At 38.8% G+C, this 72,089-nt stretch overlaps 2 protein-coding genes and 2 long non-coding RNA genes across 5 annotated transcripts; 3 read left to right on the top strand and 1 right to left on the bottom strand.

Annotated features, from left to right (window-relative positions):
• Nucleotides 1-124: 124 nt before the first annotated feature.
• Nucleotides 125-1,693, top strand: LOC142167399 (uncharacterized). Its single transcript, XR_012697525.1, has 3 exons — nucleotides 125-578; nucleotides 1,238-1,289; nucleotides 1,513-1,693. It is a non-coding gene; the product is annotated as an uncharacterized LOC142167399 (long non-coding RNA).
• A 7,635-nt stretch (nucleotides 1,694-9,328) lies between these two features.
• LOC107791562 (GDSL esterase/lipase EXL3-like) lies at nucleotides 9,329-12,647 on the top strand. 2 transcript variants are annotated; one of them, XM_016613648.2, is made up of 5 exons: nucleotides 9,329-9,653; nucleotides 9,827-9,957; nucleotides 10,648-10,878; nucleotides 11,501-11,756; nucleotides 12,134-12,647. In XM_016613648.2, exons 1-5 carry the CDS (start codon nucleotides 9,374-9,376, stop codon nucleotides 12,322-12,324), a joined length of 1,089 nt encoding a protein of 362 aa, XP_016469134.2. In that variant the 5' UTR covers nucleotides 9,329-9,373; the 3' UTR covers nucleotides 12,325-12,647. The 2 variants fall into 2 exon arrangements, with proteins under 2 accessions (XP_016469134.2, XP_016469135.2); XM_016613649.2 differs by having other exon boundaries at nucleotides 11,501-11,751; nucleotides 12,134-12,268.
• Nucleotides 12,648-16,851: 4,204 nt separating this feature from the next.
• Nucleotides 16,852-17,256, bottom strand: LOC142166981 (uncharacterized). The gene has a single exon (XM_075227126.1). The coding sequence runs from the start codon at nucleotides 17,254-17,256 to the stop codon at nucleotides 16,852-16,854; it is 405 nt and encodes a 134-aa protein (XP_075083227.1).
• Nucleotides 17,257-55,671: 38,415 nt separating this feature from the next.
• Nucleotides 55,672-59,171, top strand: LOC107791563 (uncharacterized). The gene is made up of 3 exons (XR_001649293.2): nucleotides 55,672-56,071; nucleotides 57,591-57,833; nucleotides 58,939-59,171. It is a non-coding gene; the product is annotated as an uncharacterized LOC107791563 (long non-coding RNA).
• The last annotated feature ends 12,918 nt before the right edge of the window (nucleotides 59,172-72,089 follow it).

The following is a 72,089-nucleotide window of genomic DNA, read 5'->3' as shown; positions in this document are numbered from 1 at the left end:
AGGTACTTTTCCTACCTTTATTTGCATTTATGGTATTTGTATGTATTTTCCTCCTTGTATTTATGGTATTGTATTAAGAAATAAAACAAAGAAAAATATATAAAAAAAGAAACACAAACTAAAATCCCTAAACCAAAACCTAATCTTTCTCCCCTAAGCCGTCACTCTCCCTCAATATCCTAAGACGGGAAGTGAATCCACTTTCAGAAAATGAAGAACAAGCACGATATCCACAATAGAGAAGTGATGGATGGTTAGAAGTTGAGTTGGGAGAATTATTTGTCAAGAGAGGGCAAGAAGTAGAACTGGGGATGAGCTTGACAGAGATCAAGGAAGGTAACTGGAAAAATGGCTTAGTTGTTGAAGGGATTGAAATCAGGCCTAAGGAGGGCTAATGATTTGATATTGAAAGTTCATATGGTGTCTGTGCTAAGCCACTTTTCAAGTGAGTGCAAGAAAAAGAGGTAATAAAAGCTACAAGGCCTAAAACCGTTGTCCCACGTGTGGCTAGGGAGATCTTGACCACAAGAGTTGCACAAGTTTTACAAGAATTGAATCACCATTGCAGTCAAGTTCAGGTGCGGATAGAATTATCGGGTTCAACTGAACCTAGTACTTTCGACGCGAAACACAAATTTATGTATAAAAAATTTCTAAAATTACAATAAATAATAGATATGAACTCATAACTTTAAATATTGAACTCATAGAACTAAAATTCTACATCAGCCTCTGATCAAGTTGGTGCTAAAAGCTAGTACGTATATAGTGTCTTAAGCACTTTATATTTTCTTGTGATTTGTGTAATGTGGCCCCTGTCGTTTTTTTCTTTAGTTATTTGTCTTAAATAATTTGTGGAACTCACAGCTGCTTAATACACTTTCTTATTTCTTTCTTTTACCTTTAGTACTCGGCAATGCAAGGCTGCAAGAAAGACAAAAGGATCAACAAGAGTGTATCCCTATTGTGATCTCTATTTATAGACAGAAATTTTAACTTCTTGGTTGTCTCTTCCCCCTAAGCTCATGTCTCTATATCGTAGTATTTTTGAATCTTCATACGCCTACTTGAGTTTGGGGGTTTTAGTTCAATTTTACGGGTTGTCCCAGCAATTTGATAAATATTATGCCTTATTTTTTGATAAGTGGTGAGTGCAATTTTAAAGATTTGATAGATTTTGTGCCTTACGCCTAATTGACTTGGATTTCTGCTTCAATTATTTATTTTTGATTTACAGGATGCTCAAGAGAAAAGTGCCTTTGAAAAATTGTATTATCTTCTGCGAAACCGTAAGTTTTTTTTTTCATCTTCTTAAGTTTTATGATGTTTATTTAAATTCCTTTTTCTTTTTCCTTTCAAGTTTAGTTCTTTTTAACTTGATACATGGCTAAGTTTTTCTTATTCCATGATTCATTGAATTTTTAATTATTAACTGTAAATGCATCTAATTGGTATATGTTCTGATAATTCAAATATAAATTTTTCACAAGATCATTTTATTTTATATTTCAGTCTAGTGATTTTGAAGAGTGCTTCATATATTCTTGAATGCATAAAGATCAACAACTGCGATGAAGGTGGCAACATAAATCATCAAGATCAAACGGGGGTGACAACATGAATCATCAAGCAAATGCTTATATTTGTTTATGTGGAATGTCGTACATTATTTCTGATCTCTATTACCATAAAGCCTCACATCAACTAGTTCTTTTCTTCAAATTTTAGTTACTATAAAAGAGTTATTGTCACGACCCAATCCCCGAACCCGGTCGTGATGGTGCCTCTCGCGGAGACAAGGTCAGCCAGACCAAACAGAACACCTCTTTTAAACAGTTATAACATATAATATAATATTCATAAATTGCGAAATTTAACTATAATAACAACAGGAACCATCTCGACACAGCCCAAACCGGGGTGTCACAAGTCATGAGCTACTACAGAATCTGCTATAGGTCTACAAAGTACGGAATCTGATACAACAGTCTGAAGAAAACATAAATGATAGAGGATAAGAGAGACAAGGGGCTGCGGACGTCAACAACTACCTCGTAACTCCAAATCACTGCCTGGACTGGAAGGAATCAACGCTCAGGGGCGGACTCTGCTATACCTGAATCTGCACACACGGTGCAGGGAGTAATGTGAGTACTCCGACTCAATGAGTAATAATTACAAATAATGGCTGAAAGTATGAAAACACGTAAAGGCACAAAGCAATTCCATATCAAGCAGTAAAATCACTTAAAGCAGTAAATCAGTGAAGAAATCAATAATATTCCTTTTTAAAACAAGTAAAACAGGTAATTTAACAGGTAATTAACAAGTAGAAATCCGCCCCTCGGGCACAGTATCAATCGCTCAGCATAGTATCAGCCCCTCGGACTCACTCTCAGTACAGTATCAGCCCCTCGGGCTACCTCACAATCACTCAGCATAATGGTCAGCCATTGTTACCTGACCAAATTGCATCATACAGTGTCATTGTTACCACTGTTTCAAATCACATGGGTACCCGCGCTCACTGTAGGTGTGCAGACTCCGGAGGGGCCCCTTACAGCCCAAGCGCTATATCAAGCCACCTCGTGGCATCATCACTCAGCATATCCTCACATATGGCCCTCAGCCTCACTTAGTCCATAAATCATCATAAGCCCCTTGGGCATTAGTAAAACAGTAGTTCTCGGCCCAAAACATGATGTAGAAATATCATTTTAAGTTTCAAATCTGAGTAAAAGTGGCTGAGTTTGTAAAACGGTAGATATCAACAGGACTGAGTTCAAATAATAAGTCAAGCAGTAAGGAAACAGTGATAAAAATCCTCGAAGGGTTCAAATAGTTGGCATGAAGCCCAAATATGACAATCAGCCCAAATCATGATGATAACAAATGAATTTCAGTCAAATATTCAGTAAAGTCATCAATCGGGATGGACCAAGTCACAATCCCCAGTAGTGAAAAACCCCATGCTCATCATCCAGCACGTATCTTGCCTCAATATAGCACTACGATGTGCAATCCGGGGTTTCAAACCCTCAGGACATCATTTACAACCATTACTTACCTCGAACTGGCTAATTCTCTAGCTCGCGACGCCCTTTGCCCCTCGAATTGGCCTTCACGTGCGTCGAATCTATCCAAAATCAGAACGAATATGTCACAATATGCTAAGGGAACAAAGCCCAAGCGAAAACATTCGAAAAAATATCAAAAATTCCGAAATTAGCAAAACCCGAGCCCCGGGCCCACGTCTCGGAATTGGGTAAAATTTACATTTTCAGAATCCTCATACCCTCACGAGTCTAACCATGCCAAAATTATCCAATTCCGATACCATTTGGTCCTTCAAATCATCATTTTACATTTTTGAAAGGTTTCACAATTTTCTTCCCAAATTCCATCTCAAATCAAGAATTAAATGATGAATTTAGTGATAGATTCATGTATTCTAGCCAAATCTAAGTTAAAATCACTTACCACGATGAATTTCTTGAAAAACCTTCGAAAAATCACCAAAATCCGAGCTCTCTAGGTCAAAATATCAAATAAAACCCAAAACCTCGTATTTATATAGAGTACCCTTCAGGTCTTCTCACCGCGGCCGCACCCGTTTTTGTGCGGTCTGCGCGAGTTCAGAGACTGTGAAACTACAAGTCAAACTCATGCGGCCGCGTCCCACTTCATGCGGACCGTGTCGCTCTCCATGCGGCCGCACTCTATGGTCACGCGGTCCGCGTCAGTGACGTTCAGAGAGCTGCCAAACCCAATCATGCAGCCGCACAACAACTTTGTGCGGTCCGCGCGACGCCTACCGCGGCCGCGCCCCTGCAGTCCTCTTGGACCTGCTACAGCTGCTGCATTTTTCTTTTATATTTTCCAACTCCAAACTTCCCGTTAGCCTTCCGAAATCACCCCGAGGCACCCGAGACCTCAACCAAAATCACCAACGCATCCTAAAACATCCTCCAAACTCGTTCCAATCCTCAAAACACCTCAGACAACATCAAAACCATCAAATTACATCGAATTCAAGCCTAAGAATTCCAAGAACTCTTGAATTATGCTTTCGATCAAAAGGTCTATCAAATCTCGTTCGAATGACCTGAAATTTTGCACACACATCCCAAATGACACAATGAAGCTACTGCAACTCTCGGAATTCCATTTCGACCCCTATATCAAAATCTCGCCTATCAACCGGAGTTTGCCAAAATATCAATTTCGCCAATTCAAGCCTAAATCTTCTCTACAACTCCAAAACCCATTCCGATCGCGCTCCTAAGTCACAAATCACCTCCCGAAGCTAACCGAACCATCAGAACTCACTTCCGAGCCTTCTAACACATAAGTCAACATTTGGTTGACTTTTCCAACTTAAGCCTTCTTAAAAGAGACTAAGTGTCTCATTTCTTACCAAGTCCTCTCCGAAATCGAACTAATAAACTCGATCACATAAAACACGGATAACGAAGCGTAAAGAAGCTGAAATGGGGGGAAATAGATCGGTAACTCATGAGACGACTGGTCGGATCGTCACAGTTATATACTGCAGATACTATTAATTGATTAATATAAATTTGTATCTTGGAATTTATTTTGTGAAAATTTTTACATGTTAATTTGTGTAGAATAAGTCATGTCTCAAGGTAATATATTATTACTATTAGGTTTAATATAACATGTACAACCATAGAATAATTGAAAATTTTAAATAGCGAAAAAACAGGGTGATAGGAACTTTCATCGCTACTAAAATTAATATTCTGTCAAAAAATTAATAATAAAGTAATCTAATCTCGACTTTTTTTTGTATGATTTGTAGCCATAAAACTCTGTCCGTAGCTAAACAAAAATACTTTTGTAGTTACATATCAAAACTTCCGTGGCAAATAAATTTAAAACTTTTGCCACGCTATATCACTTTGTAGCTACCATAATAGCTACAAATTAATTTGTTGTGGCAAGAGTATAAAATCATTTGCTATAAATATATTTGCCGTGGCAAAAGTATAAAATTATTTGCTATGAATATAGCTACAACACAAAATTTTCGTAGCAATAAGTATTAATCCTTAGCCAGGGGTCATGTAAAGTTTGTAGCTAACTTTTAGCTACGCTACATTTAGCTACGAATGCTACGGAAAAAAAATATTGTAGCTAAAGTGTTTAGCTACGAAAATTTTCATAATTAGCTACGTTGTGTTTTATAGCTATAAATGCATTATGTTGTAGTGTAAGAGTAATACAGCAACTGACCCCCTCCTAATGAATGTTTTTTAAGGGGCATGTAAAAGAGAGAAACACAACAGATAATTTGAGACGGATGGAGTATTTATTTATGATGGACTTAATCAGTATAATTAGCAACAATAATCATTCCTAACATTATTTCTTGGTTCTCATTTTTTTTTAAATGTTAATCAGGCAGCCATACCCCTATCAAGACAATTAACTCATTTCATAGAATATACTTCGAAGCTGAAAGTGTTAGTTGGGGAAGAAAAAGCTAATTATATTCTGAAAAATAGCTTATTTATGATGGTTGCTGGCACTGACGATCTAGCCAATACTTACTTCACCGCTGGAATTCGCTTGAAGCAGGATATTAACTCATATACTGGTCTCATGGTGGCCGAAGCTTCTAAATTTCTCAATGTTAGTATATATACCTCTATGCCTATTTTTCCTTTTAGGTTTACCAATTATGACTCAGAATGTTGAAAATAATTACAATGAGTAAGTTAATTATATATAATAGGCATTTTAAAAATAAGACAATATATTCATATTTAAAAAATTGAAAAAACTTATCCGGACCATCAAAAATTTATATTTCCGATCATTATGACATTTTTTAACATTAGTGGCATTATTGTAATTTTTGTGTGATAAAACAAAGTAACGTAAAATTTGATTGGAAAAAGAGACAGTTTAGTGATTATTTATGAAATTTACCCCTTAACATAGCTGTCTGATCTCAAAATGAATGAATTCCGTATATAAAGATAATTCTTTCGTACCATTGGTTACAAATTAAAATAAATTTTCAGTGAATTACATATATACTGATTCAAGTGTTATTTTTTTGAAAAAATGATGCTGTATAGCCGCTCTTAAAATAATAGTCGAAAATATGTATATTTTTTGTCTATATACATTATATATATTTTATACAAAAATTATATAAATTTTATATACTTTTCGACTATCGAATATAAATAGTTTCTGACGCGGACTAAAAATGATATTACCTGTTAGTTTTGTTCTCTCTGAAGGAATTGTACAAGTTGGGAGCAAGAAAATTTTGGATTTTAGGAATCCCACCAATAGGATGTTTGCCATCACAAAGAACACTTGCTGGAGGGCATAATAGAATGTGTTCTCAAGAATACAACCAAGCTGCACAATTGGCCAACACCAAATTCTCTATTGCAATTAATTCATTATCCAAAAAATTACTTCAATCCAAGCTCCATTTGGGCATATTGCACATTATATAATAAAATACATATAACTTTTCGCTAATAACTCTATTTGGGCTATATAATATATAGTTGGAAAGCCAATTCAAAGGGATACAACTTTCATGTTTTACGTTTTTCTAAATTCAAAACGGAACAGGGTGAAAACACGGTTGAAACCGAGATCGTGGACCTGGACGCGGACTGAGGAAGTGTACTGGGAAAATACCGCACCCGGACCGCGTCCGGACCGTAACCGCGTTCGTCCAGACCTGAAAAATTATCTTTTTTCGCGTAGGAGAAGGTATAATTATTTGGGCCCGACCCTACTTGGTATATATACATGAAAAATCGGTATTTTGAAAAGGTTGGACAGATTTTTGACACAGATTCGACCTAAGGAGGCAGAGATACAGTAGGAGCAAGGCGGAGAATTTTTCTACGAGTTTTTCATTCCTCTTCCTATTTTTTCATTATTGGTTATGACTTTTGGTATTGTAGTTTTACATACTATTATGAATAGCTAATTTGTTATCTAGAATTTTGATAGAACCTTTTACTGGATAAATTCTTGTTTTGTTTTTATATAATTGAGCCATTGGATTTCACTACTTGTTCAACTACATGTTTATTGTTGTTGATTGAATGGTCATCGATTGACTGTGCCTATTTATTATGTGTTGCATGAGAAAGGATACATATTTAGGTGGTTGTTGAACAACGTCACTCCTAACGTATGTGAGAAATCAATACAACGGGTTTAAATGTAGGTTTAGAAATAACAAAGCCTTGACGTGGTCATGATGAGCGGTTAGATAAAGCCAACTAGCGTGTTCGATAGAATATGTCTAGTAAATTATTTTAGTTGCTTGAGAGAGAATTACGACACCTAAAGTGCTCGCGATCAGTAGAGAATACATTGGCAAAATTGTAGGAAACATAGCGGGAAGGATTCCGACAATTGGGGAAATCATAACTCTAGACCTCCTTAATTTAGTCTCCAACCCTTTGTCTCGTTAGTTGATAATTTTACCGCTTTCTAGTATTTGCTAGTTAATTAGTTAGAAATATAAATCTCAATCTTTATAATTTAGAAAATTGTTCAACTTGTCTTTTTAGTGATATTCAATAAATATAGCTAAGCCTTAGTTCTTTGTGGGATTTGACTCCGGACTTTTGGACCGGATTATATTTGCAGCGACCGCTTATCCTTTTTAGGACTAGAATTGAGCGTGATCAAACACTCATAACTGACCTCTGAAGAGTTGCATCTCTTCGTTTTTAAACTCAACATGTTGGCTATAAATAGCAGTCCGTTCTCTCAGATTTTCCATAGGAAATTCTGAACTCTCTTCCTTTCTTTTGGATTGTTTTAACTACAAAGAAAGCAACAATAGGTATAATTTGCTATCGATCATTGTATTCGCTAAAACACTGGGGTTTGAAGTACCGCTACACCAGTGTGTAATTCGTTCTATTTTGAGAGGAAATAATCCACAACCTCGGGTACTAGTAGGGGATTAAGTTCCTTAAGGAAACACTTGAATTCAGTGAGCTCGGATTAAATTCTGTTCCTTCTCATTTATTGTTTATACGTTATTTTTGTTCTTCGGAATTATTTTACGAATACAATTTACTAACATAGAACACCTAAATGACTATATAAAGATCAACTCGCAAAGAAAAATAATGAATGTCTTCAAGAAATTCTATAACTAGAAATTGCAAGGAACAATTTTTTCAAAGTTAGCATGTTATGTTGTTGAAATAATTGGATTTGAAATTTTGAAATTAGCATGTTATGTTGCTGAAATAATAGGATTTTAACAATTTTGTCAAAGTTAGCGTGTTATGTGGCTCAAATGATCTTTTCAAAGTTAGCGTATTATGTCCCTCTTCTATAAGAATAGTGGATGTAGCTTACTGTTTTAGCGTCTCCTTTTACAATAAGAGGTCAATGAATCAACCCTAGCTCATTTGCCTTTCCAGGAAGTAAGTCTAGAATTGTTAATAATCACGAGGACCAGCAAACCAAGAAGTTACTTTTGTTAAGTGGTTTCATTTTGTATTACTTATCGTTATTTTGCATTGTGTTATTTATATCTAATAAAATTTTCAGACGACCCTTTTTCTGGGGGATTAAAAACGTAATTATATTTTTGTTTTATTATGCATCCGATACAAAAAGAAGTGCTACTACTAGCAGTTTCATAGTTTCATTAAAATTCTCAAGTTTTGCATTTACGTTGTAGGATTACAAGATAAACTTTAGATGCCACTCAAAAGAATTTCCCCATTAATTTCTGCTTTTACTTTGTGAGTCTCTCATGTCACCTATGGAGTTAATTTGCACTTTTTCAGAAGAAAGTTATGAGAGGAATTCTTTCAAAAAATCATTTTTAAAAATTAAATGGAGAAAGACAATAATTTTTTGTGACGTACGTGCTCGTTAAAAAGCACCAAACTTTTTATGGGCTAACGAGATACTCTAACGTTATTCTTGGTTTACTTTTCAGAAGAATTAACTGAAGTGGCATATCACCCAACTGTTTAAAATAAAAATAGTCATTAAATATATAAGCTAGGAAGTGAAGAGTAAATTCGACTTACTATTTGTTTAAAGATCCCTACGTTTTATTAATTGAAACCACCTTCAACGTGAGAGGTTAAGCTTGATCCCTACATCGTACCTCTTGGTTAGTAGAAGAAAATGACTCTTCAAATATCTTTTTATTTTATTTTATATTAATCTCAAGGACATATAACTAAAAAAACATTTATAATAAATAATAAAATCGATCATCCCATATACGAGCTACTCAAGTACACACGACATTTGCAAAGCTTTATAAATCCCACACCTTCTTTTATTCGTTTTATTGAAAAGGAAGTGTGTGAAATTATATACAATGTTCTCTTTTGGTATAGTAGAGTGTTCGTTGCATAGGGTCAAGGTTTTACTCTATGTTAATTTTGTGTTGTTTAGTGTATGTGAAGCGAAGGTGCAGCTCCCACAGAACGTGATATTTAAGGCAGTGTTTGCTTTTGGAGATTCAATTGTCGATCAAGGAAATAATAACTATATAAAGACGCTAGTAAAGTGTAATTTTCAGCCTTATGGTAAGGATTTTATGGGTGGAATGCCAACCGGAAGGTTCAGCAATGGCAAGACACCGCCGGATTTGATAGGTAGTATTTTTAAGTCGGTATTTATATTTTATGAGTTCAATATTTAAAGTTCTTAATATTAAAATTATTGTACTTTTGAAATTCATAACCTAATATTAGGTTAAAATGTTACTTTACATATATATTCCGTGTCAAAATATTGGATTCAGTTGAATGCCTTCTATCAATTTCAGCGGTCGAACTAGGGATAAAAAAGCTCATACCGGCTTATCTAGATCCAAATTTGAAAACTGAAGATATAAAAAGTGGAGTAAGCTTTGCATCAGGAGGTTGTGGATATGATCCTCTAACAGCTACTCTCGTGGTAACTTTTACTCATTATATTATCGATTCAGTTAAAGTAATTAACCATTTTTAGTACGCCCTCCGTCTTACATTATTTGTCGTGTTTTCTAAAAATAGTTGTCTCAAATTATTTGTCATTTTAGAAGTTCAAGACAAAATAAATTATATTTTTACCCTTAATAATAATTGTTCTTGAAGATGGAGATACTCCCTTCGGTCTACTTTAAGTGATTCTTTGGCCTTTTTTCTGTGGTCCACAATATTTGATTTTTTCAAATATCAAGAAAGAATTTACGTTCTTTTTTCCAAAGTTGCTCTCGAAGTAAAGAGCCTAGGGGTATTTGTTGTATTTCCAATGAACAAATTAAGGATAATATGGTCAAATACATTATTAATTAATGCTAAAAGATGAATTTCTTAATATATATATGTAAAATCACTTAAAGTAGACCGGAGGGAGTAGCATATAAATAGAATAAATATATAGTAAAGAGAGATTATATATTAAGACAAAAAATAAGAGTAAAATAGTCCAACCCCCCTCCTAATTAATGTCATTTAAAGGGCATGTAAAAGAGAAACACGACAGATAATTTGAGACGGGTGGAGTATTTATTTGTGATGGACTTAACCAGTATAATTAGCAACATTAATCATTCCTAACATTATTTCTTGATTCTCTCTCTCTTTTTTTTCAAATGTTAATCAGGCAGTCATACCCCTATCAAGACAATTAACTCAGTTCATAGAATATACTGGGAAGCTGAAAGTGTTAGTTGGGGAAGAAGAAGCTAATTATATTCTGAAAAATAGCTTATTTATGGTGGTTGCTGGCACTGACGATCTAGCCAATACTTACTTCACCGCTGGAATTCGCTTGAAGCAGGATATTAACTCATATACTGATCTCATGGTGGCTGAAGCTTCTAAATTTCTCAATGTTAGTATATATACCTCTATGACTATTTTCCTTTTAGGTTTACTAATTATGACTCAGAATGTTGAAAATAATTACAATGAGTAAGTTAATTATATATAATAGGCATTTTAAAAATAAGACAACATCTTCATATTTAAAAAAAATTGAGAAAACTTATCCGGACCTTCGAAAGTTTATATTTCCGATCATTATGACATTTTTTAACATTAGTGCATTATTGTAATTTTTGTGTGATAAAACAAAGTTATGTAAAATTTGATTGAAAAAAGAGACAGTTTAGTGATCATTTATGAAATTTAGCCCTTAGCATAGTTGTCTGATCTCAAAATGAATGAATTCCGTATACAAAGATAGTTCTTTAGTACCATTGATTACAAATTAAAATAAATTTTCAGTGAATTACATATATACTGATTCAAGTGTTATTTTTTTGAAAAAATGACGCTGTATAGCCGCTCTTAAAATAATAGCCGAAAATATGTATATTTTTTGTCTATATATACATTATGTATATTTTATATAAAAATTATATAAATTTTATACACTTTTCGGCTATCGAATATAAATAGTTTCTGACGCAGACTAAAAAAAATAATACTCGTTATTTTTGTTCTCTCTGAAGGAATTGTACAAGCTGGGAGCAAGAAAATTTTGGATTTTAGGAATCCCACCAATAGGATGTTTGCCATCACAAAGAACACTTGCGGGAGGGCATAATAGAATGTGTTCTCAAGAATACAACCAAGCTGCACAATTGGCCAACACCAAATTCTCTATTGCAATTAATTCATTATCCAAAAAATTACCTCAATCCAAGCTCGTCTTCATCGATATCTATAATCCTCTACTTGATCTCATTTTTAATCCTGAAAAGTATGGTAATATATTCCCTCCGTTTACTTTTACTTGACACTTTTTGACTTTCATGCCCCTTAAAAAATAATAAATAAAATGCATAATTTACCATGATACTCATATTAATTGATGCATATTTTATTGGATTTGAGAAAATAATTTGAAGAGTAATAAATATTGTGGGTATAACAAGAAATTTTTTTGTCTTCTCTATATGCGTAAAGTGACAAATAAAAATGAAAATCTATTTTTAGTATACATGCCAAATAAAAATGAATGGAGGGAGTACATATTAACCTTCCATAAACGTACTCCAAAAAGTTGCTTCTTCCTCTTTTGTTCTTTATTTTCTTGTTTATTTCTTTTATCAATTTTGTGATATGTTATGAATTGATTGTAGGATTTGAAGAAGTAGAGAAAGGTTGCTGTGGCACAGGAACAATAGAAGGGGCAAAACTATGCAACAAATTCAGTGGAACTTGTGAAGATGATACGAAGTATTTGTTTTGGGATAGTTATCATCCTACTGAGAAAGCTTACAAGATTATTGTTGATCAGATCATCAAAAAATATATCAACAATTTTACGTAGATGCAGGAAGTCCATATCATCCTACGTTCGAGAAATATTTGAATATGCTGCTTAAATCCTCGAATCACAAAAAATAATCCAGAGAGAAAAATCAAGAGACCAAACAGAATTGTGCCCACAAAAATTCATCAATAAATTATTATTTTTTATTTTTTTGATTGCTATTAAGTTTTTGTATATCGAAAATTTGTTTCAAACAATATGTTGTGCTACTCGTTAAAGTTTCAAGGTTGTACTATCTAGTAAGCTATGAGATGGATAATTGGGAGTCCGGAACCCAATTGTGATTCTTTTGGACTCAAAATACATAAATAGGTGAAAAAAGTGACATTTTTATGTATAGCGCCACAAATGGGTCTCTCATATGTACATGATACAATTGGGCCTCTCACTTAAAGGGTCTCAATAAAAATAACATAATTACAACAGATGGGCTGGCCCATCTTGACTACTTAACAGTACTGACTTTACTAACTTTAACACTACTAACTTCAGCTCCAACACCCCCACGCAAGCTGGAAGGGTTGGCCATTCCAAGCTTGGGAAGAAAAGTCTGCTGCTGCACACCAAGCAAAAATTTGGTGAAGATATCAGCAAGTTGAACAGATGTAAAAATAGAATGCAAGGAGATCAAACCAGCAGATAAGACATCCCATACAAAATGGTAGTCCACCTCGATATGTTTGGTCCGCTCGTAAAATACAGAATTTTTGGCTATATGGACTGCAGCTTGATTATCGCAGTACAAAGCAACATAGCTGAGATTATCCACACCCAGCTCACCCAGCAATCGAACAACCCAAGTAACTTCAGCTACCAACAAACGAAGAGCTCTATACTCTGCTTCAGCAGAGGATAGAGCAAGAGTAGGCTGCTTCTTAGACTTCCAAGAAACTGGGCAGCCTCCAAGGAACAACACAAAACCAGAAACAGACTTTCTACTATCAGCACAACTAGCCCAGTCAGAGTCACAAAAACCATGCAAAAAAAAGTCAAGAGTGCTAGAACGCAGAATACCCAAATCAGAGGTGTCGGCTACATATCTAAGAACATGATAAGCAGCCTCCAAGTGAGGGACTCGAGGAGCAGACATATATTGACTCAAATGTTGCACTGTATAGGAAAGATCAGGTCTGGTATGCTGCAAGTAATTGAGTTTGCCTACCAATTTTCTATAAACAAATGGATCAGGTAGTAAATCCCCAACCTCAGCTGACAACTTGACATGAGAGTCTAAGGGGGCTACCACAAGTGTAACTGTAGAACATTGGAAATCAGAGAGCAAATCCAAAGCAAACTTATGTTGACTGATCAAGTATCCTTGAGTCAATTTAACAATCTCAAGCCCAAGGAAGTAATGAACCTCACCAAGATCCTTGATCTTAAACTGAGCATCTAAGAATGCTTTCAAATTATTCAACTCAGACACATCATCCCCAGCCGACAGTATGTCATCCACATAAACCGCTACTACAATGAGATGAGGTCCATTCAATTTTCTGAATAGAGAATAGTCATTCAAGCTAGGTTGAAAACCCTTAGATTGAAGAGCAGAGGATAGCTTAGACTATTGCCTCGAGGCTTGCTTAAGGCCATAAAGAAACTTATTTAATTTGCAAGCTAATGAAGAAACAAGAACAGAGGTAGGGGTAGAAACAGTTAATCCTTGAGGGATTTTCTTGAATACCTCTTCATCCAAATCACCATGGAATAAAGTATTGTTGACATCAAGTTGGTACACTACCCAATTTCTTTTAATGGCTACAGATAGGAGACATTTAATAGTTGTCAATTTAACTACAGGAGAGAAGGTTTCAGTGAAGTCTACCCCTTCTAACTGATTATCACCCCCTAATGACCAACCTAGCTTTGTATCTTTCAACTGAACCATCAACCCTCTATTTTATTTTATACACCCATTTGCATAGTATGACTTTCTTACGAGGAGGCAAAGGAAGAATATCCCAAGTATTGTTGGATTCCAAAACTTGAAATTCTTTCATTATAGCCTCCTACCAAGCATGATTGGAGGTAGCTTGATGGTAAATTGTGGTTCTTGCAAGCAAAGATCAAAGGGTGAATGAACCTTAGAACTAGAAATAGAGGAACAAACATAATCATCAAGGTAGGAAGGAGGATTGTGAGTTCTTAGAGATCTTCTCAGAACAGGAGAAAGAGCATGGGAAGGAGAGGAAGGACTAATAGTATTACTAGGAAAAGAAGAAGGATTAGAAGAGCTAGGAGGAGAAATAAGAGGAGAACTACTATTGTTAGGATGACTAACATGAGTGGGAGAGGAAGAAGGGACTGAAGAAGGGGTAACAACAGAAGGAGGAAATAAATGAGTAGAATCAGGAGAAGAGTAAGGAAATATAGTTTCATGAAAAACAACATCCTTGGAGTGGAAAACAGTGGAATTGGATAATGACAGTAGTTTATAACTCTTCTTGCCAGCACTGTACCCAAGAAAAATAGAAGGAATAGATCTTGATTTGAATTTGTCTCTATATGGTTTGGGCACTGCAGCAAAACAAAGGCAACCAAATGCCCTAAAGTGGGTGACAGAAGGAGCATCACCATAAAGTAACTCAAAGGGAGATTCGTGATTTAACAAAGGTGAGGGAAACCTATTTATGAGGTAAGTGGCAGTCAAGATACACTCACCCCAATATTTAACATGGAGTTTGGACTGAAATAGAAGTGCCCTAGCAGTTTCAAGAAGGTGTTTATGTTTCCTCTCCACAACACCATTTTGTTGTGGTGTATGTGGACAGGAGGTTTGGTATAGAATCCCATGAGCAGAGAACAAGGACTGAGCTGCTGAGCTAGAACCCAGCTCAAAAGCATTATCATACCTTACTACTTTGACCAAGGCATCAAATTGAGTTCTAATCATTAGCACAAAAGATTGTAACAAGGTAAAAACACTGCTCTTTGAAGATAGTAAAAGAGTCCAGGTATCTCTAGAGAAATCATCCACAATAGTCATGAAATATTTGAACCCATTATATGTTTGTGTGTGATAGGGTCCCCAAAGATCTATGTGTACTAATTGAAAACGAGAAGTGGAATTTATTTTACTTTTAGGAAATGGAATTCTTTGTTGCCTAGCCATGGGGCAAATAGGACACAAGAATGTTTGTTTCTTTGGCAGTTTATCAGACAAGAATGGAATGGACTTTATTTTATTAAAGGGCATGTGTCCAAGCCTCAAGTGTCAAGAATGGTCAAAAGACAAATCATGAGATTGAATAGTAGAAGAAACATCAGCATTCACACATACAGAAGATGCAAGATTAGAAGTAGAACTATTGCTCTTATTCAAATCATGTAAAGTGGAGGCAGTAATAGTATTTACAAATGAAGGATAACAAGTAGACTCAGAAGTAACAAGGTTTGCAGGATTGAGAATGTAGAGCCCATTCTGAAGACTACCAAGACCCACTGGCTTCTTCAGAGAAGGGCCCTGCAAAACACAAGCAATAGAGGAAAAATAAGCCAAGTAATTCAGCTGTAAAACTAGTTGAGCAAGAGAAATGAGATTATACTGGAAGGAAGGCACTAAGAGAACATGAGTAAGAGATACTTCAGAGGACAAGGTAAGAGTACCTGTACAAGTCACATTTACCTTATAACTATTTGGTAAAGTGACAAGATAAGGTAAGACTAGAGGTTTAATGTCAGTTAGAAAAGAAGAGTTTGAGGTCATGTGATGAGTTGCCCATGAATCTATGATCCAAGTGCTATCTTATACCCTAGAAAAATTGAAATCAAGCAGACCACAAGATTTGAAATCAGGATTACCTATCAGACCTGCAAAATTAGCAGAACCAGCAGAGACTCTTGTGATGTTCCAGAAGCTCGAGAATGCAGAAGGCTCAGCAATTCATCAAATTGTTCCTTGGTTATACTAGAATTCCCACCATCATATTGAACTATTTTGGTATCACTAGTAGAGTTTTCAGGATGTCCAATAGGTGGAGTATCAAACACTTGAGCAAATACTGTAGTCCGTTTGAACTTAGTCTGAAAACCAGAAGGGTAACTATGAAGCTTGTAGTATTTCTCAATCTGATGACCAGGCTTCTTGCAATAACGACAAACAATATTAATTTTTCTAAAAGGGTCAAAACTATCTCTTTGAGTGTCGAAATTAACTCTTTGAGAGTATGGCTTCTGAACACCAGCAGAGGAAGCAGTAGAATCATAATTAAGAGATGGCATATTAGTTTGAACACTAGACTAGCTCTCATCATTAACAAGCATCGAGTACACACTATCCACATCAGGTAGAGGCTTCATCATAAGTATGTTCCTCCTAATAGTGGAATATGATTCGTTCAAACCCATTAGAAATTGATGAACCTTCTGTTCTTCATCTAACCTTTGGTAGGTCTCTTTGCATCCACAAACACAATTAGGATATGATACAGAGAAAGAAAGCTCATCCCAAAGCTTTTTAATTCTGTTAAAATATGATGAAATGCTTGATGAACCTTGGCTAATTGAGGAAATTTCCTTACGGATCTAAAAAATTTTAATTCCACTAGCTTGACCAAATTTGCGCTCAATCTCCTTCCAAAGTTTATCAGTACTTTCAGTGTACATCACAGTCTCCCTAATTTCCCTATCCAAACTATTCATAATCCAAGCTATAGCCATGTCATTACACCTAATCCAAGGTTCGAGTAAAGGAGAGGTGGAATTAGGTCGTGCAACTGTTCCATTGATCATGCCTAGCTTATTCTTGCATGAGAGTCCTAATAACATTCCTCGACGCCAACTTCCATAGCCAATGCCATCAAAAGTTGTGGTGACCAAAATTGTACTAGGTGAATCAAAAGGAAGCAGATATAGTGGAGATGAAGGAGTTGCAGCAGAATTATCAGTTACACCAGAATTACTAGATATATATTCGACAGTCGAACCCATAGCAAAATAAATTACAGGAGAATTTGATATGAATCAAAATTAGGGTTTCAAATCAAGAGAAAAAGTACCAAATTTGCCTCAAATCTCTAAAGACCAAAACCTTTAACAGAAATCAAACTAGATAACAACTGCAAATGTTCACCGAAGGCTCAGAAAGAGAAAAACGCTAGAGAAATTGAGTAGATTGCCGAAAAAAAATTGAATCTCCTCCGAGATCAAAAACGCGAACAGGCTTGACAAAATTGTAAATCAAAATTCATCGATGTGCAACGTATCTAATGCGATTAGCTCATCCCGTTGCTCTGATACCATGTTAACAAGTGAATTTAGAGAGAATTCCACAGCGATGAGAAGATGAAGAACTCTAGGATATGTCGGTGCAGAGAGAGAGAGAGTTTAGAGAAAATTGTGAAAATATATTATTACTCAAAATCTGTACAACTAATACAAATGGGTCTCTCATATGTACATGATACAATTGGGCTTCTTACTTAATGGGCCTCAATAAGAATAACATAATTACAACAGATGGGCTGGCCCATAACACTACTGACTTTACTAACTTTAACACTACTAACTTCAGCTCCAACAGGAAGTCCATATCATCTTACATTCAAGAAACACTCGAATACGCTGCTTAAATCCTTAAATCCTCGAATCACGAAGAATAATCAAGAGATCAAACATAATTTTGCCCCAAAAAAATCATCAATAAATTATTAATTTTTATTTTTATGATTGCTATTAAGTTTTCGTATATCAAAAATTTGTTTCAAACAGTATGTTGTGCTACTCGTTAAAGTTTCAAGGTTATACTATCTAGTAAGCTATGAGATGGATAACTGGATCCTAAAAAAATCGAATTAAAAATAAATCTGTGCATAATAAAATAGTTGGTATTCGATGGTCCTTACGTATAACTGCTAGAAGTCTTGCTATCTTCATTGTCATGGTCCCGAACAGCTTGGTGCACATTCTTGATGTAACGACCCGATCGGTTGTTTCATGAGTTACCGCTCCGTTTTTCCCATTTCTGCTTCTTATTATCTTGTTCAGTTGTATTTTGTGTTACCGGGTTGGTTGGCTCGGGTTCGGAGAGGTTTTGGTAAGGTTTGAGACACTTAGTCTCTTTTGAGTAAGCTTAAGTTAGAAAAGTCATCCAAAAGTTGACTTATGTGTTAAAGGGATCGGATATGAATTTTGATGGTTCGAATAGCTTTGGGAGGTAATTTAGGACTTAGGAGCATGATCAGAATGTGTTTTGAGGTCCATAGTAGATTTAGGCTTGAATTGACGAAATTGGAATTTTGGTGTTTTCCGGTTTATAGGTGAGATTTTGATATAGGGGTCGGAATGGAATAACGGGAGTTGCAGCAGGTCCTTTGTGTCATTTGGGATGTGTGTGCAAAATTTTAGGTCATTCGAACGTGGTTTGACAGAGTTTTTGATCGAAGGCAGAATTTAGAAGATTTTGGAATTCTTCGGCTTGAATCCGATGCGAATTTGGTGTTTTGATGTTGTTTTGAGCGTTCCGAAGGTTGGAATAAGTTTGAATGATGTTATGGGATATGTTGGCATATTTGGTTGAAGTCCCAAGACCTCGCGTGAGTTTCGGGTGGTTAAACGGACCATTTCATATTGTGAGAAATTGTAGAAAACTGTTGTGCGTGTTGTAGAGTAGTTGTTCTTCGTGTTCACGAAGGGTTAGGATGGGAGGCTGTGAAGTTGGCCTTCACGTTCGCGAAGGAGGTCCCGCGATCGAGAAGGAATGAGCTCGTTGGTCATTGCGTTCGCGAGGGTGATGCCGCGTCCGCGAAAGGGTTAGGTTGTTGAGGCATCGCGTTCGCGATGGGCTCGTCGCGTTCGCGTAAGAAGAAATTCTGGTCAACCTAAGTTTGTGCTTTGCGAACGTAAGGGGGTTGACCGCGTTCGCAAAGAAGGATTTAGATGTCTCGGCAGAATATTTTAAAAGCTCATTTTCGTGATTTTGAGCATAAGTTCCTCCATTTTTGGGCGATTTTGAAGCTTTTTCAAGAGGATTGAAGAGGGAATCAAGGGGGAATACTTAGAGCTAAGATTTATGGACTTAATACTCAATCCTAATGTGATTTCTACCTGATTAATCATGGAAATTGTTGAATTTAAGCCTAATATTGAAGAATTAGGGCTTGTAATTGAAGACCTAAAATTAGGGATTTGAGGGATCATTTGTGGTTGGATTTTGGTGACTTTGAAATGAATGAACTCGGGGAGTGATAAGGAGTCTATTGAAGTAATTTTTATTGGGATCCGAGACGTGGTCCCGGGGGTTGGGTTTGGCCAATTTCGAGATTTTGTGTTGTAATTTGATTTCTTTCGAGTGGGCTTTGTTCCCTTAGCATATTTTGATGGTTTTGCATTGATTTTGGTTAGATTTGGATCATCCGGAGGCCGATTCGAGAGGCAAGGGCATCGCGACCTAGAGTTTGGACCGAATAGAGGTGAGTAATGATTGTAAATGTTATCCCGAGGGTATGAAACCCCGGATTTCACATCGTTGTGCTATATTGAGGTGACGCTCATACTAGATGACGAGCATGGGGTCGTGCACCATTGGGTATTGTGACTTATTCCACCCCAAATGATTATTTTTACTGCGTATTTGATTGAAAACTGTTTGCTATCACCATGTTTTGGGCTGAATGCCATATTTGGGCCCCGTGCCAACTATTTTGAACCCTTAGGGTATTTTTACGGGTATTTCCTCACTGGTTTGATTTTATATCTGTACTCAGTCATGATATATTCTAAAATTTTCATAACTCAGCTATGTTTACTCTGTTTTAACACTTTCAATGATCTTTTGGGCTAAGCATTATATTTTACTATGCCCGAGTAGCTTTTAGAAATTTTTGACTGAGTAGGACCGAGGGCCTGTGTTATGAGGATTATTATGGGATCGGGCTGCACGCCGTAGCAGTGTTATACTTATTATGATTATGAGGCCGAGGCCGAGGGCCTGGGTTGTACACCACAAGGTGGCTTGATGTGAGGCAGAAAGCCTATTAATTATGCCACGAGATGACTTGATATTGCGCTTGGGTCGTAAGGCGCCCCTCTCGGAGTCTGTACAATCCCAGTGAGCGCTGGTACCCATTGTGATATGAGATATAGCCTGATGGGCTGGTGTTGTTCCATGTTATTGCCCGATGGGCCGATTCTGGTTGACATTGTGCTCGAGGGAAGGATTTTTATGTGTTTATCTTTTCTAACTGTTTTTCATTTATTATTTAATAGTTAAAAAGGTGTTTTTAAAGAAGCTTATACTGAACTAAGGAGCTTCTATAAGATTTCACTGTTTTATTGCCTTTTATTTATTTTACACTGCCTTTTTATAGCATGTTGTTGTGTTTTACGTGATTTCTTATCGCTCAGTCTTCATTTATTGTTATTACTCACTGAGTTGGAGTAGTCACTTTACTCCCTACACCCTGTGTGCAGATTCAGGAGCTTCAGGTCCCGCCAGTGAGGGTTGTCTTCTCCCAGTAGGCCATTCGGAGTCAACTAGATAGCTGCTCGACATTCGCATCCCAGTGTTTCTCCCCCTATCTTACTTTCTGTTTCTATTTCTGTAATAGACTGTATAAACTCTTTCATACTTGTAGACTTATCTTAGATGCTCATGACTGGTGACACCCTGATGTCAGGATGTCTTGGTTTTTCTGCAAATTGTACTGGTTCACCTTTATTTTTGGATTATTTGCATGTTAATGACTTAATTATGTTATTTTAATTGTTTAAAAATGAATTGGGTGTTGTGTAGGCTGGTCTTGTCTTCACGAGAGGTGCCATCATAACCGGGTCTACTTTAGGGTCGTGACAAGTTGGTATCAGAGCCTAGGTTACATAGGTCTCACGAGTCATGAGTAGGTTTAGTAGAGTCTCGTGGATCGGTATGGGGACGTCTGATCCTCGAGAGGCTACAGAACCTTTAGGAAAAACTTCATATTCTTGAAATCATTGTCTTGCAAATCTGTTGATCCGAGTACTAAACTTCTGTTATTCTATTCTCTCACAGATGGTGAGGACACGCGCTACTGGTCAAGATGGACGACCACTAGTACCACCAGTTGTGGCCACTAGAGGCCGAGGACGCAGTCATGGTCGTAGTAGGGGAAGGGTTGTGGCCTGCACAACAGCTAGGGCAGCACTTGTAGATCCACCAGCCGCCCCAGTTCAGGATCAGGTCCCAGTTGTGGACGCTCCAATAGCACCAGCTCAGGCACCAGCTGTGCCCATTGTGATTCTGGTCTTCAGGAGGCCTTGGCTCAGATTCTATCAGTATGTACTGGCCTATCTCGGCGGTCTCAGTTACTACAGCCGCAACTACTTCTCAAGCCGGGGGAGGCACTCAGACTCCCGCCGCTCGCACACCTGAGCAGGTCATGTAGATACGTAAGACACCAGGGGAACATCCAGCCCAACCAGTTGTAGCTGCTCAGGACTATGTAGCTCCTGTCTTGCAAGAGGACAGGCGGCGCAGGTTGGAGAGGTTTGGTAGACTTCAGCCTCCGACTTTCAGTGGTGCAGAGGGCGAGGATGCCCAGGATTTCTTGGACAAGTGTCAGAGGATTCTTCGTACATCGGGTATTCTGTAGACCAGCAGGGTCGCTTTCACATCTTTTCAGTTTTTTGGAACTGCCTTTACTTGGTGGGAGGCTTATGAAAGGCGTGGTCCTGTTGGTGCAACACCCCTTACCTAGTGTCACACCTCCTTTTTCCTACCCCAAAAGGGTATATGAGAGTTTTTCCAATTAAAGTGAGAATAATCGAAATGGGATTATTTATTTATTCAGAGTCGCCACTTGGGAAAATTTATGATGTCCCAAGTCACCGGTTTAAATCCCGAATCGAGGAAGTTTGACTCTATTTTACAGTCCACGAAACACAGAAATCCGGGTAAGAAATTCTGTTAACTCGGAAAAAGGTGTTAGGCATTCTCGGGTTCCGTCGTTTTAGCACGGTCGCTTAACTATTATTATTGGCTTAATTATCTGATTAATCACATGTTTTATACCTATTGCATTTTTAACCTTTGACCACTTTTAAAATATTTATGGAATTATTCTGGAACAATTTACGGTTGTCGTATACTTGTTTGTTTGGTACACATTGTGAATTGTGTCACGGGAACCGTACCCAGGATCTACAACATGTTTATTTTATTAATATTCGAAATTATGGTCGAGTCACATGAAATGTGCATCCGAATTTTGGGAATTACGCATCACAACTACGTCATGCGAACCGTACTCTTAGTTATAATGATTTATTATAACGCGCCTGAAGCAAGCTACGATGTTTGTGAAGCCAACATGGGTTATGGAAGATATTGTTGGGGAGTAAATAGGCTAGCCAACATGATCTATTACTTGGCTCAAATTCCTTATGGTTCAAGACCCACCTTAAGGCCCATTCCAAAGAATTTTATCTCTTTGCAAGATTTTAATCAACTAAGAGTGCATACTACATGTTCAACCAAGCAAAACAACTAACAAATATTAAACACGATAGAACCACATGCAAATGTTATACAATTAAGATGAAATAGAAAGACCAACAGAAATGACAATAAACTTTAACAACTTGGAATTGAAGCCATTTGAAGGCTTACTCACGCAAACCTCTTGCTTCCAACAAGTCAAAATCCCATTTCGTGATGACGATCGAAGCAAAGCTAGGAGGCAATAAAGTATAAACAATAACGGAAATTCATATTAACTGATTTATCACTTTATATGATACTCCTAAAATTTCTTATTACTTACATTAATTTGAACCCAGAAGAACTAACAGACAACGGGATAGCATCATATTTTATAATCACCAATATTCTAGCCATCATTATAACAATAAAGTAAAGAGAAAGGAAAGGGGTTGAACCTCAAATGAACAAACTTACTTCCATTAAATTTCTATCCAAATGTACAAAAGAAGGGGTGGCGAACAAAACTTGATTAGAAAATTCAAAATAATAGCAAAAGCAACTCGAAAACCAAATGGAAACTGCGAATCAAACCATGAACGAGCCCAGAACCCAGAAAACCTCGAACTCAAACTCAGATCTCCTAAATGCAACTTCGTTCTGTTTTAATTTCCTTTTCGAAATAGTATTGAACAAAAGAAGCTAAAATATATTTGGAACTTTCTATCCGAATAACTAAAAACTAGAAGGAGAGACCAATTTTCTGGTCTCAAAGACAGTGACCATGGAAAACTTCTTTTCTTTCTTTTTAGGGGGGTGCGGCTGGGTTCTAGGGTTTTTTGAGTGAAGAATATGATATCCGATGGGGGGTCTGTCCTTTTTGGTCTTTGCTGCTGAAGCTTAGGTCTCTAAGTTCTGTGTTTTTTCTCAAGAAGAAGAAGCAGCTTCTTTTTTGTCTAGCTCCCTTTTCAATCTCCAAAAATGACCTACCCCCCAGTCTCTAGCGTTAGCTATTTTTTTTATAGGTTTAGGGTTTTAGGGTTATATTTAGGTTAGGGGGTATGGGCCTAGGAATTATGGGCTAGGTCCGAAAATTAGGCTTAAAAATGGATTGTTTGTGCCCAAATTTTATTCTTTCTCTGTGAACAAGACTAAAAATACGACCTCATTTACCAATTAATCCTATTTAACTAAAATAACTATTAAGATAAGACTAATCGCTAAAACAAACCTATTTTTTTTGGTATTTTCAAATATCATATTAAAATAAAAATAAGGTACTATTTTTTTGTATTTTTTAGTTTTACGAAAGGTATATAAATTAAAACAACTAAAAAGAAGAAATATTTTTTGTAATTTTTATTTTTTTGATAAAATAAAGTAAAAGAGTCAAAACTAATTGAAATATCGATATTAGGCCTAAACTTAATATTTTACGCTAAAAATGGATGAAATCTCGGGGAGGGTCAAAAATCACATGTCTACAACTACCCCTCTTTGACTGAAAACGCGAAGAGTTTTCAGACAAAGAACGACTAGATAGGTTTTTTGACCCCGACCCTTATTTAGGGAGACCAAAAACTAAGAGGAAGGAGAATGTGACCGAGCCCTGGTATCCGAGCTGCCTGCATATCCTTAGCTATAAAGGAATCAGGCCACGTGTAGTTCAAAAGTAGGAAAAGTGATGGAGTATACTAAGGTGGAGAGCCGGTCGAGGTGTCGTTCCATCGAGGTTCCAGTTCGCGGTCCTGTTATTTCATCAAAATCAAAAAAATGAAAAGACAAACTAAGCATGTCAACTATGAGTTACAAGATTCCTATCTATAAGTCTTCTGAAGCTTGATCTTGAGTCTTGAATAGTTCTTCATGCAGACATTAGATTTGAACCTTGATTCTTGCTAGTTGCAGGTGCTAGTTCATTCTTCTTCAGCTTTTCGGATAAAAACCGGACACACCATGCTTGTGACTTTAGTCATGTCTTGAGAAACTCACATCTTTCTTCTACTTCTGCATTTGGATTCACTTCTTGCTTTTCTTTTTTTTATTCTGGATTATGACTAACTTCTATTGATCATCTCGGACTGTTGACTCGCATTTTTGTCACGAACTTCTGCTACTTAGAACTTGAATTGAATTCTGAAATGACTTCCCTTGTTCTCCAGGTGGGCGCCTGATTGCCAAAACTTTAACTGTATTCCCTTGTTCTCTAGGTGGGCCCCTGATTGCCAAAACTTTAACTGTATTCCCTTGTTCTCCAGGTGCGCGCCTGATTGCCAAAACTTGAACTGTATTCCCTTGTTCTCCAGGTGGGCGCCTGATTACCGAAACTTGAACTGTATTCTCTTGTTCTCCAGGTGGGCGCCTGATTGCCGAAACTTGAACTGTATTCCCTTATTCTCTAGGTGGGCGCCTAATTGCCAAAACTAGAACTGTATTCCCTTATTCTCCAGGTGGGCGCCTGATTGCCAAAACTAGAACTGTATTCCCTTGTTCTCCAGGTGGGCGCCTGATTGCCAAAACTTGAACTGTATTCCCTTGTTCTCCAGGTGGGCGCCTGGTTGCTAAACTTGAACTTTATTCCCTTGTTCTCCAAGTGGACGTCTGATTGCCAAAAACTTGAATTGTATTCCCTTTTTCTCAAGGTGGGCGCCTGATTTTCAAAATATTTAAATGTATTCCCTTGTTCTCCAGGTGGGCGCCTGATTGTCAAAATGTGAACAGTATTAATTGTATTCCTTTGTTCTCCAGGTGGGTGCCTGATTGCCAAAACTTGAACTGTATTCCCTTGTTATCCATGTGGGCACCTAATTGCCAAAAACTTGAACTGTATTCCCTTGTTCTCCAGGTGGGCACCTGATTGCCAAAACTTGAACTGTATTTCCTTGTTCTCCAGGTGGGCGCCTGATTTCCAAAACTTGAATTGTATTCCCTTGTTTTCGAGGTGGGTGCCTGATTACCAAAACTTGAACTATATTCCCTTGTTCTCCAGGTGGGTGCCTGATTGCCAAAATTGGAACTGTATTCCCTTGTTCTCCAGGTGGACGCCTGATTGCCAAAACTTGAGCTGTATTCCCTTGTTCTCCAGGTGGATGCCTGATTGCCAAAAACTTGAACTGTATTCCCTTGTTCTCCAGGTGGGCGCCTGATTTCTAAAACTTGAACTGTATTTCCCTTGTTCTCCAGGTGGGCGCCTGACATTACAGCAAAATAGAAAAAACAAATGAAACTTTTCTGCCCCAGTTTGGTCTCTGGGCGCATCTATGAGTGTTAATCGAATCATGTAACCTAAAATCTCTAAGAATTTTAAAAGCTATATCCCATTGTCCAGAAGGGTCCTAAAAACTTCAAATTAAATATCATCTTAAGAGTGACAACTTTAAAGCTAAATTATATTTCCTAAAGGTAGAACTTACGCTAAATCTTGTTATCTATGAAGGTCATGAAATTTAACTAGGCCCCATTATCCAGGAGGGTCATGAGAACCTTTTAAAATTAAATCCCATTATCTAGGAGGGTCCTAAAGATTTACGGTTGAACCTGTCCGGTGTATACTTTCCCCACGGAGCATTCCTATGGAATAAATAAAATTTCTTGCCCCTGTTTTAATCAAAAAAAATTTTATTAGTTTGAAAATGTGGTGGTTAGTTTGCGGAATTTTTGCTGAAGGTGGCCTTTCCACTGCCGTGCTTTGTTCTGATTAGCTGCCTTGGCTGGCAAAGAATTGTTTGACCTTTTGATTGAACCTCAACCACAGGATCCTAAATGACCCGAGTTCCCTACACTCAACCTGCTGTTGTATATTTCTGTCCTTCCAATTTGAACCTCTATATTTTCCCCAAAATTCACGAAACCACTCAACCACTTGAACTTCTACTAACACCTTATTTTCCATTTTGCATCATGCTATTTCTGGTATGCTTTGGCCTTGAGGTCTATTGCTCATTCACTTGCCATGATAACTTTGATTTCCACTTGGAAGACCTTGATTGTTATTGGTTAACCACTTTCTATGTCAACCTTATCACAGAAAATACCTTTGATCCGTTCAAACCCAACACACTCTATATATTGCATTGTTCATGAATTGACATACACCGAATCTTTGTATTTCACATGAATCCCAAAGCACGTTGATTGTTACCAACTCAGTGAATTTGCTATTCTTTCTTGACGTATGCCACTTTGATGTGCTAGCTAGATTTCATTTCGTGCAATTGGAAAGCTGGTGGCAAATTTTGAAGTCATTTCTCACTTGTTTTGACCAAAGAGACTCAGAAAGAGGAAGTAAACAAGACAAAAGGAACAGAATAAAGGACAATGGAAAGAGATGATTCCTAACAAGAAAACTACAAAGTAGAAACTTATCAGATGTGGATACCAACTCTAATGACCATGACATGCACATTTGTATTAAGTGGACTAATTTGTCAAGCAATTCTGATGTTCAACTCTTGTTATACCCCTAAACCGTGAAACTGGGTTTCAATGCTCCGATTATCCAATCTGATTCACGATCCTTATTCGACTTGTAGTGCCCGAAGTGTTTTCACCATCAAGCCTCTTTCATTTTGTTCTTTCTCTCAACTCACCATCGCCTTATGGTGCCTGTGAAGGTTTTCACCAATAAGACTCTCTCATTTTGTTCTTTTCTTCTTATTTCCTCGAATTCTACAGATGACAAGACATTAACCATTGTAAAAACATCATATACTCTTGGCATGTCTAAACTCAGCACTCTCAAAGATTATCTGGGAGGTCTTTTTTGGACTGTAATGTGGCTTTTGGACAAGGTTAGAAAGAAAGGATATCATAAAGGCTCAAAATAACTAAGACAACAGGGTTAATTTATTTACAACTTTTGGAATCCATTCTAAAAACTTTGCCCCAATTCCCAAAACAAGGGAATTTGATTCTTTTTTTTCTTTTTCATTTGATGGAGTTACTAAGAAAGACTTCCCCACTTTCGATTTCGTGGGATTATGAAATATTTTATTTTGTATGACCGAACCGTAAGGCTGCCTACGTATCTTGTGGTGACAAGAATCAGGTCAAACGTAGTTCACAAGACTACCTTTTGTTACTATTTGTCTTTTTATCTTTTTTTTTCTTTTTCCTTCTTCTTTTTCTCTTTTTATTTTTTATTTTTTTTCTTTATCTCTATTTTTCTCTTTTTTTTTGAATTTTCTTTTGGAATGAATTTTCTAAAATAAACATATGGGGTCATGAACTCTTTTTTTTTCGTATGACTCTAACTTGATTCCAAAAGAGGGGAGGTCAAAGAAATCAGTACAGACTCAAAAGGGTATCGAATGGTATAAGTGTTTGGGTAGCTAAAAGAGGGCCTCTGAATCTCTAAGAACACGAAGTATAACATATGCAACTTGAAAAATGAAAAATGAAAATCATGCGTAGCATATCTTTTGCAGCATCGGCATTGGTATCACTGATATGCCTTCCACTCGTTTTAGTACCTTGTCAAGTAAAAAACTCTCGTTGAGTGATTTCTTCTTCACAATGGATACCCCCCGTCTGTTCGGAACAAACTCTCTTGACTTTATCTTGTAAATTGAGGTGCACTTGCACTCAAAACTGCTAGCTTCAAATTGTTTGGGATGCACTCTCCTTTAACGAATCCTTATCATCCTATTAACTTCCAAAATTATCTACCCCAGTTTCACATGGTTCGGGCTTCAAATGATCTTAAAATGTCCAAATATGTACCTACTGCCCTCAAGTGTCCCTATCATCTTCAAAACTGCTTCATGAGTAAACTAACTTTTAAGACCAGGCCTAGAATTATACGTGCATGTCATGTCACTAGAGCCAGCATGAAAAGAACTATAAAAGGAGAAGAGAACTAAACAAAAAATTACTAGAAATAACAGAAAACAAAAAATTGCACTAGACAGACGGTGACAAGGTTTGAACAACAAAACAAGCAAAATAAACTGGGGTTACAATCCTGGAACAAACCTAGACAACACTAAACGAGTTACTACGACTAAACAAACTAGGAAAAATAAAAGGATAGAAGGGTTTGAGTCACAAGATAATATCCGGATCACAACCCTAAAATAACCCAAACAACAGAAATGACAACAAAATAAACCACCAGAACTCTTCCCTGACTAACCAAAAAGGGATCGTCTTTCCAATTACCAAGCTAGACATCTTAACCACTGAGTTCCACATCAATATTACCAATATCATTACGAATTTCAATCACATTGACCTCAACAACTAGCTTTTGAGTCCCTTTTGCTAACTTGTTCTTAGGATCAACTTTTGGAACTGAGACTGATAGTGCTGAAAACTTTGCGGCAAGTGGCCTTCCGAGGATCTCAGAAGAATTCTCATATTCCTTTTCAACACAAATCATACCCACCATATGCGTCTCGTTATGAACAGGCGATGGACTTTGGCTAGTGTCTACTACATCTGGATTTTGCACGATAATGTTACCTGCATCAATAAGCTTCTAAACTGCTCTTTTCAGATGCCAACACTTTTCTGTGCTATGACCCGGGGCATTAGATAAATATGCGCACCTTTGAGAATAATCAAAATTCTTTGGAAGAGGGTTCAACATTTTTATCTGAATCGGCTTCAACATGTCCAATTGTCTCAACTTTTGGAACAAACTGGCATATGATTCTCCAATAGGAGTGAAAGTCTTTTCTTTTTCTTGCTGTCTTTTCATTTTGTACTTCGGCCTCGGTTGGAACCTCCTACGGGTAGGTGGTTGACATGCTTGAGGAGGCGGGTATGATATTTGTGGAGGTGGTACAAGCCATTGCTGGTCTCATGGGTGTAGAGCATATGGCGGTGCATTGTGGATAGAATACTAGGAAGGTGAGGCATGACCTTGGTAATTTTGTGGAGGAAAGTAGCATTGGGAAGGATTATCTGGAGTACGAGGATACTCATGGGGTCAGTATTGAGGCTGAAAGCATTTATTAGGAATGCCTATTAGATCCTGTCGTTGGCGGGACTCAGCAGCATCGTTTCTATCAATCGGAGAACTGACCCGAGCAACTTGTTCGTTCCATCTTAACCAAAATTCCCTAAAACTTTTGTTGGGTTTCTTTTCCATCTGAGATAGGGAGGAACGGTCTGGGACAATGTCTATATTGTACTGAAAGTGTCGCATAAAATCTTGAGCCATGTCATCCCATGTATGCCACTTATCGACATCTTGACGAGTATGCCATTCCAAAGCTGCCCCAGTTAGGCTCTTACTGAAATACGTCATCAACAACTCATCTTTCCCGCCAACACTTCTTATTTCACTGCCATAACCCCTCAGATGGGATACTGGATCTCCACGCCCATCATGCAAATTAAACTTTGGAATCTTAAATCCTTTCAGCTTTCTGGATATCTCATCTTGCTCCACTATCTTAGCAGACTTTTCAGTCTCACTAGGAGGCTCAAAATGAAGAGCGTAAGAGTATGGACACGAGACCTTGAAAATTGGTTCTGGAGCATAGTGTTGAGCATCGGGGATTTTGAACACGGTCTCGCTAGAGGATCGAGGAAAGGTAGCAGGTGGATGAGCTACAAAAATTGAGTGGTCAAAGGTGCGGGATATGAGGTGGTTCTGGGGGTAGAGTGTGAAAAGGTTGTGGGGAGATATTAACAGCAGTGGGAACCTAGGCTTGTGATAGTGGTGGGATAGTTGCAGGGTTTTCAGTGTAGTTAGTGGGGAATGAAGATGGAGGGTGCCCCCTGATCCAAGACTGATACATTTGTGCCATCTGTTGTTTCACCCTTTGGACCTCCTCTTTCACTTCAGACTCCGACTCCACAAACTCCCTCGACGGGTCAACAACTCTTGTGTCCAAGTCTTTGCTAGCCATGACTACCTTGCTCTTTGACCTTGTGTTGTGTGAAAGAGTTACCAGTTTAAGAACCACAAACCAACCACCCTTATGCTATAATGAGGATAACAAAGAGGAACAAAATGAAGTCACCATGTTAGCGTTAGAGCATTTAACAACTAAAAATATCACATTGCGTGCAATACACCTAGCACCAATTAACGGTTCAACGAATGACTTCGAAGATCACAAGGTCACTTGGCATCATCTCAATTTGTTCATTTCAATCTTCTCTTTCTTTTCTTTTCTATCACTTCTTGGCTTGCTCATTCTCTTTCCTCTTTTTTTCTAATTATCACTTTTTTCTTTTCTCTCATTTCTTACATTCCATAATTTCACCTCCCTTTTTTCTTTTCTTTTTTTTTTGTTTTTCTTTGTTTTTTTTTTCTTTTAATTTTAATAAAAAAATGATTCGATCGAACCCTATGCAGGTTGCCTACGTATCATGACGCCGCATGAATCAGATCTTTGCGTAGTTCGGGAAGAACGAGAATAAAGTAAACAAACTAACGTTCTTTTTTTTTTTTCTTTTTTACCTTAATGACTACTCTGATGAGAAAAGAGAAATAAAAGAAGAAAATACTTATTTTTGAATTTTATAGACTTAATGCTCTATAACCTATTCTAAACTCAAGCTTAAACGAGCATATATTTTTTATTTTTGAAACAAATACTCTATGAGAAATTATTAAGGAAAAAACCTTAGAAGAGAAAAATATTTTTTGATTCTTTTTTTAGGAAGGAAATCTAAAGTATGAACCAAAGAAAAATATTTTGAATGTTCATTTGATACTCTGAAGAAAAACTTCGAAACGCGAAATGAAAAAGATAAAAACTGTTTTGTTTTTTTCTTCTTCTATGCATAGTGTCCTAAAGTTCTAGTGAAAATAAAAAGAATATTATTTATAATTCATTTTTCATTAATTACCCAAAAAAGAACCTCAAAATAAAATCTTTTTGGATTTTTGAAAATAATATCTTAAAGAAAACTTTTAAAGAGGTACTAAAAGAAAATTTCTTTTTTTTTTAATTTTTAGTCTTGATGTACTAAAAGAAAATATAAAAGCAATTTTTATTTTGAGTTCTAGATATTAATTCAATAAAGGAAAACCACCTCAAATGATTTTTTTTATTTCTAGAATTAGTATTAAAAAAAACTTCTAACAGAAATATAAAACACAAAACCTTTTTTTTGGATTTTTGAGTTACAACACACTTTTTCAAATATAAAATAGAAAGTACAATAACAAAAAACTCGACATTACTGTACAAAACTAGAAAGTAAAAGACGACATAAAATGAAGAACAGACTCAGAACATAAAAAATAAAACAAATCTCCTTAAGCAACTCCTGAATGAGTGAACCTGACTGGATGGTCACGAGGTGTCTGTCATGCTCAAACTCTGGTAAGTAGACCCACATCTGTATGAGAAAATTAAGATCAAATAAAGTTAAAGACCTAGAACAATATGTGAGATAGAACCCTTCCTGTTGGACACATGCAAGACATGATTGTGACTATTTTTTTTAAATTAACCTATGTGGCTAAAAGTGGCTAAAAATGCAAGATTTGGCTAAGACCCCGCGAAGACAAGAACCTAAGACTCACTAGGAAGACCAGAACCTATGTGGGCTGCCTACGTATCCCGCCCCGAAAGACGAGAATCAGGTATGCGTAGTTCGGGCAGATTGGATACAGGCGAGAATTAAAAGAAACAACTAATTTAGAGAACATATTTTTTGTCTTTTGTTTTGAAAAATGATGAAAGATGTAAACTCTTTTTGTATTTTTTCTTTTCCTCTTTTTTTTTTGAAAAAAATAATAATGGAAAAGTGCAAAATCTTTTTGGATTTTTTTCATTTTTATTTTTTGGCCTTTTCTTGAAAAAGCGTAAAAGAAAATTATAACTGGGCCCTACTTGCTTTATTACACTTCGCCCTCTTTTTCTCAATTATCCTCAAACCTCATTGGTTCGCCAAATGACCCTTTTACCCTTGAAAATTGTAAAATGTAGTACATAGGATGCATCAGGATGGTCTTTTATTTTTGGGGTACACTTGTCCAAAACGACCCAACCCATGTGTTGAGTCCCCAAAGTCAAATGCACATGATGCAAATAAGCGTTTCTACTAGGGATCCGGCATGGGGCTGAGTTATTCTAGGTTCAAAACCTGGGTATGTTGTTCTAGACTTGTGTACCTGAGCAGACAACTCGAGCCGGGGGGGGGGGGGAGGGGCTACGTACCGAGAACCAAAAGGCCATCCGGCTTTGTAACTTGTCTGAGCCTCTTTCTAATTTAAGGTATGACACTAACAGAAAAGAAGTCAAGCCAGCGTGCACTTCCCTGAAGATGAGAAGAAAAAGGTTTCGTAGCAGTTTATATACAGTTCAAATAATATTAAAGCAATAAAAGCGGCATTTAGCACATTAGGCCCAAGCATGTAAAAAAATATCAGATAATAAACAAAGCCAATTATAATAATTATTCTAAGCTCGAATTCTGAACCTTGAACTAGAAGTTCTGGGTTCTTGTCCCCAGCAGAGTCGCTCGAGCTATCACACCTCATTTTTCGTACCCCCGAAAGGGTATAGGGGGAGTTTTTCTAATTAAAGTGACAATAATCGAAATGAGATTATTTATTTATTCAGAGTCTCCACTTGGGATAATTTATGGTGTCCCAATTCACCGGTTTAAATCCCGAATATATGAAGTTTGACTCTGTTTTACAGTCCGCGAAACACAGAAATCCGGGTAAGGAATTCTGTTAACCCGAGAGAAGGTGTTAGGCATTCTCGGGTTCCGTAATTTTAGCAAGTTCTCTCAACTATTATTATTGGCTTATTTATCTGATTAAGCACATGTTTTGTACCTATTGCATTTTTAACCTTTGACCACTTTTAACATATTTATGGAATTATTCTGGAACAAGTTACGGTTGTCATACACTTGTTTGTTTGGTAAACATTGTGAATTGTGTCACGGGAACCGTATTCACGATCTACAACATGTTTATTTTATTAATATTCGAAATTATGGTCGAGTCACATGAAATGTGCACCCGAATTTTGGGAATTACACATCACAACTATGTCACGGGAACCGTACTCGTAGTCATAATGATTTATTATAATGCGCCTAAAGCAAGCTATGATGTTTGTGAAGCTAACATGGGTTATGGAAGATATTGTTGGGAAGTAAATAGGCTAGCCAACATGATCTATTACTTGGCCAAATTCCTTATGGTTCAAGACCCACCTTAAGGCCCATTCCAAAAAATTTTATCTTTTTGCAAGATTTTAATCGAGTAAGAGTGCATACTACATGTTCAACAAAGCAAAACAACCAACAAATATTAAACACGATAGGACCACAGTCAAATGTTATTCAATTAAGATGAAATAGAAAGACCAAAAGAAATAAGAATAAATTTTAACAACTTGGAATTGAAGCCATTTGAAGACTTTACTCACGCAAACCTCTTCCTTCCAACAAGTCAAAATCCCATTTCGTGATGACGATCGAAGCAAAGCTAAGAGGCAATTAATAATAAACTATAACGGAAATTCATATTAACCGATTTATCACTTTATATGATACTCCCAAAATTTCTAATTACTTAGATTAACATGAACCTAGAAGAACTAACAAACAACAGGATAGCATCATGTTTTAAAATCACCAATATTCTAGCCATCATTATTACAATAAAGTAAAGAGAAAGGAAAAGGGTTGAACCTCAGATGAACAAACTTATTTCTGTTAAATTTCTGTTCAAATGTACAAAGAAGGGGTGGCGAACAAAACCTGATCAGAAAATTCGAAATAATAGCAAAATCAACTCTAAAACCAGATGGAAACTGCAAATTAAACCACCCAGAACCCAGAAAACCTTGAACTTAAACTCGGATCTCCTAAATACAACTCCGTTTTGTTTCAATTTCCTTTTCGAAATAGTATTGAACAAAAGAAGCTAAAATATGTCTGGAACTTTCTATCAGAATAACTAAAAGTTAGAAGGAAAGCCGATTTTCTGGTCCTAAAGACAGTGACCATGGAAAGCTTCTTTTCTTTCCTTTTTAGGGGGGTGCGGCTGGGTTCTAGGGTTTTTTGAGTGAAGAAGATGATATCCGATGGGGGGGGGGGGGTCTGTCCTTTTGGTCTTTGCCGCTGAAGCTTAGGTCTCTAAGTTCTGTGTTTTTTCTCAAGAAGAAGAAGCAACTTCTTTTTTGTCTAGCTCCCCTTTCAATCTCCAAAACGGCTCCCCCCCAGTCTCTAGCGTTAGCTCTTTTTTTTTAAATATAGTTTTAGGGTTATATTGAGATTATGTGGTATGAGCCTAGTAATTATGAGCTTGAGAATTATAGACTAGGTCCGAAAATATGGCTTAAAATGGGTTGTTTGAGCCCAAATTTTATTTTTTCTCTGTGAACAAGACTAAAAATACGACCTCATTTACCAATTCATCCTACTTAATTAAAATAACAATTAAGATAAGACAAATCGTTAAAACAAACCTATTTTTTTATATTTTCAAATATCATATTAAAATAAAATAAGGTACTATTTTTTTGTATTTTTTAGTTTGACGAAAGGTATATAAATTAAAAGCAACTAAAAGGAAGAAATATTTTTTGTAATTTTTATTTTTTTGATAAAATAAAGTAAAAGAGTCAAAACTAATTGAAATATCGATATTAGGCCTAAACTAAATATTTTACGCTAAAAATAGGTGAAATCTGGGTGAGGATCAAAAATCACATGTCTACACTTGACAGCAGTTCTCCGTTCTCTTTTTGGAGAAGTATGTGCCACAGTCTCGCAGAGAGGAGCTACTCAAGCAATTCGAGTGGTTGCGTCAAGGAGAGATGACTGTGACACAGTTTGAGATAAGGTTCTCAGAGTTAGCTCGTCATTCTATTTGGTTGGTTCCGACAAATAGAGAGAGGATTAGGAGGTTTGTTGATGGCCTTACATATCAGCTTCGTATTCTCATGACCAGCGAGAGGGTGTCTGGTGCTACTTTTGAGGAGGTTGTAGACATTGCTCGTGAGATTGCGTTAGTTCGCCGCCAGGAGCGAGATGAGAGGGAGGCCAAGAGGCCTCGAGGATCTGGTAGTTATGGTGGTGCTCTTTCGAGAGGTCAATTTCAGCACGACAGTGGCCATCCATTAAGGCGTGCTCAACCAGCTCGCCCAGGTTACCGTGGGGCATTATCGGGTCATCATTCTCACAGTTCTCATCAAGGTCAGTAATCACTTAGTGCCCTCCAAGCTTAGAGTTCGTCCCGTGCTCCATCCGTTCAGGTCTCTTCTATGCCAGGTGCATTTGCAAGTCATTCCGGTGCCAGGGGTTCCCTTCAGTCCCCGTCTCCATCACCCGAGAGTAACTATGAGTGTGGAGAGATGGGTCATATGTGGAGGCAGTGTCCTCGTCGTCTTGTAGGTTCATCTCAGCAGGGGCGTCATCCATCGGCTTTAGCACCAGTTACTTCACCACCACCCACCTAGCTAGGGGTGGAGGTCAGTCAGCTAGGGGTTTCCCTAGAGGGGGAGGTCGATCAGGTGGCGGTTAGGCCCATTTTTTTGCACTTCCAACTAGAACCGATGCTATTACTTCCAATGCTGTTATTACAGGTATTGTCTCAGTCTGCCACAGATATGCTTCTGTATTAGTTGATCCTGGTTCCACTTATTCTTATGTGTCATCATACTTTGCTTATTATTTGGATACGCCATGTGAGTCTCTTGTTTCACTTGTTATCTACTCCGGTGGGTGATACTATTGTTGTAGACCGTGTGTACCGATCGTGTGTGGTGACTATTGGGGGCATGGAGACCCGAGTGGATCTTTTGTTATTATGTATGGTGGATTTCGATGTTATATTGGGCATGGATTGACTATCTCTGTGTCATGCTATTTTGGACTATCTTGCTAAGACAGTGACATTGGCTATGCCGGGTGTGCCACGGATTGAGTGGCGAGGTTCAACTAATTATGCTCCGATTAGGGTAATTTCATTCATGAAGTCCCAACATATGGTTGGGAAGGGTTGTCTTTCGTATTTAGCCTTTATGAGGGATGTCGGTGCAAAGACTCCCAGTATTGATTCTGTTCCAGTTGTGAGGGATTTTTCCGATGTGTATCCTGCAGACCTGCCGGGCATACCACCGGATAGGGATATTGATTTTGGTATTGATCTGGTGCCGGGACTCAGCCCATTTTTATTCTACCGTATCGTATGGCACCAGCGGAGTTGAAGGAGTTAAAAGAGCAGCTTCAGGAACTCCTTGATAAGGGGTTCATTCGACCTAGTATGTCGCCTTGGGGTGCGCCAGTTCTATTTGTGAAGAAGAAGAAGGATGGCACTATGAGAATGTGTATTGATTATGGGCAGTTGAACAAAGTAACAATTAAGAACAACTATCCTTTGCCTCGCATTGATGATTTATTCGACCAACGTTAGGGAGCGAGAGTGTTCTCCAAGATTGATCTTCGTTCAGGTTATCACTAGTTGAAGATCAGGGGCTCAGATATTCTTAAGATGACTTTCATAACCCGCTATGGTCATTATGAGTTCTTGGTGATGTCTTTTAGGCTGACCAATGCCCCAACAACATTCATGCATTTGATGAACAACGCATTCCAGACTTATCTAGATTCGTTTGTCATAGTCTTCATTGATGATATTCTGGTGTATTTGCTTAGTCAGGAGGAGCACGCAGAGCATTTGAGGGTTGTGTTGCAGATATTGAGGGAGGAGAAGCTTTATGAAAAGTTCTCCAAGTGTGAGTTTTGGCTCAGTTCAGTGGCTTTCTTGAGGCACGTATTGTTCAGCGAGGGTATTTAGGTTGATCCAAAGAAGATAGAGGCGGTTTAGAGTTGGCCCAGACCATCCTCAACCATATAGATTCGTAGCTTTGTCGGTTTGGCTGGTTATTACCATCGGTTTTTTCAGGGATTCTAATCTATCGCATCGCCCTTGACCAAGTTGACTCAAAAGGGTGCTCTATTCAGGTGGTCGGATGAGTGTGAGGAGAGCTTTCAGAAGCTCAAAATTGCCTTGACCATAGCTCCAATGTTAGTTTTGCCATCAGCTTCAAGTTCATATACCATGTATTGTGATGCTTCGAGAATTGGTATTGGGTGTATGTTGATGCCGGAGGGTAGAGTTATTGCTTATGCTTCTCGCTAGTTGAAGCCCCATGAGAAGAACTACCATGTTCATGATTTGGAGTTGGCTGCCATTGTTCATGCGCTGAAGATTTGGAGGCATTATTTGTATGGTGTGTCTTGTGAGGTGTTTACTGATCATCGTAGCCTCCAGCACTCGTTCAAGCAGAAGGATCTCAATTTGAGGTAGCAGATATGGTTGGAGTTGCTAAAGGATTATGATATTACTATTTTGTACCATCCGGGGAAGGCCAACGTGGTGGCCGATGCCTTTATAGGAAGGCGCTGAGTATGGGGAGCTTGGCATATATTCCAGTTAGGGAGAGACCTCTTGGAGTTGATGTTCAGGCCTTGGCCAATCGATTCGTGAGGTTGGATATTTTGGAGCCCAATCGGGTGTTGGCTTGTGTGATTTCTCAGTCTTCCTTATATGATTGCATCAGAGAGCGCCAGTATGATGATTCTCATTTGCTTGTCCTTACAGACATAGTTTAGCATGATGATGCCAGAGATGTGACCATTGGTGATGATGGGGTGTTGAGGATGTAGGGTCGGATATGTGTTCCCAATGTAGATGGGCTTCGTGAGTTTATTCTGGAGGAGGTACATAGCTCGCGATATTCCATTCATCCGGGTGCTGCGAAGATGTATCAGGATCTGAGGCAGCATTATTGGTGGAGGAGAATGAATAAAGACATTGTGGGATTTTTAGCTCGGTTTCTCAATTATCAGTAGGTGAAATATGAGCATCAGAGATCAGGTGGCTTGCTTCAGCAGATAGATATTCCAGAGTGGAAGTGGGAGCGGATCACCATGGACTTTGTAGTTGGGTTCCCACGGACTTTGAAGAAGTTTGATGCTATTTAGGTGATTGTGGATCGGTTGACCAAGTCCGCACACATCATTCCTGTGTGTACTACCTATTCTTTAGAGCGATTGGTAGGGATCTATATCCGAAAGATTGTTCATTTGCATGGTGTCCTAGTTTCCATCATTTCAGATAGGGGAACTCAGTTTCCTTCACAGTTTTGGAGGTCTGTGTAGCGAGAGTTGGGTACTCAGGTGGAGTTGAGCACAACTTTTCACCCTCAGACGGACGGGCAGTCCCAGCGCATTATTCAGATATTGGAGGACATGTTGCGTGCTTGTGTAATTGATTTTGGAGGGTCATGGGATCAGTTTCTACCGCTCGCAGAGTTTGCTTATAACAACAACTACCAGTCGAGTATCTAGTTGGCTCCATATGAGGCTTTGTATGGGAGGCTAGATCTCCAGTTGGTTGGTTTGAGCCGGGTGAGGCTAGGCTATTGGGGACGGACTTGGTGCAGGATGCTTTAGAAAAGGTGAAGGTGATTCAGGAGAGGCTTCATACAGAACAGTCGAGACAAAAGAGTTATACTGACCGAAAGGTTTAGGATGTGTCCTACATGGTTGGTGAGAAGGTTCTATTGAAGGTTTCATCCATGAAGGGTGTTATGAGATTTGGAAAGAAGGGTAAATTGAGTTCTTGGTTCATTGGGCCTTTTGAGGTGCTTTGGAGGATTGGGGAGGTGGCTTATGAGCTTGCTTTGCCACCAACTTGTCGAGTGTACATCCGATATTTCATGTTTCAATACTCTGGAAGTATATTGAGGACCCGTCTCTTGTTCTGGATTTCAGCACGGTGCAGTTAGATGGTGATGTGACTTATGATGTGGAGCCAACAACTATTTTGGAGCGTCAGGTGCAAAAGTTGAGGTTAAAGGATATAGCTTCAATGAAAGTGCAGTGGAGAGGTTGGCCCGTGGAGGAGGCTACCTGTGAGACCGAGTGGGAGATGTGGAGCATATATCCTCACCTGTTTGAGGCTTCAGGTATATTTCTTGACTCGCTCGAGGGCGAACGTTTGTTTAAGAGGGGGAGAATGTAACGACTCGGCCGGTCATTTCATGAGTTACTACTTCGTTTCCCCCATTCCTGCTTCTTATTTCCTTGTTCAGCTGTATTTTGTGTTACCGAGTTGGTTGGCTCGGGTTCAGAGAGGTTTTGGTAAGCTTTGAGACACTTAGTCTCTTTTGAGTAAGCGTAAGTTGGAAAAGTAAACTAGATGTTGACTTATGTGTTAAAGGGCTCGGATGTGAATTTCGATGCTTCAGATAGCTTCAGGAGGTGATTTGGGACTTAAGAGCGTGATCAGAATGTATTTTGGAGGTCCGGAGTAGATTTAGGCTTGAATTGACAAAATTGGAATTTTGGCGTTTTCCAGTTGATAAGTGAGATTTTGATATAGGGAGCGGAATGGAATTCCGAGAGTTGAAGCAGGTCCGTTGTGTCATTTGGGATGTGTGTGCAAAATTTCAGGTCATTCGGATGTGGTTTGATGGACTTTTCGATCAAAGGCGAAATTTAGAAGATTTTGGAATTCTTAGGCTTGAATCCGATGTAAATTTTGTGTTTTGATGTTGTTTTGAGCGTTCCGAAGGTTGGAACAAGTTTGAATGATATTATGGGATATGTTGGCATATTTGGTTGAGGTCTCGAGGGCCTCAGATGAGTTTCGAGTGGTTAAATGGACCATTTCATGTTGTGAAAAATTGCAGAAAACTGTTTTGTGTGTTGCAGACCAGTTGTTCTTCGCGTTCGCGAGTGGACCTCGTGTTCGCGAAGGGTTAGGATGGTAGGATTTGAAGTTGCCCTTCGCGTTCGCGAAGGGTTGAGCTCGTTGGCCATCACGTTCGCGAGGGTGATGCCGCGTCCATGAAGGGTTAGGTTGCTAAGGCATCGCGTTCGCAAGGGGCTCGTCGCGTTCGCGTAAGAGGAAATTCTGGTCAACCTAAGTTTGTGCTTCACGAACGCGAGGGGTTGACCACATTCGCAAAGAAGGATTTAACTGTCTGGGCAGAATGTTTCAAAAGCTCATTTCCACGATTTTGAGTATAAGTTCCCCCATTTTTGGGCGATTTTGAAGCTTTTTGAAGAGGATTGAAGAGGGAATCAAGGGGGAACACTTGGAGGTAAGATTTATGGACTTAATACTCAATCCTAATGTGTTTTCTAGCTAATTAATCATGGAAATTGTTGAATTTAAGCCTAAATATTGAAGAACTAGGACTTGTAATTGGAGACCTAAAATTAGGGATGAGGGATCATTTGTTGTTGGATTTTGGTGATTTTGACATAAATGAACTCGGAGAGTGATAAGGAGTCTATTGATGTAATTTTTATCGGGATCCGAGACGTCGTCCAAGGGGGCGGGTTTGGCCAATTTCGAGATTTGTGTTGTAATTTGATTTCTTTCGAGTGGGCTTTGTTCCCTTAACATATTTTGATGGTTTTGCACTGATTTTGGTTAGATTTGGAGCATCCGGAGGTCGATTCGAGAGGAAAGGGCATCGCAGGCTAGAGTTTGGACCAGATAGAGGTGAGTAATGATTATAAATGTTGTCCTGAGGATATGAAACCCTAGATTTCACATCTTGTGCTATATTGAGGTGACGCACACGCTAGATGACGAGCATGGGGTCGTGCACCATTGGTGATTAGTCCATCCCGAATGACTGTTTTTACTGCGTATTTGATTGAAAACTGTTTGCTATCATCACGTTTTGGGCCGAATGCCATATGTGTGCCTCGTGCTAACTGTTTTGAACCCTTAGGGGATTTTTAAGGCTATTTCTTTACTGTTTTGATTTTATATCTGTACTCAGTCATGCTATATTCTACTGTTTACATAACTCAGCTATATTTACTCTTTTTTAACACTTTAAATGATCTTTTGGGCTGAGCATTATATTTTACTATGCCCGAGTGGCTTTTAGAGATTTTTGACTGAGTAGGGATGATGGCCTATGTTGTGAGGATTATTGTGGGATCGGGCTGCATGCCGCAACAGTGTTGTACTGATTATGATATGAGGTTGAGGGCCTGAGTTGTACGCCACAAGGTGGCTTGATATGAGGCCGAGAGCCTATTAATTATGCCATGAGATGACTTGATATTGCGCTTGGGCCGTAAGGGTCCCCTCCCGAAGTCTGTACACCCCCAGTGAGTGCAGGGACCCATTGTGATATGAGATATAGCCTAAGAGGTTGGTCTTGTTTCATGTTATTGCCCGAGGGGTCGATTCTTTTTGACATTGTGCCCGAGGGGCAGATTTTTATGTTTTTATCTTTTCTAGCTGCTTTTCATTTACTTGTTTAATAGTTAAAAGGTGTTTTTAAAGAAGCTTATACTGAACTAAGGAGCTTTTATAAGATTTCACTGTTTTATTGCCTTTTATTTGTTTTACACTACCTTTTTATAGCATGTTGTTGTGTTTTACATGATTTCTTATCGCCCAGTCTTCATTTATTGTTATTACTCACTGAGTTGGAGTACTCACTTTACTTCCTGCACCCTGTGTGCAGATTCAGGAGCTTTAAGCCCTGCCAGTGAGGGTTGTCTTCTCCCAGCAGGCCATTCGGAGTCCACTAGGCAGCTGCTCGGCGTTTGCAGCCCAGTGTTTCTCCACCCCTATCTTACTTTCTATTTCTAGTTCTATAATAGACTGTATAAACTCTTTCAGACTTATAGACTTATATTAGATGCTCATGACTGGTGACACCCCGATGTCGGGTTGTGTTGGTTTTTCCGCAAATTGTACTAGTTCACTTTTATTTTGGGATTATTTGCATGTTAATGACTTAATTATGTTATTTCAATTGTTTAAAAATAAATTGGGTGTTGTGTCGATTGGCCTTGTCTTTACGAGAGGTGCCATCATGACCGGATCTGGGTTTAGGGTCATGACACTTGATTTGTCAGTTCTCGTTTTAATCAATTTTCCTTTGCACGTTTAAATTTTATGAATTTACATCCAAAACAATATGTATATTTCTAATTCACTTATAAGATAATTATTCATATTTTTTTTGTTGAGAATACGGCCAAAATCGGGCATACCCGATTTTACTATTTGATCGAAATAAGGGAGTTGCATCGGGGGTATCCTCGTAATGAATCAGACCCGAGCTCGAAGACGAGGCATCGAGTCTAAAGATCGAAGTGTCCATTGAGACCGAAGCCTGCAGCAATCGAGATTAAGTATGACCAACTTTGAGTGAAGTGCAATAACGGAAAGGCGAGATATCCATAACCGGTTGGAGATCACGGCAAAAATTTTGGAACAGATCAAATCAAGGGTGGTTATTTGTACCAATCATGAGATTTACTTCCATAATTAGAATTATACTATAACTAGGATTCCTATAGTATATAAAGGGGGTCCCCATCACTTTTAAACGCCTTATACTCACGAATATCAAGGCATTGTAATATTTCTTTCTTCTCCTCATCAACTTACAGCTCTTTAATTATTCTTACTTCATTACTTTCGAGGGTTTATCAACTCAGGGGCATTGTTCAAGCACTGGTTTATTTTACATTCTTGTCAATTCCCATAATTTATCTCTAAGTTAATCAATTGGTATTAAGTGAAATCGCGTATCCTTAAAACTATATTACAAGTTTAATTGTTACTCGATTTTTAGGGTAAACAATTTGGTGTCCACCGTGGGGCTAAGGATAATAGTGATTGCTTAATATTAACCTTCATAACACACACTGCTTTTACCCTTGTTCTAGTAAGTGTTTTTGATTTCAGGAATCAAAATGTCAAAATCTCAAGCAGTACCCACTCACACTGACACCGGCCTTAGTCTTCATGGCGAAAACGAACACGTAGCCGCCCCAGGAAACAGAATGCCTCCAATCAATCCCGACGCACAACAGGCTGTGGATCTGGTTGATGTCAATTTTCATGTCGCCATTCGTGGAGATTTAGGCACCGACCCTGAAAATAGCATCCGCAGAGACGCCCGGGCAGCCGATCAGAACTTACAAAATGGTGAAGAAGGCAAAATTAGCCTTCGAATGATATTTGACATGCTACAAACTCAACAGGCCACAATAGCGCAACTCCAAAATCAGAACCGAGTCCCAAGTAGAATCAAACTCGATACATCACAGGAGGTTGCTCATAGGGTCGAACCCGTACAGAAAAAATTGAATGATAATGGATCGGAAACTGATCCAGCCATCATGAAAATGATTTAGGAGCTCATTAAATGGATAGAATCAGGTGAAAAGAAAATCGAGGCTAATGACAAAAAGGTAGAAATGTACAACTCACGAGTTGACCAAATACCGGGGGCAATCCCGATCCTAAAGGGTTTGGATTCGAAAAAGTTTGTGCAGAAGCCTTTTTCTCAAAGTGCAGCTCCAAAGCCCATTCCTAAGAAATTTCGTATGCCAGACATCCCCAAGTACAATGGGACCACCGATCCTAATGAACACATCACTTCGTACGCATGCAAAATAAAGATAAATGACTTAGAAGATGATGAGATTGAATCCGTTTTGGTAAAATTATTGGGAGAAACATTATCAAAAGGGGCAATGATATGGTGCCACAATTTGCCACCCAATTCCATCATTTCTTTCGCCATGCTGACTGATTCATTCGTAAAGGCACACGCTAGAGCAATAAAGGTAGCGACCAGGAAGTCAGACCTCTTCAAAGTGAGACAAAAGGACAATGAAATGCTAAGGGAATTCGTATCTTGATTTCAGATGTACGTATGGGCCTACCCCCAATTACCGATGATTGGACTGTCTAAGCCTTTACTCAGGTTTGAACGAGCGAAGTTTGATAGCATCATGTCAACTAAAGTAGAATTTGATTAATATCCAACGGTCACCTGGGCCGATGTGCACAATTGAGACCAATCAAAGATTAAAGTCGAGGATGAGCAGTTGGGAGCTCCATCCGGTTCATTTACCCAAACAGATCCGAAGGCAGGATTCAAAGAGATATCGATAGAAAGCCCCGGTCAAACAGAGATCGATACCAACCATATAGTGTAGATCGAAGAAACAATGGACCGGGACGTAATCCCATTCGAAATAATTGAAAGAATGATCGAGGTCAAAATTCTCGAGGGTTCATGAGTAAGAATGGCTTTGATAAACATGTCGAGCCTATGGAAGAACAACGGTTATCAGAATACAACATCAGCATCGATGCTTCAGGTATTGTGTCAGCCATTGGACGAATCAAGGATACTAGGTGGCCCAAACCTTGCAAAACCGATCCAGCTCAAAGGAATCTGAATCAAATATGCAAGTACCATGGAACCCATGGTCACATAACCGAGGACTGTAGAAAATTAAGGGAGGAGGTAGCTCGTTTATTCAACGAAGGTCATCTTCGAGAGTTCTTGAGTGACCGAGCAAAAAATCACTTCAGAGACAAGGATGCAAAGAGGAAAAATGAACAGGAGGAACCGCAACACATGATTCGTATGATCATCGGTGGGGCCGATATCCCTCAGGGCCCGACATTTAAATGCATCAAAGTCACAATCACAAGGGATAAGCATACCCAGGACTACTTACCAAAAGATACCTTGTCCTTCAATGATGAAGATGCAGAAGGGATCGAACAGCCTTACAACGACGCATTGGTATATCTATCCTTTTGAATAAAATTCAAGTTAAATGTGTGTTGATTGATCCAGGTAGCTCGGCAAATATTATTCGATCGAGGGTCATGGAGAAACTCGATCTTCAAGATAAGATCATGCCTACAGCTCGAGTGCTCAACGGGTTCAACATGGCGAGTGAAACCACCAAAGGGGAAATCATGTTTCTAGTAAACATGGCCGGAACTATCCAAAAAATAAAGTTCCACATGATGGAAGGATATATGAGGCATAATGCACTGCTCGGAAGACCTTGGATCCATAATATGAGGGCAGTACCTTCAACGCTTCATCAAGTCTTGAAATTTCCAACACCGAAAGGAGTCAGAATGGTGTACGGCAAGCAACAAGCAGCCAAAGAGATGTTTGCAATCGATGAGGTGATACCAGTATCGACTCTAACATCACCAAAAGGACCAGAATCAAAGGAAAAATAGAAGGTCAAATAGCAACCACAGTCGCCAATTTTGACCAGATCAGAACAACAGGAAATTATGAGGACGATGATTGTATGATACCTCGAACCTTTGTAATCCCCGATGATTCCGATGCCACGAAGTCAACGGTCGAAAAGCTGGAACAAGTCATACTATTCGAGCACCTACCCGACTGAAAGGTATTCCTAGGCATGGATTTAACTCCTGAGCTTAGGGAAAAACTCATTAAATTCCTTATGAAAAATATGGATTGTGTTGCTTGGTCCCACCTTGACATGACAAGGATCCCATCGGAGATCACCACTCATCGATTGAGTTTGGACCCGAAGTTCAGACTGATAAAGCAAAAGAGAAGGCCGCAGTCCAAGGTAAATCATGCATTTATCAAGGACGAGGTAACCAAACTTCTCAAAATAGGATCTATCCGGGAAGTGAAATATCCCGAATGGTTAGCAAACGTAGTTGTGTTCCCCAAGAAGGGGAATAAAATTTGAATGTGTGTAGATTATAAAGACTTAAACAAAGCATGCCTTAAGGACTCTTTTCCACTGCCAATGTCGATATCATGATCGATGTCACGGGCGGCCACGAGGTCCTCAACTTTCTCGATGCCTACTCCCGGTACAACCAAATACAAATGAACTCGGAGGATCAGGAAAACACTTTATTTATCACTAAGTACGATACTTATTGCTATAATATAATGTCGTTTGGGCTAAAAAATGCTGGTGCTACCTATCAATTCCTAGTAAACGGAATATTCAAAGAACAAATAGGTAAATCAATGGAGTTTTATATTGATGACATTCTAGTTAAGTCCCTGCATGTAGAGGACCATTTGACACATTTGCAGGAAACCTTCGATATCTTGAGAAATACAACATGAAGCTCAACACCGAGAAGTGTGAATTCGGGGTCAATTCAGGCAAGTTCCTCGGCTTTATGGTATAAAATCGGGGAATCAAGATCAACCCCAAAAAATCAAGGCAATCGAAGACATCACAGTCATGGATAGCGTTAAGGTCATATAAAGGCTAATAAGACGGATAACTTCTTTAGGCCAGTTCATCTCGAGGTCTTCTGATCGAAGCCACAGGTACTTCTCACTTCTCAAAAAGAAGAACAATTGAACTTGGACCCCAGAATGCCAGCAGGCATTGGAAGAATTAAAGTGGTACCTTTCGAGCGCACCATTGCTTCATACTTTGAAAGCGTACGAGCAACTCTACTTATATTTGGTAGTCTCGGAGGTCACGGTAAGTGGTGTCTTAGTTCGAGAAGAACAAGGTACACAATTTTCTGTTTACTATGTTAGCCGAACTTTAGGTGAAGAAGAGACCCGATACCCACACTTAGAAAAATTAGCGCTAGCTCTAATAAGCGACTCTGGGAAATTAAAACCATATTTTCAATGTCACCCAATTTGTATTGTAACCACTTATCCCCTTCGCAACATTTTGCACAAACCCGAGCTCTCGGGATGACTAGCCAAATGGGTCGTCAAAATCAGTGGGTAGGATATCGAGTATCAACCCCGAACGGTCATCAAGTCTCAAATCTTAGCAGACTTCATGGCCGACTTTACACCAGCCCTTGTGCCCGAGGTTGAAAAGGAGATATTGCTACAATCGAGTACATCCTCGGGGTATGGACTGATAATTATGGATTCTAGCCTATCTTATGCTCACTTTTGTTTAGGTTTTGGATAAAAAATGTGTAAAAGTATTCCCGAAAACTAATTTATTATGGTTGTTTGCAGGATTTGGTCAAAATGAAGCAAGAAAGTCATAACCAGCTCATAAAGGAGTAAAATCTCACAAGTTCAAGCTAAGAGAAAAAGCGGTGACAGCGATGAAAGTGTGCGGCCGCAGAAGAACAACCGTTGGGGTGTCAACAATTATGCTCCCAGTGGAAGTGAGGTTCAGATAAGAGTTTTTGAAGGCATCAGAGTCCGCTGACCATGGTGAAATAGCGCGGCAGGGAAATTACTTAACGCGACCGCGGTCCAAATTCCTCCCTCAATGGAATTTAGAATCAGAGGACTGGAGATTGAAGCTCAACTGAAAAGCACGGTCCGCGAATATATTTTGCGGCCGCGGTTGAAGATAATGCTGAGGCAGTTTATTTTTTGCTCCCAGCGGAATCAAGTCCAGACCAAGCTTAGAATAGAAGAACCGTGGTCCGCGCTTGCTTTTGCACTGTCGTGGATTTTTTTTTTTTTGGCAATCCGCTAGGAAAACGCCTAGGGCTAGTTTTTATTTATAACAAAATAGAAAAAATACAACAATTAGGAAAAGTAAAAATAAGGGGGACAATAGCACCGGTCTTGTTACCCATATAACACAAACCGAGCTAACCTTACCTTACTAATCCTATTGAGGCTTGCAAACCTCGCCTACTAACAAGCATGTAAAAAATATGAACTTGAAAGGACCAAATATTGTATGATCATCACAAAGTTTATAACATACTCTGTGATGATATTACAGATGATAATACTAAGAAAGTGGTAGAATAAAATGTAGTACCAATTCGATTCTTGTCCCTTCTTTACAAAACTTGTAAAAACCTCACTTTGTAATTCTTTGTCGTTTTCAACAACTTTGTTCAAAAGGTATTCAAAAATCATGATTTCCTTTTTTACCGGTTTGACCTCGTTGATGTAGTTGGGGCAGCCTGTTTTTGTTTGACAACTCTCATTGGAAGTCGCCTAACAATTGCTTCCTTGTTTGCCCGTGTTGCAATTTTCATCCAGATAGCACCTGCTTTGCTTGTTCCAATATGTTCCTCCACAGTATTTGGTGGGGTATCTAGGTGGTGAAGGCATGTTCCACAAGAAGACTTGCTTGGAATGAAATCTAGAGCATCCAACTTGATCTTTAACTTGCCAGTCATAATACTTTCAACTTTAAGCGTTTGAAGTTCATCCTTGATAACTCTTTCCACTCGATGGCTCGCAAATTGAAATTTTAGTTTAAGACCATATTCCTGCTCCCTTTTCTAATTTGAGCAGTTGAATTTATTTGAAAAAGAGCTCAAAGGTTGATTGATCATGGGATCCTCAATGAACTGCTCACAATGCACAACAGTTGCTGCAATCTGCTTCAATTTCACCTTCTTCTTCTTCTTGCCTGTTGTTGTCTTTGAGGTCGACGCCAATTCATACTTCTGATGTTCCTGCTTTGCAAATGTTACTGCATATTGATCAGCCATACAAATAGCATTTGAGTTGGTCATAAAATTCTGCTCCTGTGTAGGTGACTTCGCTCCAGACTTGTTTGCAACCAACTGCTGCCTATGCGACTGCTGCTTTGCTATTGCATTCGACTGTTGCTGCTGTCCAGTAATTGAATGTGTTACAGCATGTCCTACAATGCTTGCATTCTGCTGCTGCTGTTGTTCACAAATTGAACCTACGGCTGCTGCCTTTGAACTGTGTAGATCCTGCTGCTGTTGCCCAGGACTTGTTGTTGCATTAACTAAATTTGGCACTGTTGCAATCTGTTGCTGCTGTCTAGGATTTGAAGTGGTGAACTGTTGATCATCACTTATAGTAGCTACTGGAGTATGCTGTTGTGCATGTTGTTTTGAGAGATTAGCAGATGGACTGCTCGACAAAATCTGCTACTGCCCAGTAACATGTTGCTGCCTATCCTTATGGACAACTAGAGTATGTTGCTGCCCATTTAACTTCTACTCAGCTTTTGGAAAAGCTGGAGACACTACTGATACCAGTTCTTCATCACCACTATATCTCTCCCCATTAACAGAAGAGTCATCCACAAAATCTACCCCCAGTCTTCTTCGTCATCGTATTCGCGTTGCTCAACCCATGAATTAGCATTAAGAGCCTTCTCCCCCACATTTGCTTTAATAACCTCAATGTTGTTTCCAGTGGATACCGCCATCTACCCTTGATCACCACCATGTTCACAACAAAACTCAAACGATTGTGATGGTACTTCAAAGACGGATGTGTTCAGTGTAACCAATGGATAGTTAACCATGTTATTGACCATCATAGCATTCTGGGCTTCTCTAATGATTTGTTCTACATGAGGGCTTGAAAAGTGTAAAGTTGGAATATTTGAGCTATGTGCTTGGTTTCCCAGATTTCGAACATCATCAACCTTAGCTAAATTGTCCGTGAATTGACCTTCTTTGTCATTGTTGGGACATAATACTAACTCCTTGGATACCACATTACCCGTTAGGTCCCTCGCAACTGGAACAATGTCCAAAGGTACACCTGAATTCTATTTGGATTTTGTTCTGTGTGAAGACCTCTCTTGAATATTTTTTGAGTTTGCTCTCACCTCCTGATGCTGCAGAGCTTTCTCACCATGTTCATGTGCACACACCAAGGCATCGAAAGAGTTAGAACATTTAAACTCAATTGCTGCCTCCAGTTGTTTTTTATCTGACGATGCCTTCTTGCTGTATGATTGCTGTGCTACAGAGCAGCCCTTAGCAATTGATTGTTGTCCATGCTGAGATCCTGTTTCCACTATAGCAGTAGTGTTCTTGTTGGCAGATGTTCCACCTATTTCAAAACTAGTTGCTTGTACCACTGATTCGACATAGTCCGCAGCTATGATATTACCCGATACTTCACCAAATGCATGATTATCTCCCTTGCGAATTTGTGGAGAACCTGCAATATCTGATCCAAAACCAGTAACTTGCACAGCTGATGAACCAAAATTAGCTGCTCCATTCATTACTGTAGCAGCTTCCATTAAATTTGCATCTTTTGACGCAACTGTTACTATTGGATTATTCTTGGCATAGAGTGCTCGAATAACTACAGTTAAAGCAGTGTCATCCATCGGCCTAGGTTGAACAACATCGTTTGGGCCTTCATTAGTTGACAAAACAGCTGTAGCATTAGAAAAAACCAAATTGTCGTATGCTTTCACAATTGGATTCATAGCATTGAAAATCCTTGCCAATGTTGTTTTAGCAGGGACATCACGTGGAGGCTTAGGAGGACCTTTATCAATCATTGAGGCATCAACTACAGTTTGCATTACATTCTCATTGTTTTCATTAGCAATGTGTTTTCCTCCTTCAATTTGCAACACCTGCTGACCAACTACTGCTTCTTTTGCTGCTTCAACTCCTTGTTTTCCATCTTTTTCTGGTACATCCTTGGTTATTTGCCCAACTCTTTTAGCGTTTAAGTATTCCCTTGCATCCCTTTGTATCTTGTTAATAGCAAACACCTCCTTACCAGGTAGATTACTGTGTAAAAAATTCTCCTCTGCCACCACCTCTGTTCCAGCTTTTTCTTTCTTAATTCTACACGCCTTTTCATCATGTCCTTGATGCTTGCAAAACGTACAATACTTAGGAAGGTTGTCATAAACTATCTCTTGATAGAACACGACAGATTTACCTATAACTCGATCTAAAATCTGCATCCTGACCTTTTTAGGATGTTTATCTAATAGATCAAGAATAACCTTGACCCTAGCAGCACTAGGTCACGTTCTTTCTTGCGTTGCCTTATCCACAACAATAGCCTTACCAACATCAGAAGCAATAGACATTACCGACCTCTTAGCGAAGAAGTTAGGCGGCAAACCTGGAAAGGAGATCCACGCGACTGCCATGGACGTTTCTTCTTTGGGATTATAGCTTAGTGTCCATGGAAACGTTCTAAAAAATAATTCCTCTCCTTTTGATTTCATATAACCAGTTGTCCTTGACAAGAACTTAACAAAATCATCATATAAATCAAAACGAACCAGCAGGTGACGATATTCCAACAGGCCAATATTACATCGACCTTGAATTTCGAATTGCACTGGGAGATTCTTTCTAATCTCTTGTAATTTTGGTTTTCCATATGAAAACTTCACCACTACTGCCTGATGCAGTCCTTCTTCTCTAATAAATTCATTGACCTGGTCCCTGGTGAACTCGATCGTTAGCTCCCTATAAACGACTGCTACTGGAACTAAATCGATCTTGGACGGGGCAGATTGTTTTGGTTGAAGCTGGGCTGCATACGATGGTTTGTGAATGTAATTTGTTGGATGTTCAGTAGTGTTTTGTATATCCTCTCCCACAGCCAAAGGCTGAGGAGAGGTTGCAGCAGCCATGAATTACTTCAAATCTCCATTGTAAGCGGGAAAATGTAAATGAAGAAATCTGCGTGCTACAGTAGTTTCGTGAAATAAGAATTAAGATCTTTACCAATTGGTTATAGATTAGAGGATGAAATCAATTGGGGTTTGTGCGCAATGAGAAGATGTTTCTTTTGACACCAAGTTTTCGACAATCCACCACCGGATGCCGGAGTTATGACCCGATGAATAGTGACGGAATTACTATTCACCTTCTTCCTAGAGAGAATGATTTTTTTTTAAAAACCTTACGGCCGTGGAAGTTCAAGCACTGAGACGACCAATTTTTCGTTGTCAGCGGAACCTCCATAGGGGCATTTTGTTCAATAATTTTAGCTGTATATAAATAGATCTTTTTTTAGAATTTTAGGTTATCTTTTGTGTTGTGAAGCTTGTGAGCAGCTGTATTTTACTACTTAGAGTAATTTTAGAACATCTTTAGTTATTAATCTGAGATTTGCTTCTTGTAATTGACTTTTATGGCATATATTTCATCATCATCCTTGATTTCTACCTTTATTATGAGTAGCTAAACCCATTAGCTAGGGTTGTGACCCAACCCTAGTGTGGGTATTTAATGGGTCTTCTATTTTAGCGTTTAATTGTTTATGGGTTAGTGATATTTATCTTGTTTCATGCTTTAATTGTAGAATTGGTGGTTGCAAACACTGATTCATGCCTTTATGACTTAGACTCTTCTTGAGAAAGAGGAACTAAGGTCTAGGAATTCACTAACAAGGAATTGGGGTGCACTCAGAGATTGATTGCCCCAAAGAGTTAAACCTAGAGATAGTAATACCTGACTTGAGCTAATTTTACTTGTATTGTTTGAACATCCAATTAGGCTCGAAAAAGCCAATTAGGGCAAAGTCTCTCAAACAACCGAGAGGTATAGAGTAGTAATTATATGTAATGGTTATATAACGACCCCATATATAACAAGCTTGTCCTAAATTTTAGATCCCATTAGATACTCACCTAAGTGTAAGTCACTTCCCTAGTGTCTTTTATCACTTGAGAAAACCCTTCCAAAAATATTGTACTTAGGTTCTTTTCAGCATTCATTAGCATTAAATTAGAATAGTAACAAACCCAAACATGTTTAGAAGTGCAATTAAAGACAACACATGGAGCTAGATTGGATAGAAACCCAACTCCAAACCAATATTAACTCTTTGAGGATTCGATCCTGACCTTTCCGGTAAAAGCTGCATCGACCACTCTTACCATTATATAGTGGTATAGGGTTGGAATCGATCAATATTTGGCGCTGCTGCCGGGGAGTTAAATGGTTTTCGACTAACTATTTGACTAGTTGCGTGATTTGTTTTTCTTTCCTTCTATTTTACTAACTTGTGTAAGTTAATCGATTCAGGTACAAAATGGCAAACAATGATCCTATCGTAAATGTTATCCCACGGGAGGAGGTAGATGATAATAGTGACGATGAGGTGCCTCTAGTACCTCAAGGTCAAAGAAGAGGCCGCCAGGCCAATGAAAACATTCCAGACCCTCCCCCAACTCCTCTATGAGTGGCTCCTGGGTGCTTCCAAATGAAAGGTACACAAGAGCAATTATCCCACCTAGGATCTGGGCGGGCAATTTCCAGATTACAAATGTCATGCTGATCTTATTGGAGCAAAGAGGGTACTTCACAGGTGCTCCCCATCAGAATACATATAAACATCTAAAGGGATTTGTGGATACCTTCTGGGGTAGCAAGTAAATAAATATGTTAGAGGATACATTGAGATTGAGATTGTTCCCTTTCTCACTTAGAGGGAAAGCTTTGGACTGGCTCGAAAGACTCCCCAACCATTCCATCACTACGTGGGATGAGTTGACCGACAAGTTTATAACCATGTTTTTCTCACCAGGATATATGGCTGCATTAAGAGATGAGATCTTAGCATTTAAACAGGAACCAAATGAACCCATTCATGAAATCTGGGATAGATATAGAACTATGTTCAAGGAATGCCCCAACAATGATATGACTAAAGCAATGATCCAACAAACGTTTTATCGGGGTATAAACACGACCAATTAATGTGTGGTAAACCAGTTAGCAGAGGGTAATTTTATGAAGCTATATTATGCTGAGGCCTGCGAGATTCTTGATGAGATGGCTGCCACTTAATTAGCCGGGCAGAGTCGGGTGAATGTTCCTCAGGGGGATCCTCATGTCATAAATCTTCATAAGGAACTTCAGGACCACGGACAAGCCATAACTGAGTTGACAACAAACATGAACCAGTTAGCCAAAGCACAACTTCAGCAGATTCAGGGACCAAAGCAAGTACACGCAATGGAAGGAGTTAATCTTTTGGTAAACAAAAGGAGACAGTCTGGTCAACAAGTATAAAATAATCAAGATCAGTTTGATCAAGGTGGTAGTGGTTACAACCAAGATGATGGTTCTTGTGAGAAAAGTGAAGAGGTTTTGTATGCCAACAACTATCAAATGGTCGTATGGCAGCACTTACATTCTGGTGGCCATTGATTATGTTTCCAAGTCGGTTGAGGCCGTAGATTTGCCCAACAATGAAGCCTAGAGTGTGGTGGCATTTCTCAAGAAAAATGTATTCACACGATTTGGCACTCCTTGGGCGATCATAAGTGATGGGAGTTCTCATTTTTGCAATAAGGCATTTGACACTATGCTTGCAAAGTATAGTGTCAATCACAAGGTATCAACCTCTTATCATCCTCAGGCTATTGGACAAGTTGAGGTCTCCAACAGGGAGATAAAGAGCATATTATCAGAAACTATCAATGCAAATAGGACTAACCAGTCAAGGAAATTGGATGATGCTTTGTAGGCTTACAAGACTGCTTATAAGACTTCAATTGGTATGTATCCATACCGGTTGGTATTTCAGAAGGCGTTCCATCTTCCGGTTGAGTTAGAACACAAGGCCATATGGGTGCTGAAGAGGTTAAATCTTGAGTGGGATGTTGTAGTAAATCTCCGGGTAGAGCAACTCAATGAACTTGATGAGTTCCAGTTTCATGCCTATTCCAGCTCGTCCTTGTATAAGGACAAGATGAATTTCTTACATGACAAATATACACGGAGGAAGGAATTCAAGGAGGGTGACTTGGTTCTCTTATTCAACTCTCGGTTACGACTGTTTCTGAGAAAGCTCAATTCAAAATGGAGTGGCCCTTTTGAAGTGGTACATGTGACTCCATTTGATGCCCTTGATTTGAAGAATAAAATGGTGAAATTTTCAAATTGAATGGGCACCGAGTCAAACGTTACCTGGGAAAATATGATGACAACCACGTGGTGGCAATGATTCATCTCAAATGATTGATGGTAACCTGCGTCGTGTCGTGACGTTAAATCAGGCGTTTCTTGGGAGGCAACCCATGTGTTTTTTATTTTCTTCTTAGTGTAGGATTTGTTTTCAACTAATTGGTTTTGAGATGTGTGTAGGAATGTTTGATGCAGTGCAGGACAATACTAGAACATTTGACTAATCTGTAACTGGACCGCTGACCCGCGCTCAAAATTCTGCGGTGAGCGGAAGCATTTCATGGGGGCAAAATTTGGAAGCGGATACGGACTTGAAAATTCCAAAATAAGACTTCTCTGGAGTTTCATAACCATTATAATAGACCATTTATTGCAACGGTTATAACTGTTACAGTAGGGTATAGATCTTCTTGAGACACTTTTGTTACTAAACCGTTACAGTAGTATTGGAACCGTTCCATTAGTATTTTCTATTACCACGGTTTTCAAAAACCGTCATAGTAGATAGATTTACGGGAACAGTTATCTAAAAATAAAATCTATTGGGACAGTTCAGATTCCCTCCTTATTTTCCCCCTTTTATTTTTTGCTGAACCCTAACCTTTTGAGTGCGCTTTTGTTTTCTTTTTAATTGCTAATATTTCTTAGCGTAATGAGAGACACAGTATTACTTTGAGACCTTCTATTGCTAAGTCCAAATTGATAGTTGAATCCAAAGCATATCATCTTGATATAGCACTCCTAAAGAAGAATCCATCGTCTTTAAGCGACAATATGGAGGTTTATTTTGCGTATGGAGGTCGCAAATCTAGACTTTAAAGAACATATCTTTTTTTTTTCTACCCGCTAGGTCTCATTTCACCAGTGAAGGTCGCCGATCTGAGTTCCCAAAGAACTCATTATTTTCTTCTACAACTAGGTCTATTATCGAGCAAAACCAAACGCATTTCACATTTAGTTCCTTTCGGGTTAGTGATTTTCATATTTACTGCAGTTTTATTTTTTGGGTTTTGAGAGTTTCTTCTAATTTTTTCAATTTTATTTCATCAAAATAGTGAGTAGACTTACTGGATTATCTCTTCCCATTGTGAATACCTAATTTTCTGCGAGTGGGTTGTTTGTTTGGTTGTATGATAAAATTATACTTACTCAAAATATGCCATGCACATTAACTATTGGATAAAATATCGACCCATTAGCGGTAGACTCAAAATCTATTTGTTACTTGAATATATCAAGATTTACAAATATCTATATGTAAGCCTGAATGTAACATTGGTTCTCTGTTCTCTTTATATGAATATTAGTTGACCAAATAAGACATTATCAATTATAGTTCATTTGGAAGTTGTACACTTTTTAGTCTTTAAATTATCCAATTCGTGGCTATATAATCTTTACATTGGGAAAAATCAAAATAGTAGTTCCGTTATTGGAAATGGAATATGTCATTAGTCATCTAGAAATACAAATTAGAATTGCATATTGCAATTGCTACTGAAGGTTTAAAGATTTGTCAAAATCGAAGTTTACTTTGATGCTTTTTTAAACTTTGAAAGATTGAAAATTTTACACTTATTATGAGTATATGGCAAAGAGAAAAGACGAGTTCTGTTTATTGGGGTTATGTCTAATCGTTTAACTTTATTTTTCTCAGATTTGTACAAGGAGGCTTGAAATAGTCCTTGTTATCTATTGGTAGGATCATTTCTTTTGTGTTAGACTAAAAACTTATATTCCATTTATTTAGTTCTAGGGGTACTGCTAAGAGTTAGATTTGATTAATTCCAGAAAAGCTTAGTTACGGCTACTACGACTTTATCCAATCTATTTATTCATTTTCTCACATTACTTTGCTGAGTTGACGACATGAAAAAGTCATCTTTAACAAAAGAAATAGGATGTTGCCATGCCTTCCCTTAAGACTTGCAATAGCTTCCATTCTCACCCTCTTTCAATGCAGGAGAAGTTGAGGTAGTTTCGCCAGGCCTGACTGTGATTTCCATTTGCCATACCGATTTATGACTAGTATGCGTTTTCCTTCAAGTATGTGCTTACAATTGCAAATTTATGGTGAATCTGCGGTTATAGGAATCTGATGTCATAAGAGATGCAAGAGTGCTAATGCATACGTGTGCTCTTCAACTTTTGAAGATTACACAACTTACAAGATATTCACCTATCTACTAGAATGATAGTACCTATTGGCTGCTATATTGTAGTGACCTAGAAATGATGTGATTTACCTTTTTACTTCAACCATATAAGTTTGATTGAGCTTAGATATCTTCTCATATCATATTTGGTTTTCTGATTTGTAATCGATTTGTCAGGAATGACCTGTCAATTCTAGTTCAAAGGAGATTTTCTTGTTCCTAAATCCTAGTTACAGTTATGTGGAGCCTAATAAAAAGTAATACTGAAAGGAGCATTTTGTGGACATTATGGTCGGGGACTTACTTTTTGTTGTTTCTTGAGGTGCACTAGGTGGACGAAGAACGCAAAAATTTAGTGAACGCACAACGTGCTCTTAGGAAATGGCATGACTCAAATAGTTGTTGGCCTACTGCTCGCTGCACCGAGAAGCATAACTTATTAGTTGTTTCTATGAAGACCACTATGTTTAGTGTCATCAGCTACATCCCGCAAATAGCTGTTAAAGAAATCTCCAGGGCATATAAAAGAGGTTTGGTCACTGCAGAAAAAGGAGGAAGATGCTTCTGATTTAAGGTGAATGAAGGAGTTTGGAATGATTACGTATAGTTGTTGCGGTCCCAATGAACTGGTGTGCTCAGACTTTTAACTTCCTAAAAAATTTTAGTACTACTTTGTGACTTGGTAACTCTTTTATGAAGATTAGTAATCCAAATTTCACAAAAATATGGTAAATATTAAGTCTGGTTTCTAACTTTTAGTTCTTTCTATACTTTTGTGTACAACATCATAAATAACAGTGGAATCAGATGCTATCGAATTTCTGCTAAGATTTTTTGATAGCAAACAGTCACAACCAATAGTACAAGAATCTGCAGCTAAGGGTATTTTACAGAGGTTACCTACTGGCCATTTGCATAATTTTGGATTCAAGATTATCTCGAATGTACTATACTGCTATATTCTTAGTTATTTCAATTCTGGGTCTATGTATAGTTTGTAAGTTCATCCCTAGAAATCTTCCATTGACATCTTTGGTGCTATTTGAAAACCACTACACTAAAATTCTTAATTTTTGATGTTTATTAATTTACTTGATATTGAGCCTCCAGGAATTATGAAAAGTACCTATATTCCTATGGTAATAATGAAGGAATATAGTACCTCACAGCAGTGCTATAGTTTCCCATCTCTTTCTTCTTTAACTTTAGGTTTTGGATAAAATAGATTGTTCATAACGAACATACATGCATATGTATAGTAGTGATAAGTTTAAATTTTCAGCTAAAGCTAATAGCCAGTATAGATGCATATGCTATTAAAAATTTACAGAGCCATAATTTACAATTTAGAGGGAATAATTGTGTTGTTACGTTATCCATTTTTTACTTATTTTACTTTTCTACTTTGACTTTACGTTGTCGGGCAAGTTGAATCATAGAATTTTAACAGGAATTGAATTCAACTCCTTGCAAAGCTATTGCATTATCTTGTTAAAACTGTTCTTTTTATTCTAAATTGTGATAAGAATATTCTAAGTTTAATCACTAGAAATTACTTATTGAAACTAATTGATGGATATGAATACGCAAAGTTGGATATGAAACTATGTGAGTTTGTTTATGATTTATTTCTATGTAATATAATCTGATAAAGATTATTCTTTTTTATGGTTTTGTAGGTAAAACAAATAACCAACAGGTTGATGAAAGCCATGAAGACCTTACTTATGAATATTGGTTGATCATTCCTAGACATTCAAATGTTTTAGGAATCTTTTAATTCAGAACTCTTAGAAACTTCATACTAAACTCTTCAATTGTCAAACAATATCGTATTTTTTGTTTTTATAAATGGATAATGCTTGTTGTATTTTTCGGATTGTGAGTTTGTATCTTTTTCAATTTATTTTAATTTTAGTATTTACGATATTCTATTTAGGTAAATTAATATTGTAATGGAGCACCAAAATAACTGTTGCAATAACCTAAAATTACCATTGCAATAGCCAAAAAATCATTGCCATAGATCAGAAACCCATTACAATAACCTACACAACCGTTGCAAAAGATTATATTGAAATGCTTAATAACCATTCCAACCGTTGCAATAGACCTACTGCAATGCGATCTGGCGAAACGGTTCATTAACTGTTGCAATAGGCCTATGGCAACGGCTTTGGTGCCTATTGCAACAGATTTGGAACCGTTCCAATAGGCCTATATTCTAGTAGCCCATCCGCGTCCGCGGTGGCTTTTCGCGGTTAGAGAACGTATTTTGTGGCCGCACCTATTTTTCCGCTCTCAGCAGTGGTGTTGCATAGACAACTCTTCAGCCTAGGTAAAATCGCAGACCACAGTGAAATTTCTCAGGCCGCGCAAGGTAAGACTTGTGGGCCCCTGTGCTATTTAGTATAAATAGAAAGTTCTGAGACATTTTACCCTTTTCGCTCCTTGAGATCTCACAAGAATTTTTCTACTCTTCATCTGCCCTAAATCTGAGCCCATTTGCATCACTCTGATTAGAATTTAATTTCTAACACCAATCAAACTACTGGTATGTTCAAATCATATCATTTCTTCTATAATTTTATTTTTCTTTTCTATTAGTTTAACTTTTTTCTATTTTCTTTTAGTTTCAATTAGGGTTATGTAATTTTTAATTAGTTGTTTCACAAATCCATGAAGCTACTTGTTGTGCATGCCTAAGAGGGGTGATTAATGTCCATAATACCCGTTAAACTACTAGAGAATGTGAAACCCTACGATTGCCCCTTTTTGAATTTCGCGGCCGCAGATGCAATTCCGCAGTCAGCGTTCTTATGAAATCCTATGCTGCAATTGGTTTAAATTACGCTCTCAGTGGTGGAAAGTCCGCTGTCAGCGGACCTGTTTATGCGGCTGCGCTTCATTTTTTGCGGTTAGCGAAATTAAAGTTTAGAAAAGTTTCAAATTGGGTCTGCGACCGCGTTTGTTTTTCCATAGACAGCGGTTCAACTTCCACAGTCAAGCCCAAAATTCTGCTCTCAGTGGTTGTTCAACTTTAGAGGTTGGGTAGTATGAATCCCAGACCTCCATGGCCGCACCCAAAATTCCTCTCTCAGCGTTACCAAGTCCGTGACAATGCTTCTTTTTCGGCTGTCAGCGAATATGAGACTTTAAAACACTATCAATTTTTCATCTGTTTTTCTTTCCTGCTTCTTTTAGAACCAATACCAATGATCTTTCACTGATTGTGTATGCAAACAATGGTCAAATCTAGAGGCGAAAGTGAGAAACAAAAAGGGAAAGCAGAGTCCTCTCGGGGTAGGGGACGACGACATATCAAGTGATCCCTAGCAGTGCGACAATCCATTGGGAAAATGTGGAAGGATATCAAAGCTGCAGACAGAGCCACATCCCATTCCAAGGGTAGTGACTATGTCCCTTCCCGGGAAGCCTCAGAGGGTGATTATGTGCCTATTCATGTCCCGGACTTCCCAGGGAGGTTTCAGTAGAGAGACGTGCCTACACCCCAAGCTTCACCTACTTCTCCTGCTTCTTAGGGTCGTCTGATGGCTCAGAGGAGAGTAGTGAGTCTTCAGCATCAGCCTCTCCACCTAGATAGGAGCCAATTGATGTAGATGCCAATATACCGGATGACATGAGAGGGGTGATACCTATACTGGAGGGTTGGAGAGAACGAGGAACCAGATGGTGTGGCATGAAAGATTCGTCAGTGAGAAAGCCTACCACAAATTTCGGGAGTGGTTGCCTCAAAGGTCACTCACACATGAGAGGTATTTTGTAGAAAAAGAACTTCTACCCCACAACCCCAATGTGAAGAGGCAATTTGATGAAAGAGTAGGGTGGATGTTCTTTACAAGCAAGCTGCCGGACGCCAATGAGCATTTAGTGAAAGAGTTTTATGCCAATGTCACTCACGTAAAAAATGGCACATTTGTGACCAAGGTGCGGAACCTGAAGATAAAATTTTATGGTAAGACTCTAAACGACTATGCTAGGTTCAATGACGAGGACTAGCCCTTGTATTTGGAGAAGGTGGCCATGGATAAGTTGGCCCGCCCGTGGCTGGCATCAATAATTGCTCTCCCGGGGACTACTCCGATCCAACTTGGTTGTCACATGGGATCCCAATCTACCAAAACACATTAAACTTTGAGACAAAGGGTTGGGAAACGTTCGTGTGCAGCCAATTAGACCCCACTACTCATGACAGTGACATGCCGGTCTCCCAGGCGATTATAGTGGGGGACATCATGGAAGGGTACCCGATCAATGTCGGGAATATCATGTCCAGAGTGATCACCAGAGTGGTAAACAAAAATGAGAGCTCCTACCCGTTCCTGAACTTCCTCACTATGTACTTGGAGGATCAGGAAGTCGAGGGAAGGGATTTTGATACAAAGGTGAAACCCAAGAGGCCCTTCTCATGGTACAGTTTTCAGGGTCCGGGAAACCCATAGTCCAAGGGAAAAGCCTCCACTTCCACTAGCCAGTCTGAAGAGCCACGGGTGGTAGCTACTTATTTCGAGCCTCCTACTACCATACTACAGCCTCCTACCGGAACATCTACTTCTATGACTACTTCGGTGACATCTTCATAAGCTTACCCTCTCACTGCCCTGAGGGTTAACCAGATTCTATCTAGTATCAACAACTGGATGCAGGCAACTACATCAAAGCTGTTTGTCATATCTAGCATAGTGGCAGCTCAAGTAGTTCTAGCTCAACCCCAAGTGCCAACTTCCGTGGAGGAATCATTGAAGGAGCTTTTGGACAACCAGAAGTTGGTTATGGATGCTTTGGAGGCACAGGGAAAAGGAAATTACGGACCTGAGCAAGCAGACAAAGAAGATGAAAAAGACTCGGGCTTCCAAGGAGTCGGTGAAGCTGCTGAGGAAGGAGATGGACAAGATTAGATCAGCTGGGGACATTCCATTAGAGCTACTATTAGAGGATCCTTTTCCAGCAGCTTAGGCAACACATGAAGAGGAGAAGGAGGCTGATAGAGAGCCTATGAGGAGAGGGGTGATTCCCCAGATAGATGACTTGGTGATTCAGCTGGAGGACCACGAGGGAGGTGACCCAAGGACCCAGCCACTAGACCCCACTGATGTTCCGGACCCCATGCAGACAGAGGACCCATAGGGAGTTTTCTTTACTCTCTAACCCCTCCTTGATCTTATTTTTGCTATTAGCATTGAGGACAATACGAGTTTTTTGTTTTTTTTGGGGGGGGGGGGGTCCCATTTTGATGATTTGATAACTAGATTGTAATTATGATACTGATTTTTCTTTATTGTTATTTTTCACTTTTGGTATGTATATAACTTTACCATTTATTTTTCACTTTTCGTTATTTTCAATTTCGTATGTATATAAAGTTACTTTTCCATGTATATAGTCATTCACCGTTATGTATATTCGTCTAAATCCCCTTTTGTACATATTCAGTTTACTTTCCGTATTTTACTTTATAACTTCTTTTGCAATTTTCCTTAATAACATAGATTCTTATTTCATTTAGTAGCTTCTTTTTCAATTTGTAGGCTCATACTTTTACAAGTTTTCATCATCAATAAGCCTTTGATTTTCTTAATGCCACGGTTCTTTCCAAAGGTGGAGTTTGTGTGAACCGGATGGCTCTTCCCGATGATGGATGGCATGACAACCTTTTTAAGTGTTTGAGTCTATTTTCTTTATGTTTTTGTGTTAATAGTAGTAATGAATAAAAGTTTCTCAGTCAAATCTTCACTTGGGCCTAACACATTTACCTTTGACCTTATGGTTAGAAACAAATTGATGTGTAAAGGATGGTGATAGTTGTGATCTTTAGACTCTTGTGTTGGCTAAACAATCATCGAGTCATTTTTAGGAGCCATTTGTATTGCTCAATCTTAGCTAAAGTTATTGTGGGCCCTCGAATATGTTCTCTTTAGCAATCCAATAGCTTGTGTGGTGAGGTTTTGATTTGCAAGTCCAAGTCCCGTGCCAATAAGTCTAGAACTTGCCCAGAATATTTGTCTAGGCGAAATTCTAAGTGTAGCTCGACTTGAGAAATGATTATAGTCTCTCCTTGATCTAAATTGAAAACTTTAAAGAATCCATAGCCTACCAAATATGAGATCCCTCGTCAACCCCGTTGAGCCATAACCCTTGTTCTTTCAATAACCATGATACAAGCCCTTGTCCGTCCTAAAATGATCCTCTCTTGGTACCCGATCTTTCCTTAGCACAATTGGCAAAAGCATAAGTTTGGGGGGAGAGACGGGGAATGCAAAGTGATAAAAGGTACAAAATGAAGAAAAGGGAAGGCAAAAAGAAAAAGAAAGAAAATCCAAAAGGCTAAAAAGAAAGTGAACAATATAGAAAAAGAATGGATTCAATAAAAGCAATAATGAAAGGCTTGGAATGATTAGAAAGGAGAATGATGATTGTCATGAACAAGAAAGAGTGATCATCCCCTAAGGAAAAAGAAAATGAATCAAAGCGTCAAGAAAGTGTGAGCCAAAATGAAGTGCTTAAGGAAAGATGAAACCTACATAGACCGATATATCCTACCTTGAACCAAAAGTCTTCATTACATTCCCGCAAAATCCCTATATGATTTCGAGTTGAGTGAGCTTACATTAATGGTGATTCACATGAGGGGCAAGCTTATGATAGAGCCAGACTTGTGACCTTCCTTTGAGAGAGATGAGTGTATTTTTCCACAATCCTTGTTCTAAGTGCTATAATCTAAAGTGAGATTTGCTTAAGGAGAATAGAGGAAAAGAGTTTGGGTTCCACAGTGACCTATGTAGTAGAGCGAGTTTCCTTGATGAGTTAAGTCAACTCTTGAAGCTCTTATGTCGCACTAGAGTCAATGCTAGAACAATTGTATGTTGTTGATAATACATTTGTGTTGAGGGTAATTGTTAGTCCCAATTGATGCTTGTTGAAGTCACCTTAGAATAGTTGAAATTCTTCTTTCTTTTACTTTGTGGAGATGTGAATTACTTTATTTGCTTGAGGAAAAGCAAAAGCTTAAGTTTGGAGGTGTTGATAACTATGGATTATAGCATATCTTATGCTCACTTTTGCTTAGGTTTTGATAAAAAATATGTAAAAGTATTCCCGAAAACTGAGTTATTGTGCTTGTTTGCAGGATTTGGTTAAAATGAAGCAAGAAAGTTAAAACCAGCTCATAAAGGAGTGAAATCTGCACAAGTTCAAAGCTGAGAGATTAAGCACTGCAGCGATGAAAGTGTGCGGCCACGAAAGAACAACCGCTGGGGCAGTCACAATTACGCTCCCAGCGGAAGTGAGGTTGAAAGAAGGAGTTTTGAAGGCATCATAGGCCACTGACCGCATTGAAATAGCGCGGCGGCGAAATTACTAGACGCGGCCGTAGTCCAAATTTCGCCTTTAGCGGAATTGAGAATCAAAGGACTGGAGATTGGAGCTCAACTGAAAAGCGCGGTCCGCGAACATATTTCGCGGGCGCGGTGGAAGATAACGCTGAGGCGGTTTCTTTTCTGCTCCCAGCGAAATCAAGGCCAGAGCAAGCTCAGAAGAGAAGAATCGTGGTCCATGGTTTCTTTTGCGCGGTCACGGAAGTCCAAGCGCTGAGGTGACCAATTTTCCGCTGTCAGCGGAACCTCCATAGGAGCATTTTTGTCTAGTAATTTCAGCTGTGTATAAATAGATCCTTTTCAGATTTTAACGTTATCTTTTGTATGGTGGAGCTCGTGAGCAACAGTATTTTACTACTTAGAGTACTTTTAGAACATCTTTAGTCATTTAATCTAAGATTTTATTCTTGTAATTGACTTTTATGGCTTATATTTCATCATCATCTTTGATTTCTACCTTTATTATGAGTAGCTAAACTCATTAGCTAGGGTTGTGACCCAACCCTAGTGTTGGTATTTAATGGGTTTTCTATTTTAGGGCTTAATTATTTATGGGTTAGTGATATTTAGCTTGTTTCATGCTTTAATTGTAGAATTGGTGGTTGCAAACACTATGCCTTTATGATTTAGACTCTTCTTGAGAAAGAAGGACTAAGTCTAGGAAATTCAGGCTAACAAGAAATTAGGGTGCACTCAGAGATTGATATCCCCAATTAAAGGATTAAACCTAAAGATAGTAATACCCGACATGAGCCAATTTTACTTGTATTGTTTGAACACCCAATTGGGGTTGAGAAAACCAATTAGAGCAAAATCACTCAAACTACCGAAAGGTATAGAGTGAGTAATTATATGTAATAGTTATATCACGACCCCAAATATCACAAGCTTGTGCTAAATTTTAGATCCCATTAGATACTCGCATTGGTGTAAGTCACTTCCCTAGTGTCTTTTATCACTTGAGAAAATCCTTACCAAAATATTGTACTTATCTTCTTTTCAACATTCATTAGAATTAAATTAGAATAGTAACAAACCCAAACATGTTTAGAAGTGCAATTAAAGACAACGCACGGAGCTAGATTGGATAGAAACCCAACTCCAAACCAATATTAACTCTCTGAGGATTGGAACCGATCATGGACCCTTTTCACAGATGGTGCTTCAAATGTGAAGGGGTCCGGGATAGGCATCATTTTGAAGCCACCCAAAGGCAATACGATTAGACAATCTATCAAAACCCCTAAGTTGACTAACAATGAGGCCGAGTATGAGGCCATGATTGCAGGTCTCGAACTGGCTAAATGTTTGGGAGCTGAGATGATCAAGGCTAAGTGTGATTCCCAGCTCGTGGTTAACTAGGTCAACAAAACCTTCGAGGTCCGAGAAGATTGAATGTATAGGTACTTAGATAAATTGAAGGTAACCTTACATCGGTTGAAAGATTAGACCCTACATCATGTACCTCGAGAACAGAATGGTAAGGTTGATGCCCTTGCAAACTTAGGGTCATCAGTCGAAGATGATGAAATTAGCTCGGAGATTGTCGTACAACTTTCAATATTGGTGGTCGAAGAAGGACACGCCAAAATAAACTGCACAAGCCTAACTTGGGAATGGAGGAATAAATATATCGATTATCTAAATAATGAGAAACTTCCATTGTACTCTAAGGAATCGAGGACTCTACAAATGAAAGTTGCACAATATACATTGGCCAAAGATGGAACATTATACAAAAGGATGTTTGATGGCCCGTTGGTAATATGCTTGGGTCCCAAAGACACCGACTACATCCTACGAGAAATTCACGAGGGCACTTGCGAGAACCATTCCGATGCCAAATCACTGGTTCACAACGTCATCAGAGTAGGATATTGTTGGGACAATACGGAAAAAGATACTAAGGAGTTCGTTCGAAAATGCGTCAAATGCCAAAGGCATGCACCGATGATTCATCATTCCGGGGAGCATCTTCATTCAGTTCTATCCCCATGGCTGTTCATGACATGAGGAATGAATATCGTTGGCCCTCTACCATAGGCCCCAGGTAAGGCTAATTTCATTTTATTTTTGACTGACTATTTCTCTAAATGGGTTGAGGCACATGCTTTTGAGAAAGTCATACAGAAAGAAGTTGTAAACTTCATCTGGGATCACATCGTATGCCGATTCGGGATACCCGCCGAGATAGTGTGCGATAATGGAAAATAATTTTTCGGCAGCAAAATAACGAATTTCCTCGAAGATCACAAAATAAAAAGGATATTATCGACGTCGTATTATCGTAGTGGGAACGAACAGGCCGAATCAACGAACAAAACCATCATTCAAAATCTAAAGAAGAGGCTGAATGACGCTAAGGGGAAATGGAAAGAAATTCTGCCCGAAGTGCTTTGGGCATATCGGACAACGACAAAATCCAATACTGAGGCAACACTATTCTCCTTGGTATACGGCATCGAAGCTTTGATACAGTCAAAGTCGGGGAACCAAGCGTCAAGTTTAGATACACAATGGAAGAATCAAATCACGAGCTATGAACACAAGCCTCAAATTGAAAAAAAATGGGAAATTGCCCTCATTTGAATGGTCGCTCAAAAACAGTGAATCGAAAGATACTGTAATCAAAGAGCCAATCTTGGACACTTTAAAATAGGGGACTTAGTTCTGCAAAAAGTCACCCTCAACACTTGAGATTCAAATGAGGGGAAACTCGGCCCAAATTGGGAAGGACCATATCAGGTCCTCGGTATCATCAGAAAGGGATCTTAAAAGCTTGCCATGATGAACGACGAACAATTGCCAAATAATTGGAACATATCACTCCTAAAACGATACTATTGCTAAGGTATGACTCTCTCCCTTTTTTGTTTATATTTTATACTAACCTATTATAGGTGCTCAATCAAAACAGTGGGAAATTCTTCAACAGAAAGACTTCAGGTTTTAAAGCACACATTGCAATCTTTTTCCCCTAGATCAATTTTTGTCCCAAATGGTTTTTTTCGGCGAGGTTTTTAATGAGGTAACAATTATACGTGCTACATGGGGGAAAATTCAACAATATCCGAGGCTTCTTTACAATCAACCTCGAATACTGAGGGATATCACCCTCGGATGTTATATTTTCAAGGAAGATGCTTCGTGTCAATAGGGTCTCGATAGGAAAATTTTGTAAAGGGCCAAACGGTCAAACGAACCGTGCCCATGTAGATTGCCCGAGCCATAGTGACACAACATGTACGCATGAATAATCTATTGAAAGAAGTACTTTTTCCTTATCAAATGTTCCATGCCTTAGTGAAAGTTCTGCTTTATAATTTCGTACTTATGATATTTTACGGAAAGCGGCTCAAGAGCCAACCGCAACTAAAGCTCTAGCAATTAACCCCGTACTCAGGGACTGTCGTCCGAAAATCGACATTCTCAAATTGTTAAACTTCGAAATATTATAACCTTAAAAAGGCGATCCTCAATTTTATGGGACACAGCCACCCCACACGGGGACTGATACTTCAAACAAGTTTGTCCGAATTTCGTAATAAAATAGGCCTTCAAATATTTTCATAAAATCGGTTTAAAAAAAGGGCTACCCTCGGCAAATTTACATAGGGTTTCGATAACATCGACCCTCAAAAACCTTATGAGGTACCAAATTGAACAAACTCATGCTAAGACATAACAAATTTGTATATGATTAAATTTTACGCCGGAAAAGGGAAAAAGTCAATACTTTGAGGCCATATAGGCCCGATTTAAGAGCCTAAGGTCCATTACATTGTCAAGTTCGAGGACCCACCCTCGCCTAACAAAAACCTAAGGGTTTTTTTCTACTCCGAGTTCGAGCAAGTACTCACTCGACTATAGAAACTATAGTAATCCGATTTCAACAAAATTTTCACAAGGCAATGACGTGAGTCAAATTTCTCACAAGACCTAAAGTATATCAGAATTTTCATAAGGCAAAGGCAAAACAAAGTTTTCATGAAACAAAAATCAGAGACAAATCGGAAAGAAAAAGGATCTTTCATATATGCAAAAGTATTTACAAAGATCACTCAGGGTCTTACACAAAAATCCAAAAAAAAGAAGGAAAAAAGAATTCTTAGTTCCTAATCTTCCCTGTAAGCTTCATCTTCATCTTCTCCGCTCTCGGATCCGCTCGCACTCCCGGAACCATCATCATTAGAGAGCAAAGCATCAACTTCGGCCTCTAGCACTTTCTCATTCTCGATATCGGTTGTGAGGTCAAAGCCATGAGCATTAATCTCTTTGAGAGTCTCCCTTCGAGACTGGAACTTAGCATGCTCAGCAATACAGGATAATCGAACCTGAGCAGCATCAGAAATTTCCTTTGCTCGAGCATTAGCGGCTTCAGCATCGGCTCGATAGACGGCCACGACCGCCTCCGAGTCGGCCTTTACTCTTTCCGCTACAGATGCGGACTTTGCAAGCTCATCGGCCAATCGAGTCTCGAGCTCTTCAATTTTCTTGGCTAGGTCCAAGCTCTCTTCCTTTATGCTTTGGAGTTGACGCTCAGCCGAAGATAGCTGGGCTCGAGTGGTATCTTTCTTTGAGGTGAGGTGGTACATGTTCTGCTTCCACCCCAAAGTCTCTCCCTCTTTCATCTCAGCCTCCCCGCGAAGCTGCTCAATCTTTTCAGCCTTTTGCTGAACCTGAATGATCTAAGTGTTAGTTTCCAATATCAAATTGACATGTCAAGCTCCCAAAAATTAACATTACCTACTTGACAAGATCGGTCTGCTCTTTATGAGCTATTGCCAATTCAGCTCGGAAGTCCCTGATCTCCTCTTCTTTTTGCACATAAACGAGTTTGAGCGCATCAATATCCTCTGTGAGCCTTTTGAGATAAGCCTCACATCAATTTAGCTCAGCCTAGGATTTGGAAAATGCTTTTCGATGAAGCGTCACATCCTGTGGAGAAAGGAAAAAAATCAGACAAAAGGAAATAAAAGCAAATGTAAACCCAATAACGGGGGCTGAAATCTACCTGATTCAGTAGTCGCTGAGCCTCATTGAAAATTATTGATGCATCCAGGTCGGAAACATCATCGACCCCCATGAAGCAGCCATGGAATAAGTCATCCCCTTCATGGGTCATTCCCATATCGGGGTCTCCATAGACTGGGCTTACCGAAATTTCCCTTCAGAAAATGTGGGGAGGGGCGGCGAATCATCAATATTGATTGCCCAAGTAAGACACTTGGGGCACTCTCTCCTTTTCGGAGGGCCTCAGAATCATACCCTTCAAGCACACCTACCGATTGTTTGTCACGACGGACAAGCATACTCGTCGGTTGTTCGTCACGGTGTGAGATATATTTAGCCCCTGATGATTCGAGGACGTTGCTTGGACCATCTTTCGAGATCTCCTCGGTCCAAAGATGAGCCTCCTCGACCATCACCGGCTCAACTACATTTGAAGCTTTGATGCTTCCCCTCTTTTAAGCCACTAACTCATAGTCAACATCTTCTTCGTCCTGTTCTTTATCTCGTAGTTTTGGGCTACGTCAGCACATAGAGCGGCAGATTCATTCTTCGACTTGTGAGCCTTGCTCTTCTTAGGCTTAGGAGTATCTGAAGGAGAGATCCTTCTCCTCTTCTTATCCTTAGCCGATTTTTGGGCCTCCTCTTCCCCAGGCGGGGCGACCTCATTTCAGTAACATCCCCGAAACCTGTATAAAAGGGAATCAAGTACAAATGAAAAGAAATGTTTCAGAAAAGAGCATCAAAAGCGTATAAGATAAGCTTACCATGATTCTTGGCCTCCCATCGGCCCCTCACTAAATCGCGCCACAAGCGCTCAACATATTTAGAAGTTAAAGCTAGCTTTCGACCCTAACTTTCAAGGTTTGGGATTGGACCGGGCACCCAGAGAACCACTACATAATAAGAAAAGACGTGGGTGAGAAAAGATGTGGGTGAAGGAAGATAAAATAAACAAAGCAATCAACATAAGATGTTGATGGGTTTATACTTACGCTTCATGTTTCATTCCTCGGGGAATGGCATTTTCTCTGCCGAGACTATGTCGGAGGTCCTCATTCGGACAAACCGACCCATCCATCCCCGATCCTTGACCTTGTCTATACTCGAGAATAACACCTTTGTGGCTCAGTGATGGAGCCTTATTAATCCGTCCCGATAGAGATGGGGGCTATACAGTCTAATGAGGTGGTCGAGGGTAAATGGTATCCCTTCGACCTTGCTCATGAAGAATCAAATCAAGAAAAAAATGCGCCAAAAGGAAGGGTTTATATTACCAATAGTTATTCGGTATTGCCAACAGAAGTTGAGGATAAAACCAGATCAATGGGACCCAGCATAAAGGGGTAAGTGTAAACACTTAAGAACCCTTCTATGTAAGTGGTGATGTCCTCTTCAGGGGTAGGAATCACCACCTCTTTGTTTTCCCAGTGGCAATCTTTTTTCACCTGCTCGAGATCTCTTTCGGTTATCGAGCATATGTAACTCGACATTGGTTCACAACGGCCAGGGACCGACGAGGGTTTTTCAACTTTAAAATCAGAAGTGAGGTCGCATGACCCGGGAATGCACTCTTCGATGCGTGGCTCCACCAGTGTTTTATCACCGGCCGGCCGTGATGAAGAGGCTTTTTCCTTTTGAGGAATGGTTTTTGATGTTTTCGCCATTATTATGTGAGTTCAAAGAAAGAAGAAGACAAAACGTGCTGTTTTAAAAAAAGATTGGCAAACGTGATTGAAGAACTTGCAGAATTGATAAGCTTGAAGGGAGTAGGAGAGTTTTTGAAGATTAGGGGAAATTTTGAAAGTAAAGTTTGAGAAAATTATAAATATGTCCTATTTATAATATCTGCTATGACAGTCTGAAAACACTAGTGGTCGACCAACAACTGGCACTTATTAATGATCTTGAGAACTGTGCAGACGTGACGTATGGTCGCCTCCGTCGTGTACGACATGAGGGTGATGACATAATTGGTCAAGGTACTAAATCGAAGGCTTAGTTCGTTTCTTCTCGTTACATTTCAAGAAACGAGGGGACTATCTGTATATGGTTAAAATCGGGCCTACCTAATTTTACTATTTGATCAAGACAAGGGAGTTGCATTGGGGGTAGCCTTTTAATAAATCAGACCCGAGTCAAGTACGAGGCATCGAGTCTAAAGATCAAAGTGTCCGTTGAGACCGAGGCATGCACCAATCGAGATTAAGTATAACCGGTCAGAGATCACAACGAAAATGTCAAAATAGATCAAATCAAGGGCGATCATTTATACCAATCATGAGATTTACTTGTGTAATTAGAATTGTACTATAATTAGGATTCCTCTATTATATAAAGGGGGTCCCTATCACTTGTAAACACCTTACATTCATGAATATCAAGGCAATATAATATTTCTCTCTTCTGCTCATCAACTTACTACT

This window comes from Nicotiana tabacum, chromosome 12 (assembly GCF_000715075.1).
Source record: "Nicotiana tabacum cultivar K326 chromosome 12, ASM71507v2, whole genome shotgun sequence".
In the NCBI taxonomy this organism is placed as follows: domain Eukaryota; kingdom Viridiplantae; phylum Streptophyta; class Magnoliopsida; order Solanales; family Solanaceae; genus Nicotiana; species Nicotiana tabacum.
Note: the sequence above shows the minus strand (reverse complement) of the source record. Positions and strands in the feature narration are given on the sequence as shown.

Bases quoted from the DNA above. Each gene is read 5' to 3' on its own strand.
- LOC142166981 (XM_075227126.1), bottom strand. From the start codon at position 17,256: ATGGGTTCGACTGTCGAATATATATCTAGTAATTCTGGTGTAACTGAT.
- LOC107791562 (XM_016613648.2), top strand. From the start codon at position 9,374: ATGTTCTCTTTTGGTATAGTAGAGTGTTCGTTGCATAGGGTCAAGGTT. The intron at 9,654-9,826 runs GTAGTATTTTTA...TATCAATTTCAG, and splicing joins GACACCGCCGGATTTGATAG to CGGTCGAACTAGGGATAAAA. The intron at 11,757-12,133 runs GTAATATATTCC...AATTGATTGTAG, and splicing joins TTTTAATCCTGAAAAGTATG to GATTTGAAGAAGTAGAGAAA.